Here is a 70,677-nt window from a genome sequence, read left to right on the forward strand (position 1 = left end):
GATGTTACTAGGATGTTATCAAAAGCCTGAGGTGAATGGGCCCTTTGTGACCAGCTCCGGGAAGAACCACAGCATCTTCTCCACATGTTTTCTTCTCACGTCTTGAGGGAGCAGTTCATCATCAGCTGAGTATATGCTTTTTCCTCATTCTGTTCAATCTTTTGAGAGGAGTAGCTGTATTTCTGCTCCGCAACAGACTTTTGCCGAGCAGAAATGTTTGACCTTCACAGTGTATGAGATCACAGAAAACACGTGCTTAAGACCTGTCTCTAGTTTGCTCTGCAAGGGCTTGTATTCACCAGTGCCCTTTGTGTGCACCACTTAGTTCAATCCTGACAGCAGTGGATTGTCCGGGATTCTCAGAGGTTGTCAAAACCTGGGACTGGCTCTCTGCTGTGTTTTCCTGGCTCTCTGAGCAATATCGTGTTAGTTTTTCTTCTTTCTTTATGTTTGGAATTCGTCCTTAGAGCGTCCAGGAGGGAGGTGTAAGATTCTTCCTTTGCCTGTTGTTTGCAGCTTATATTTGGACAGGTCGGTGTTGCTATTAGAAATCTCTGTTATATGAGAATCTTGCGACTCATCCACTGTTGTAAGATGTTGGCCATGAGCACCTGGATGCCACGTCAGTAAGCAAGGTGGAGCTTCTCAGAAAGCAGGGCATGATGAGGGCTGCAGCTTGAGAACAGGCTCACCTTTCACCATAGCCCTACGGTATACGGTGGGGGGCTCAGCCACCCCAATCACGGATCAGTCTTTCCAGACTAGGACATGCTGCTGGCTTCTAAGATAGTGTCTCCCCCGCTGAATAACAAAGTCAGAAGACACGATGTCAGTTATCCCCTGGCAAATTCTCCTCCATCTCTACACTACAGGAGAGATGAGGAGCCATTTGCCTCTGAACCTTTATAGTAGTGGTGAAAAAAGAAATATCATGGTAGATGCTTGCTCAGCCCAGAGATGAGGCAAACGACCGTGTCTGTCCTATCATCATCAGAGTAAAAATTAAGAGTGTGTATTTGGGAACTAAGCCCACCTCAACCCCCAAGAAATGGGAAACTTCATAAAAAGATCCTGGGGGAAGCCACATGCCACAGCGTAAACATGGGTTTTCCTAAAAATATTTAGTGACGTTTCTAAAGGTCTTTTCTTAATATTTTAGCTGATACAGGGCTGTTTTTTTGGAGGGTGTTTTGTATTCCAGTTACTCCTGTCAGGGCTGAGAATATATGGACTGAAAACATGACTGGCTGGGGAAAGAGCTTTTTTATCCTGATCCGTTTGGGCTATGATTTTGACTCATTCTACAGACTGTTGAATAAGACAGTTGTTACTCATAGACCCATTTGACCTCTCTTTGCCAAGAGGATGTGCTGCCATTTTGATAAGGAAAAATAATACCAAGTTATTTCTCCATTCACAGAACACAATTCCAGTTTTGCAAGCAGTTTGCCAGATTGGGATATAAATCATTACTGCCTCTTTACTAATCCCTAGTTGAAGGCCTTTTCATTTGCACTCGGTATCTGTGCAGCCTGGTCTGAGGTGAGTGGAGGGTTTCTTTGCTCTGCTGAAGATTTGCCACGAGGCATCATAAGCGATGGCTGTTTCACTGCTGGATAAAAATATCCTGAATATATGCAGTATGGTCTGTAGAGAATTAAAGGCATCCTTTGACTGAAAAGTAATGAGAAATGGGCTATTAACTGTTATTCGTTATTACGTATGCAAAGCTTGTGAGCCAAATTTAATTAAATTCAATAAAGACATATGTAATAAAAATGAACAATTAGCAGCAGTGAAGGATTCTGATCTGAGTCTGTGAAGACTTTCTACATCCCTGTAGCACAGTGAGAAATAGAGAGTGTAATCTCAATTCCGACATATATAGAATGCTGTACATTGTGTAAGGGGGTAAATTCAGTTTACCCGTGGTTGTCCTTGATTATACGCTGCTTTCTCCTTTGCCCATAGACCACAGCATGAATGTTTAACTTACGGAGTCACCTCCAGACAGTGACAAAATGCTTTGTGTCACACAGAGAGCACATCTACTAAAAGTAAAAGGTTGCAACGCGAGTCTAATGAACAGCTACAGAAGGTTTGCTAATCTGTACAAAGAATCGTTCACAGTTAGCGGTGTTCACCCTGCAGGTCACAGGGTGAGGCATAAATTATGGAGGGACGGAGAGCTGAGCTGAGGATAAAGGTGCTCATTCAGTGCTGCAGATTCTCTGTGCTGTATCCTCAGTGCTGGTGATGGTAGGAAGAGAGGAGAGGTGTAGATCCGTTGTGAAAAGGCTCTATATTTTCTTGCACAACTGGATAAAAAAATCTCAGTGATTCAGAATCTGCATTTGGCTGATCAGAATCACGTTGCAGCCCTTTATAGTGAAACCTCGAGAAATTAGATTTTCCAAACCTTTCTAGATTTTACTGAATCAGAAACATCGCCTGAAAATGTATTTTGTGATGATTGAATGAAAAACAAACAAAGAAACAAATCCCATATTTAAAAAAAATATAAAAAAAGAAATAAATTATTCCCATCATTTTGCAAGAAGTTTGCAGTCCTTTCCTGCAGGAAAGCTGCGGAGGGACTGTTTAAAAAGGCTTTTAGCGATAGGACGAGGGGCAATGGGTGTAAACTGGAGTGGGGCAGGCTCAGACTAAGAAGGAAGTTCTTCACGATGCGGGTGGTGAGGCCCTGGCCCAGGCTGCCCAGGGAAGCTGTGGCTGCCCCATCCCTGGAGGGGTTCCAGGCCAGGTTGGATGGGCCTTGGGCAGCCTGAGCCAGTGGGAGGTGTCCCTGCCCATGGCACGGGGTGGAACTGGATGGGCTTTAAGGTCCCTTCCAACCCAAACCATTCTATGATCATTACAGAAAGTTAAATTAAACTCTGCACATCCCTCAACTCTTCATGGCCCTAAACTAAGATGCAAATTTGGATACTGGGCTTCTCCCACATCTTAGATTATGATGCAGTGCCAGATTCAAAAAGGAAAATAGAGAAGATTATCTGTGCTGCTTAGTCTGGTCTTGGACAAAGATTTTTGTGAGAGTGGTGTTTCTTGCAAAGGGACGAGTGCAGCTTTTTCCTTGAAAAAATATTTGCTTTGTTTTTAGTGTTTGTACTTACGCAGTATGTATGTGTATGTGTGGTGCACAACGTAGAAGAGTAGTCCCATTTCAGTGGCAGACATTTTTCTTGATCAAAAAGCAATGTTTCAGTTGTCTGAAAAGAAATCTCAATTGTTTTAAATTGCGTCAAATATATTTCTTTAAAAAACCTAGAGCAGAAGATGAAATAGAAGCAACTACCTGTAAAACAAAATCTGATTTCAGTTCAGAAAGCATTGTCTGTGTATCTGTAGCTTCAGAAGATATCTTCATAGGAAGAACACTCATGCAGAACTGTTGGGTTTGCATTCCTGTCTCTAAAGATCTGTGTCTCTGGATATAGCTACATCGCCTACTTTGATTTTTAGACCTAAAGGATGAAGGGGCAATAAGGGTTTTCCTGGAAGTCCTTGGAAATTTCAGTTTGTTGGGGCATTCTCTTGTTCCTCATGTTGACCTCCCTGTCTTTGACCGTGTCGAGGCTTTTTAGTGAAGCAGAGCTACCTTTTAATGATGCCATTGAAAATCAGGGAGGGGATAAAAATCTTCAGGGTCTAATTGTGGGCATGTGGAGCGAGGAGGGATTTTTAACGGGATTTAATGGAGCTGAGAGCTGAGTTATTTAAGACTGGTGCAAAGATCCTTTATATTGACAATTCACTGTGTGAGCCATAAACTCTTCACTTTGTGCGTATAAAAGATGAAAGGACCAATTACTTATTGAGGCACTAAACACCCAGGGGACAGAAATGCCTGTCTGGCAATAGTAAACATATTGACAGAAACCTATTTGAATTTCAAATGGCCAAATGTCCCAATTTTTGAAAATCTTCCTATGATAACCAAGGTCTGGAAAGTCAATTGAAACTTAATTCGCCTGGATATCTCATGGGGGGAAAGTACATGAATCCGGACAGGTTCAATTATTTAATTTTAATGAAAAAACAGATAGCTGCTTTATAATTTCCTTATTGAACAGTAGATGGGAATTCAGCTCCTTTTTCTAAGATGTTATCCGAGGATAAACGACAATAGAGGTCTGCCAAACACAGGTTTTCAAGAGGTTTATGTCCAAGGATTTTCTGCTTCCTCTTGTTCCTAGATCTTGTTTTCTCCTCCATCTGGGACCAGGTCTTTCTGACACTCCAGCCAAGTCTGGACGAGCGTTTCCTCTGTGTCCACAGATGGCGCAGATGGTATTTATAAAGCTTTACACAGGGATCTGTTACAGGGTGCTGTACATCCACCCGCTGCAGAAGGGCGTTTACCCCACCTCATCAATTACAAAGCCTCTTGCAGATCACCAGCCGCAGGTCAGTGCTGCTGCTGTCAGCCTTGTGCTGGTAGGGTATCTTGTGACTGCTGTGAGAGCAATGTGAGTCGTGAGAGCAGAGGAGGAAATAAACCTCTCCCTTCTGACCAGTATTCTCACTTGGATCATCTTCTTGGGGTGTTTGAAATCCCACACCAGCCCAGCCCCCAATTAGGTGCTCCAGTCTCCTTGGGGCAAGCCAGGATCTTGCCATGATCTCAAGACCCATCAGCTGTTTGCCACGAGGTGGCTGGGCAGAGCTCCAGTTGAATGAAAAGTTACAACTAACTCTCCTTGACTTCCACTACTCTCAGCACATTCATCAGTAAAAGAGTTCATCATGATTAATGCCATTACTCTGAATACTAATGGAGTTAATTATTTCCTCTGTATTGGACAGCACTGCCCTAAACGTTGACTCCACAGGAAACCATGAAAACAATTAATGCAGTATAATCGTGTATTTACTGTTGAACTCATTGTCCTTTCGCTTTTACTGTAATGTCATATACAGAGTAAAGGTACACAGCGGCAGTAGGGCTTTTATCAAAACCTCAGAGGAGTTTATCCTCCCTTTTATATACCCTTCACAAATAGAGTCAGCATCCATAATCATAGGAGTTGGCAGCGTGCGCACTACTGGGCCACAGAGACACCTACTACTGTACAGCTGTCCTTGACCTTGGCATAATAAGGCTTCTATCAGATAGAACACCAAGAACACTACTCAGTGTTTCTGTCGGAGTAGAACCGGTATTTGTTGTTGGTTTTGTTCTAATAGCTCCTTTTTAAATAATAGAGGACAAGTTGCGGCTACATTCAGCTGATTGTGAAAGAGATTTCATATCTCTGCCTTTGTCTTCAGCGGTTTCTGTTGGGATTCCCATCATGCAGTCCTTTTCTGTATTCCATCTTGGTGTACAGTCACAAATGAAGGCAAGCATTTATCATTACAGCAGCTTTAAATATCAAATGCTTGATGAATTTACTCTCAGCTGGCCGGAAGCAATAGTGTGATTGCAGCATTTTATAATCATCAAGATTTGTTTCTCTCAGCTGAATTAATTTGCATGAGCAATGCGTTCCTGGCAGCGTTGCTGGTAACTACTGTGTAGAAGCAAAATGTGGGAGAAGACTCTTGCAGTCTGTGCTTTCCTTGGGGAGACTTGACTTAGTGAGATGGTTTAAATGGGGGGTGAAGATTTGTCTCTGAGGGAAAAGGTTTGAAATGAGTGTGAGGAATCCAACTTTATGCCAGATAAAGACTGCAGAGCCAGGCTCTGCCTCTGGCCATACAGGGCATTCCCCTGTTTCAATTAACATTCAACTCCAGCCATGGTAAACCCAGTAAACAGTAAACCCAGCACTAGGGTCTGTCAAATCAAAAATACAAAGAGAAACATTTTTCTTGTAGATCTCAGTCCTTCATTCAAGGGTGCTCAAGAATTCTCGAGGAGTTAATTGTGTACCAGCAGATCAGGTATCTCCTGTCCTCCTTTGCAGGCAGCATAAAGCTGATCAACCCTCTATATCATGCATGCTGCAGCAGGAGTAAACGCCAGCTTACCCTTCTACAAACACAGTATTTACATCTTGGTTGGTGGCTTATGGATCTGGAAGGATGACTGGGTTAGCGTTTGTTCTGACTCCCTGGTGGCTTTTTAATCTGATGGAAGGTTTCTTTACCATGGCTGGGGATGCGCTTTTGCGTCTGCAGCAGGAGCTTCAGCTATTCCTTCCTGTGAAGGTTCTTAAATGCTTCTGACAATTATTTTAAGTGGAAGGCAGTGTTTACACTTCCCAGCCTCAATGAGATTTCTCCAGCTCATTGTGGTATTTATTGTTGTATTAATTGCTTATATACAAAAGCTTGTGGTGGTGTGCAAAATGCTAATAACAGATCCTAATGACTGTGCACCTCCCCCTCCTTCTCCGGTCTGTGCCTTATTGATGATTTCATTAAACTGTCCAAACAATGAGACTGGATGCACATACCAAAATGTTTCATCTGAGGAAAAGACAGAGCGTAAAAAAAAAATGGTGTTGCAGACTGCCAGACAAGGAGCTCTGAAGGATGAACAAAAGCACTCTGAATAATCATGTAAGAACTGCGAGCTGGGAGGGATGGAGGAGGGAGAGGCTGTGCCTCCAAGGAGCTCACAGGCAGGTGACTATAGAATGTTAAAAGGCAATTTTAGGATTTTGGAGAAACTTATCTGAAAACAGGTCCTGATCTCAGTGGGGCGTTAGGATACATTCATGTGGCAACGGAGTGGGACGTGGCCCTGTCCGTGGCAGGGGTTGGAACTGGATGATCTTTAATGTCCCTTCCAATCCAAACTATTCTATGATTGTATGTCTGGTGACAAATGCAAATGGAAAAATCTAGGGATTTTAGATGCTCGTGTGTAGTTGTAAAGGACTGTAACACACACGGAAGCTAATTTACCAAGACTGAAGTACTGCCCTTAGGAGAGTCTTCTTGGGACTTGGGAGGGAGCCTCTGGACAAGAAGAGCCACTACTAGAATTTCCATGAAGTTCTTCCTTAAGTACACTGCGAGGTACTGAGTTCTGAGTGCATCCTTGAAAGGTAATGGGACATGTTAGCTTGAAGGCTCTTGTAAGTCCCACATTGCCACATCCTCTCCTTTGGGGATCTTAAATAATTCGTAAGAGGGGAAAAAGCGCTGAGAGAGGGAGAGTGATCATAAGCTTTTGTGGCCAGAGTCATACGGAAAGACATTTAGAATGTGCATCCAACACAATTGAGACTTCTCACAGCCCAGACCAGCAACACCTTAGTGCCTTTTGCTCCAAGAACTGACACGTGGATCCGAGTAAGAACTGAATAGCACTGAGAACAAAGCCAGGCCTTTCAGGGAGATGTAGGCAACTGGCTAAAATGCATTAATTATATTTTTTCTTTTTCTGTGTCTGTGCATTTTGACTTGTCTTGCCAAGGGGACTTGATTGCATCAAGGGATTAATATGAAATATAGTGCCATTGAACTCCGATTTACTTCTAAAGTAGTCAGAATAGAGGGACAATGTTGTAGGCATGCAAGTTTTTGTTGGAATTCTCTTGGTACAACCTGCATAACTTGCAGTGCCTCCATCCAAAACTTGTGGTTTTCTCATAGTTTTATCGCATAACTATCTTCTCTTTCTCCTATATTTCTCTATTTGTATATATATGAATTTATCAGTGGTTAGTATTGCCTTTTAGAAAACAACATAATTCCTTCGTCTCCCAAACTGAGGACTCCACCAACTCAGTTTTTATTCCTACTTGAAGCTTTGTGGTTGTTATACGTAATAGCGCAACAACACTTTGTTCTTCATGATTCTCTCCTTACTTCATGAATTTTGTTAGATATTAGCTCAGATATGTCTCCTTTACTGAATTAATTGGTTACACTCAATCTTTATTTGTCTGTTCATCACATCACCGTTTATTTTGTTACTTCTTCAAGAAGAATCCAGCATGAATTTGAATTTACATACGATCGGCATCTCCTATGTCAACTGAATGTTCTAGGTGTTAATGCATGTAATTATTTTCTGCGGTTTGATTGTGATCTAGTGGTCAGAACTTGCTTCTTTTTCTTAGACAGAATACTCATAAACGGGTTTTTTTTCAGCTCATCTGAGATCCATGTTACAAAGCACCTCACTGGCTGCATTGGGCTCTACCGAACATGATGGATGAGCATGGGTAGTCACTTGTCATTTTATACAGCTTTTCATCAGTGACATTTCAAAGCCCCTCAGGATGGGGGTATCTTTATCTCCATGTACCAAATGAGAAATCAAGGCACAGTGCTGTTCAGGAGTGCAGAAAAAGTATTTATGTCTCCCAGGACTTCCATTTCTTCATCAACTTTCTTCACTGCTGACCTTAGCCTGTATCTTGCTGACATCCCACCCTTCTCTCTTCAGTCTAGGGAGATACAGGGGTGAGGACAGTGACGGCTTATCTTCTTCATAAGCGTCTTAAAACACATAGCAGACCTAAAGTTACAAAACAGCAGTTTGTTTGTTTTTTTTTTAATTCCCAGTATGAGTTTATGTTAGAATTTTGTAGAAATGATTAAGTTTCAATTTATACTCCGAATAATAACTGACATGGTAGCAAATGTGTTCATTGATATCTAATTTGGTGTGGCTAATTTCCTCAATGCCAGCTAAATGCCTGGGTATTTCTTATCGCCTTAACGTATTATCTGAATCTTGTTGCACATTTGTTCAGTGCTTGTGTAACTACGACTTAATTACATCGCAACAGAGTTTATACGCTGGTATGGAATATTGCTCTGCAGGCAGTTTCGTTAGATAAACAATAGATAATTGCTGTGTTCCTGCTTTAATTAATGTAAATTATAAGATTATTTGAATTATCTTGGGTCCAGCCTTGGTGAGACATAGATCACTTCTCAAGTCCTGCTGAGCTCCCACTGTGCCCGCTAAGGCGGTGGTGTCCATCAGTACAGGCTTTCATCCAGCTGTACCAAAACTAGGGCTTTTGCATAGGAAAACACACTCCCTTGTTAGGAAGGAATAATACGTATATAACAATTTTTTAAATTTTACTCATGGTGGTAAGAACTGCCTATCCCCAAACCTCAGCGAAGGATCTACATCTTGTACGGTGTGACCTACTTAAAGCAGGTGGGAGTCAATATCTATTAACTTCTCTCTGTTATATCAGTCAATACTTTGTCCGTAAAGCAGTTGTTTTCCTCTCCTTGCTGCACAGTTCGTGATCGCAGGGAAAAAGGAACTTTTCTCACCTTCATCCCCCAATGTTTTTTCCCATTAATACAGCCAAGTGAGTGCTGATTTCCATACTGCACCTGAGCCAAGACGGGCAAGGGCTTTCTCCACGCTTCTGCCTGCTAGACAAACAACTCTGACTTTGACACATTTGTTAACCCCTCCTCTCTCAGAGTGGTGGGCAGGGGGTGCAGACAGCTTCTGTCGGGATTCAGCCTATGAGCACCAAGACGGATGGAAAGTGCCGCTGGGCAGCAGGGTTCCTGAAACCATGGAGGGGATGTGCATAGGATCAGAAATGCTGGAAAAAAAATATGAGTGATCCTTCAAGATACTTCAATAATGTTTCATGACTCAAGTGAAATGCTCTCGTTAGGCCCTCTGGAGGAGAATTCGACATTTTCTGTGCCACCTGCAAGATTACAAGAAAATGCGGTTGGCTTCTGCATTGTTTCCTAAAAAGTACAGGGGCTGACAGAAATGTAATTAAATTACCTGCAGCATTCATCTGTTGTCATAGCAGCCCTTACAATGAATATAACAATAATTTCATCTACAACTTACTTTAATGTAGCTTTTCTTAGGTTAACCAGAAGAAAATTTTCTATCCTGTATCCGGCAGAGAGAGTCTTCGAGAGTTCCCATTTCACTTTCACCATCAGTGCTGTACAACAGGGTCAAATCACCCATTCCCTGGGAGTGTTCTCATGTAATTCAGGAGGTCAGCTGAGATGATTCTATTTACTTCTAGCCTTAAAAATTCCAGAATCACTGCATCGACTTATACACAAATAATAAATGCACAGTGCAATGTTTTTCCCATCTTGATGAAGTCCGCAAGAACATCTGTCTGTGCTGTAAGCATATGCCCTTCACTTTGATGGAGCTGTGTTTGAGCTTGGATGAGTGGAGCCCAGTAAGGACACAGCAGTTCTGGCACTGATGGAGGGCACAGCGGAGTGGGTAGAGCTTGTCTATTTCTGGGGGTTTTAACTTGCCAAGAAGTATGATTCAAACTGAGCTGTTATTGATGGATCCAGGAGGCTCCAGGAATCTCATGGCTGTCCTTTGGTAAATATGGAATGAGCTCCCCAGCTCAGTACAATGTCCAGTAGGTAAGCGGTACCTATCGCTGTGCTTGGCAAATAAGGGCCAGCAGACTGCCTCTGTGGAAAGGCTAAAGGGTTGAATGATTCTGAACACCTGGATAATGTCAGATACCTAAAGGTGGAGCATCCATTAAGTCCAAGAAAGGTTAATATGTTACTACTAATTTTTGTGACTTACTCCTGATAGGGAGGAGTTTGTCATTGATTTATCACTGTAAAAAATTCAAGAAAACTCACTTCGCTTGCTGACATTCAATTTTATTTTATTTCTTTTGCTGCTACTCATTTACTATTTTCTTCTGGAAATGACTGTCATTAAGCATCTTTCTTATTAAACAGCCACACGATGCAGGTATGCAGGAGTAATATTTCAAGAAAACAATTAAAAGCAAGAAAAAAATGGAAGAATACGGTGAACGAGACATATAGCATCTTCAAGGAATCTGTGACTCCACCAGATACATCTGGGAAATATCCCCTCCTTTCTGCTTCTACTCATTCCATTCCTGTTCTGCAGCTTTAGGGAGCTGAGGTTCATCCTACAATGACTTGTTTTTATCTCGCATATTCAGGAATTCACAAGTTGAAGAGTGTTTAAATACCACAAGAGAAAAAAAAAAGGCTAACTTGTGCATGGCCAAGATAAGCTGATTTGTAGCTGAGGTTTCCCTGAGCCTGATATATGAAGCACTTTTCCTTCGGGCATGCTCTGCTCAGAGCATTGAAGCTTCCTCTCTCTGGAGCAACTGTGCATAAGGACCTGCCCAGCTTAAACCATGCTAAAATGAGTTGTTGCAAATTGCTTACGTGCTGTCTTTTTACTTTCCTTTGTATGAATAGACTTAGTAATATGTCCATATGCACAATACCTTTCCTATGATGCTTTGCACAGGTGCATAAATAGTATTTACTTCTCTTTTATAGGTGTGGTCAGGGGGACGGCAGTAACAGAAGAGCACAGCTGAGTCACTAGCAGGGCTGCAAAAAGTGCCTTTGCCACGCTGGATTGTGCCAAGCGGTACATTTTGGAGTTTAGTAAGTCTCAAATCAATATCAAAGGCAGTTCTTGCATCAGATTGTATGTCTGGGTGTGTCTGTCGCTTTGGACTGACCCAGAGGCAGGCAGAGAACAGCTCTATTCATAGCACCGGAGAGCAATGGAGAAACGTTCCCTACCTCCACTGCTCCCTCACTTCCCACTATAAAAAGGCTACAGTAACTTTCAGAAAGGCAAATGCAAAGGTGATGAATATATAATTTTCCTTGATGTGATGTCCCCGTTTTTTCCCTCATTTTTTCCTGGCTTGAAATGCTTGGAGAACACAGTCGCCCATCAGAGGAACTCATGCTCCTTCCTGCCAAGGGATTTGCTTAGAGAGCAAGCAGGAGGGGTAAAGGTGAGCTTTTGTCTGTTCCTCGAACCAAGAATGAATCCCTGTTTACATAAAAAATTTGTGGTTTGGGGGTTCAGAGATTAGCTGGTCGTTGGTCAGCTCCAGTTCCCATTTGGGCCAAATATGGTAAATTCAGAGCTGTAAATGATTGTGAGTTACAGCCAAATGAGGTTGGACCTGTGAGGTTTACAAGGGTTAGCTCACCGTGAAACCCTGCTGGTACTCTCTGCCAGTACCTGCAGTACAGGGCTGCGGAACTCAGTCTCTTTTACAACACAACAAAACTTCTGAATCAAAAAAAGATTTGTTCCAAGTTTCATTGCAGAGACTGCAGGATCGGAAATAACAGAAAAGCATCAAGTGGCTTGGCCATCGTAATAGGTAACCTATAAGTAACTGATTTCCCTGTGATTCTCATGTTGCATTGAGAAAGCTCCAATTTCTGTTTGAATGGGTATTACCGCTTTAAATCAATTACGTTTCAATTAAGTAACCTACCCCTGAGAGACACCAGCAATTAGGGTTGTTCCACACCTTGCAGAAGCTGTTCTTGGTGGCTTTGGTCCCCTTTGCTGCTGGGTTTTTATCCCATGGGGCCACAACCTATGGTGCCTTTGAACATCATTTTCTGCTCCATCGGGGATTGTAGGGGGAAGGAAATAGCCAGCCTCCCACACCTCCTTCCCAGTCCCAGGACTGCTTGGCTCCTTGGTTTATAATCTGTTAGGGAGCATTGGAAATGGAGAGCATGTTTCAAGATTTAACGAGAGGAGCTGCTGATGAAAATTGAGACCTGAAAAGAATTGAATGCCACTGGTATTTCTGGGCTGATGCGAAATTGGAGTCAGTTATGGAGGAGTAAATTAAAGAAAGACAGAAGTTTAAAGAGCCCATAGTAAATATGCTGAAGGTCATGGGACATAACAAGTTAATGAACTCAACTGGATAATTTAATTCAACACCAAGAATGCATCTGTGTGCCCTGAATAGTAGGTAAGAATTTGACATGAAAAGATGGGAAGGCTTTGTTATCCTCTTGTCTTGCCGGGATTTGCTTCAATTATGCCAAAGAATGTTACTTCATTCTTGCCCTAATAACACTGTAGAGGAAATTAAATTACTCATATATAACAAAAGTGAACTGATTTTGACATCTCTTCTAGGCAACCCTCGCGCCGTATTAGCTCCTGAGTGCATTCTCCCTCACTTAAGGTCTCATGCATATGTATGATTAGCACTCATAGTAAATATAAGCACTTTGCGAGAACACAAATTAACTGCAAGATGTAATGGAGGTTGCCAAGGGTATTTTTTATTGTTGACTGTAACAGAAAATCTACAGTATGGGTACAATAATTAATGGATCGTGAGACACAGAGAAATGATCCCATTGAAAGATGCTCTGACATCAGAAACCACAACAGCAAAACTGCTGTCACTAGAATCTTGAGATGCTTTTATTGTGCTTCTGCTTAACTACATTTTTAAAGGAGCTTTAGTTTAGCTTGAAAATTTTCTTTATATTTTTATAACTCATCAGTTGGTGAAAGGAGCAATTAAAGGCTGTAGAGCTAAAAAGAAAATTAATTTTATTTTCTAAGTCTGACAGACCTTAGTCTTTAGCTTCAGCTAGATTAATAATAGTGGGGTGTCTCCAATGTGATGGCTCTGTCTTAACATTTGATTGCTTTTCCATTACATTAGCTAGGTGTTTGAGAGGTTTTTTTGTAGTAAATTTCACCTCCAGAAATAAACCTTACAACCTTGAAACAAAGGTTGAACCCTGTAAGGCTCAGACTATCGCATCAATGATCTGCTCTCGCAGGTTCTCACTGGGAGGAAGGTAACACATTCCGGACAACACAGCACTTAAAACAATGGAGCTTGATTTTTAAAACACATTGCGTTTCCCCTCTATTCAAAACGCAGCTCTCAACCTTTGTTCTTGCACAAAAACAGCCTCTAATTTGACCTTTTATTAGGCTCGATGCCCCAGCCCGGCCATACCTCCACGGTCAAGCCTGCCCATGCCAAGAACTGTGCTGGGAAGGGTATCTGCTGCAGCCGAGTTTGGGGGGTGGAAGCACATGGTTTTCATCACACATAAACCTATGTCCTGGACAGCAAGAACTGGTTTTGACATGGACATTACTGCAACATATCCTGTAATTTGTATCTTGAGCCTCAGATTCTTCCTGTGAGTGGGGATGGAGTTTTGGGGGCATTACTGGGCTTTTTGTAGCTGACTTAAAAGAACTATGAAAGGGAGAGTGGGGCAGGAAGGAAAGAGGCCAGCAATTGTCCAGGTGTAGTACAGAAGAAGGGGAACAGCTCTGCCTGCCTTTGCCAAGGATCACAGCACTGTGTCCTCAGGAGGAAGTCCTCTTTAGGCTGTGATGGATCTCCCCATGCACGGGGACATACTGCCGTTGTCAGGCGTGTCACCATTATAAAGGAACAGATCAAAGAAAAGAAGGCAGTGTATATATATTGCAGGCATGGGAGGAGAAAGGGAGCTGAACTTTCATTGAAAATGGCAACGTTCTCTTCATCCATGATTGAGTAGATGAGAAAAATGGAGACAGATGTCCCTGGGTTAAGTGTAAGCGTCCTTTGCTGCAGTTGGGCATCACAGGCTGCTCTGCAAAGAATGTCGCACGGGTCAGCTCTCTCGGCATGCGGAGCGAGGCGCTGAGACAGCAGAGTGTGATCATCAAGGCACAGCAGAGCCTGCAAGCAGGTCAGACTGCTGCACCTAGAGCATCACACATCCAAGGGCTAAATCACTCTGATGCAAGCCTCAATGAATAATTCCAAATGCCAAGCATTATATGAAGACATTTACAAAATAAATGAAATAGAGAAACTATTAGAGAATGAAATTTCTGCTTATTTTACGCATCATCATTTTTGTTTCTAAAGCAAAATGAGTCTGGCATGCAGATGATGGGAAACACTGTGTTTTAATGACACTTACAGCATCCCAGAGGACCATTCAAAGCAACAAAAAATGTGGTGATGTCCTTAAAGACAGCAGATGGTTTCTTCAAGGTGAATAATTTTACTGTTTATTGCCTGCTTTGTATACTGGCAGGAATGACATTTAAGAAACTGCTCAAAGATGTTTTTTCAAAGCACAAAGAAAACATTTAGGAGCCAAATTATCTATATCAGTGACTGTGTCATCACCAGAGCTCGGAGTCTGGCTCAGAGGCACAGAACCCACTTGGGACAGTGATCTTTCACAAAATGTGGAATAGGGGTCAGGTTTGTGTTTCTGCCACTGTCTCTATTTTTGCAATGACCTCCTGGCTGGGCTCAAGATTTGGAGGGGGGTGGGAGGGGAAAGAAACCCACCACCCCAACCTGAAATGCAGAGTTATGCAGCTCACTTTGGTTCCCATGCAGAAGCCACAGTGCTGATTTAAACTCAACAGCACATGGCTTAGCTGAAGAAGCGTGTTAAAAAGCTAAAAGCACGTTAAATCCCAAACATAAGGTCTCCTGCAAGGAAGTGGTGGTTTCACTGTGTTTCGTGGCTCAGTGCACATTGTGACATTGTCTTTTTTAATGGAGGGGTTGGTGACCACTGTGGGTTGGTGACCGCTGCCGGGGCCCCTCCTGGGATGCGTTAATGGGCTGGTTCAGGTGGGATGCTCCCTTCCAGATGCTGGAACATGCCAGGGGCCTCTAAAATGCAGCCAGGTAAGTCCTTCATCTGAATTTAGATGGAAGTGGGCAGTGAGGTTCAGGCAGTGATAAAGAAAGAGCCAGGGGTTCAGAGAAACCTCAGAACTGCAATGCTTTTGTGTGGCATATGAATACAGCCCTTGAGAAAAAAAAGTGTTGTTATAAAAGCAGGTGATCTTATGAAGCTTTTATTATATAGCTTTTTCATTTTTTTCAGGAGAATGAAATACTGTTCAAAAGCTTTCCTTTTCCAAGATATTTCAAGGTTTACAGATCTGACCAAAAAATAGTTTGTAGTGCAATAACACCCGAAATTTATCCTTAAATCTCTTGTAAGCCTGCCTTCAAAATTTCATCAGTACTGAAAGTTTTAATGCATTTATATTTGGCCAAACCTTCCATTTCATTTTCACGGCTGAGGGTTGTTGGTTTGGGGTTTTTTCACTTTTCCTCTTCGTATTCATATTCTTCCTCCAATTCCTGTCCCAACAGATATCGTTCACTTCTCCAGGGAAGCACTAACTTTGAGTAGAAATTCAAGCGTGACCTTTCCCACAGGTAAAATCTTATTGCTCACTACTGTTTTGAGCCTTCCCCTCCTTGATGCTCTCTCCAAAGCCGTTTGTTCCCAATGGCTTTGACCATTTTATTCTCGTTCTGTGGTCGGATTTGGAGCCTGTAGCAGGCATGTGCTTTTGTGGAGAAAAATAAAAACACTTTCTGAAGGTAGAAGAAAGAAAATATCTGTTTAGAACTTTTTTTCCTTTGGCTTTGAGTGTTTTTTTTTCCTTTTTTTTATTTTTTCTCTTTGAGTTACTTCTGGAAGGAAGGCAAAAAGGGCACAGCAGAATTACAGGAGAAAGGTGTCCATAGATCAGCCATACAAGCTGCTTTCAAAGAAACTTTTCAGGACAAAAAGATAAAACATAATCAAAGACAACATTTTTTTTTTCCTTTTACCTGAAAGGCCATGTAAAATTTCAGCCTTGAGACGGGTGTAGGGACACACAGCCATTTAGACCCAGCACAGCATCGCCCATCAGCTATTTGTGACAGCTTGGGTGCCGAAGCAGCTGGAGCCAATCCACCTTGGGAGAGGGACTGTATTATTTTTTACGTTCGGAGATTGTTTTTTTTTAAATTAAATCTCTCAGGGAACCCATCCAGCATGGGTGTCAGGGGCCACCGCAAACATTTAAACCTGTCTTTTTGTTTTTCTGATACAAAGATGGAGCTTCTCTTGGAACAGAAAGACGGGGGCAAATGAATGGGCATGTGCTGAGAGAAACCTGTGAGTTGTTAAATGAAAAATAAGCAGCAGGAAGGCAGCAAAAATGTGGGCACTGGGATTATTGCTTTCATTTTTACTGCTGAACACAGGAGGCCTGGAGTGGGGGGTTAGCAGCTGGAAATGAGTAAAGCAGAAGCCAGCCCTGCACAGGCTGCTAGTGAAAATTAGTTGTTGAAACACTCTGTTAAATCCAATAAACATACACATGAAATCTAAAGTAGGAATATCTCACCATGAGAGTGATGTGCAAATTAAATGATGGTGAAGAGAACTTCATTGTCAAAGTCAAGAGGCATCATTGGGTATGGTTGCTGTCCCTCAGCACAGGGATCTGCAAGGGTAGCCTCGGCTCTCAGTTCAGGTGAATATTACCATAGAATCATAGAAAGGTTTGGGTTGGAAGGCACCTTGAAGCCCATCCAGTTCCACCCCCTGCCACGGGCAGGGACACCTCCCACTGGCTCAGGCTGCCCAAGGCCCATCCAACCTGGCCTGGAACCCCTCCAGGGATGGGGCAGCCACAGCTTCCCTGGGCAGCCTGGGCCAGGGCCTCACCACCCTCATGGGGAAGAAATTCTTCCTTATATCAAGCCTAAATCTGCCCCTCTCCAGTTTATACCCCTTGTCTCACGTCCTATCCTCACAAGCTTTTATGAACAGCCCCTCTCCAGCTTTCTTGTAGCCCCTCCAGGTACTGGAAGGTCACTCTAAGGTGTGTCTGAGCCTTCTCTTCTCCAGGCTGAACAAACCCAACTCTGTCAGTTGCCCTCGCATGGGAGGTGCTTCCGTCTGCTGATCATCCTCGTATAGACTCCTCTGGACCCATTCCAACAGCTTCATCTCCTTCTTAAGTTGAGGATTCCAGAACTGGACACAATCCTCCAGATCTCCCAAGAGAGGAATAGAGGGACAGAATCATCTCCCTAATATTGTCCTGCCTTTACACCTCAGAGCAGAGTATGACCAAACCTCCAAGACGTGTTTGATTATGTGGTTGGCTCTTTTTTCAAAATCATACATTTCATGGCTTTCGCAGTGAGGAATAAAGTATCAGGAAACACTGTTTAGAAATATTAAAATAACAGAGAAAGAAAACTCCTTTTGCATAGTAAGAAGCTGTTATAACTAAGGCTTCTGAGATAATTAAGGATGAGAAGATTTTGGGCTGATTGTGTGACTGGTGTGATTTAACAGGCTCCTGAAGAGGTAGCCATGAAAGACAGTGGCATCTCATCGGATTATAGTGGAATAGCAGTGATGATGCTCTTATCTCCCATCAGTCTCCCAGATTTGGGGTCATGTATCACAGAGGAGAGAAGAGAGATGCTTTCTTTGAGGGTCATCTTTGAATTTAGATATTGGTCCTTAGCAGTTGCTAAGCCAGAGCTCTCTTTGCCTGAGCATGTACAGTCTGGAAAAAAAACACATTGCTTTTACCTTTTTTAAACTATTAAAACCATTTTCCTAATTGACTTACAACTGTTGTAATGTGAGAGTTTTAACATTGTGAATAAAGATTACGTATTATTAGATAAGCAGTTTAAAAGCTCAGAGGTCTGAATCTTTGCATTTATTAGCTGTGCTCACTCATTTATCTTTGTGATTTGTTTATTATGATACAGTCCCTGAAACTTTAATAAAATTGATTCACAAAGCATGAGGGAGGGGATTGTGCCCTCTGTTCCTCTCTTGTGATGAATTCTCATCTGGAATATTGTGTCCAGTCCTGGAATCCTCAACATAAGAAGGAGATGGAGCTGTTGGAATGGGTCCAGAGGAGGCTACAAAGATGATCAGAGTGCTGAAGCACCTTCCACATGAGGACAGGCTGAGAGAGTTGGATTTGTTCAGCCTGGAGAAAAGAAGGCTCCGAGGAGACCTTATAACGACCTTCCAGTACCTGAAGGGGCTACAAGAAAGCTGGAGAGGGGCTGTTCATAAAGGCTTGTGGGGATAGGATGAGGGGCAATGGGTATAAACTGGAGAGGAGTGGATTTAGGCTTGATATAAGGAAGAATTTCTTCACCGTGATGAGGGTGGTGAGGCCCTGGCCCAGGCTGCCCAGGGAAGCTGTGGCTGCCCCATCCCTGGAGGGGTTCCAGGCCAGGTTGGATGGGCCTTGGGCAGCCTGATCCAGTGGGAGGTGTCCCTGCCCATGGCTGGGGGTTAGAACTGGATGATTTTTAAGGTGCCTTCCAACCCAAACTATTCCATGATTCTATGAAATCCTTAATTTAATTTTTTTCAGACCAGTTTCTTGTCTAGAAACATTTGTTTTGCAGGAGCATGTCAGTTTGCCTTTAAACAGAAGGCTAAATCATAACGTCCTTCCTCTGTTTGAAGGGAAGGTTTACACTGTTTTGTTCCCCTGGCTGAGAAGAGATCATGCTGCACTGTAAAGTAAGGCTCGGGTGGTAGCCTTGTGTATACATTTTTTAAAAGAAGAGGCAAATTAAAAGTAATGACTTGGACATAGCATGTTTGCTCCTTCGGCTGGCCATAATAAATCTTTGCACTGAACTGTCGAAAGTCTTAAATCACTACAGAGAAACTCGTCCTTGTTCCTCACTGCAGAAACAATAGGATTTTAATAAACAATATATTTGATTAGGTTCAGCAGAAAAGCCAAGGATAACTAAGTATTTGTATCTGTCAGGGATTCAGCAAGAACCCTTGCACTTCACCTTGACTGCAAATACTCTTGCAAACACACGAGACTTGATAATAGGCTTTGGGTGTTGGTGAGAGAGGGCTTCTCCGAGTCTCCACATTTCTACTTACCAGCATGGTGACAAAGCCCATTTTGATTTTCCCCAAATACACTGTAGAAAGTACAGAAATATTAACATCCCACACCAAGTCTGTGATCTGTAAAATGAAGGTCTTCCTAAAAATAATGGTAGCTCAATATCAGTGCATTAAAGCAAAAGAGGTGTAAGTGATGCCTATAATTCACAGGGTCACCTAGAGAGTTGTTACCTACCAGGGAAAGGCTCATGGAGGGCTGTGATGCTCTCCTGGCCACACAGTGGCACAGCTGACTGCTGAGCTCAGGCATTCGCTGTTTGTTCCCACAATACGAAGCCAGCAGACCACCTGATGGTAATGGCAAGTGATGACCAACAAATAAAAAACCAGCTGGCTGGTAGACGGCAGATGGAACAGAAGACCATGTCCTACTTTAAAATGCAGTAATACTGGACATAAGGAGGAATTTCTTCCCCATGAGAGTGGTGAGGCCCTGGCCCAGGTTGCCCAGGGAAGCTGTGGCTGCCCCATCCCTGGAGGGGTTCCAGGCCAGGTTGGATGGGCTTTGGGCAGCCTGAGCCAGTGGGAGGTGTCCCTGCCCATGGCAGGGGGTGGAACTGGATGGGCTTTGAGGTCCCTTCCAACTCAAACCATTATTCTATGATTCTGTGATTCTAATACTGTCCTGGCCAGGGATAGAGAATTGCGGTAATTTTGGTGCCCAGGAGCTGCTGCTGCAGAAGCAGAAATGCCTCTTGACTTGGCCAAGCAAGTACCAACATGACACTGCAGCTTTTCAACACCGTTAAACACTGGGACCATTTAGGGCAGTTGCCATGGAGTTTGCTCGCTTTGAGGCTGGCTTCCCGCTGGCTACTGAGATAGCAAAAGCCTGAAGCAGTTCCCGCGAGTCAGCCTGCATCCTGCAGGACATTGGGCTTGTAGGAGCGCAGGCTGGATGCAAGGCTCTGAAGCCACAGCCCAGTCGTGCAGGAGACCACTGTCTACAGCGTACGGCACTCACACTATTTTTCCTTCTAGGAAAACCAGCCCTGCGATTTCACCAATTGTTCCTCTCTGTCTTCACACAGCTCAAGGAGTTCGACGGGGATCTAAGCCATAGATGTTGTGCATTGTTTTGTTCAAAGCCTCTTGCTATCCACTCCAGAGTCTGACTTCCAAGGCTTCCGTGCAAGATATTAGATACTGGAATACAGCAGTGCCATCCCCTTCTGAAGAAAGAAATCTCATCTTAAATAAAATGGCTCGAGCCTGGGTAGAGACTATGATGATAGCCCAGGTAATAAATGCTTATTAAGATAAACGGAGTCATGTTCCTCAAAGAAGCAGCAGCTCACGAAAAAATAGCCAAGGCAAATGAGAGCTGACGCGCAGAACTCGCTTAATGAACAGTAATGATATATAGCCACCAAAACAGATTTGCCAAATGCACTTTGACTTAACTTTAAAATTGCTTAATGCTCTCTGGATATCTGCAAGAAGTTCAAAGACAGACTTTACATTGCTTTAAATATATTGTTATTTATGTTCCTGCCACAGAGAAAAGGGCTGGAATATGCGGACACTACTCAAAATGAAAGAAATGCTCAAAACGAAAGGGGGCAAAGAAAACTGAGAGCTTTTATTTCAGAATAATGACTGCCCCAAGGGGATAATTAATTTCCCTTAGAGCAGCTTATCATTTTTCAAAGATATTATACTTATGCCGATTTAACTGTAGAAATAGTATATTGTTGTAATTTCTCCAGTGAGATGCAGCTCTAATTACTCACTGCTCAAAGCATGGAAAGGAAATAAAAGATGAACAGTAAGCTAATTTTTATTTTAAAAAGGAAGAAGAAAGGTAAGTTTTAAGAGACGAAAACCAGACCATTATATCAGACTGGGAGCATGGATACATTTCGTGGAAAGAGGAGATGCAGGCATTCCGGTGTTCCCAGCAGGATGTTGCCAAAGGTGAGTTACAGCCTGGAAAGATGCTGGAGGTTATTTACACCAGCTACAGAGGGATGGAAGAGGCACACCCTGAAATACATGCCAGCGAGCGCAAGAGCTAATGCGCTGTGCTTCTGTCATCTGCTTCTTTGGAGTCACCGTTCATCTGGGTATATGCATTAGTTCTGACAAATCTTCTCCCAAACGAAGGATGTCAGGATGCCTGTGGGGCTGTTTGGGTTAAGGCTGCTGGATCAAAAGTGTTCCCAGGACAGCATCTCTCAGTCACTTCAGACAACAAACTCACATTCACGGGCTGCTGCTTCCGTGTCTCTTGCACTCTGTTAAGTGTCTGGGGCTTATGCTGTACCCTCTAATTAATCCAGTCATTTTTCCCAGGCTATGAAAACCATTTTCTGCCTCAGTTTCCCTTGCCTTTCCAAGGCCTTAGGCGATGAAGTGCTGAGAGTCAGTAGACACACAAAGCTCCTGAGCCCTCTGCAGGCTGGAGCAATAGTGCTCAGCCCAAACACATCCCTCAGCGCTTCAATACAGCCGATGAACAGCTCAGACACTGCCTCCTGCCAAAAGCATAAGCCATAACACATCAGTGTGTGAGCACAGAGCAGTGCAGAGAGCTCCATATCTTCCACGTCGTGCCGGAGCCAATCTCCCCCGTGGTTTGCCCCGCTGGGATTGCAGGCGCATTGGTTGCCTACAGCAAACTCTTGAAGTGGAAGGAGCAAATCCAGCAGGTCTCACCGTCCAAAGCACCCATGCGCCTCGCTGGAGAAGGCTTGTGATGATTGCATCCCCTCTGAAGCACCCATCCCATGAGCCAGAGCTGGCTGCTGCCGAGGCAGCAATTAAGGAGGTTATTAGAGCGCTGGCTGTCAAGGTGCCATGGGACACCAACAGTGTTTGGATGGGACATCACTGTGCCTGACTGTCAGGATCTTGGAAATTATTTGCTCTTGGTGCCAGGCTTTCCAGACCTGTCACACTGCCATCCCATAATGATCATCAAATGACTGTTTGTTGAAATACTTCTTTTCTCTCTCACCCATGCAGCTCTTACAAATACTCCTGCTGCCAGTGGAGCTTTGCAGTGGAATGTGTAGACTTTTTCCCTCCCTGTTTTCCTCCCACACTTAGACCTTGGGTGCAGGTATTGAGGCTGTTGGATCAAACGGTAACAGACCAGGAAGCTCTTCCAGCTGCTAACCTCATTTCTGACCACTCCACCACCAGAAAGGAAGAGAAATTGCTGCATAGTTCCTTTGCTGCGTGTCTTACAGCACCCGCCCCGCACCGTCACCAGCCCATGTCATTTCCATCATCTGTCTGACCTTTAAATTCAAACTTCTCCAGCTCCAGGGAGCAGAAAAGGCTGCTTTGTCATGAACAAGCATTGCCCTTATCTGCAGGGAGCTGAAAGCGCTTTCATTAGACTTGTTACACACGATTTCAAGATTTAAGAGTTTGATTCAAAACTTTATTGTTTTTCATAAATAAGCCTTAGCTGCCACAGGACAGTAAAAAGCCTTTATCAGAAACCCAAACGCTGGTACCACACAAGCCTCTCTTCCCTCCTCCTCCTCCTTCCTCTAGCAGACAGCTCATCTTTAGGAAAAAATAATTCATTTTAATTAAGTAGAAGAATACCTTTAAACTGGGCATGAGAACTGAAACTTATTATTCCTGATGTACAGGACATCGACGTTTGGCACACACTGGAATGTAACTCATTGTTCATCCACAAAACACAGCACAAAGAAGGAGAAGAGCCTATAAGAATATACACATTTGACATTTAAAGCCACCAATGAGACCAGGTGGAAGTTCATCACAACGTAGAGTATCCCAGCTGTGTCTGATAGGTGCCACAAACCGCAGGGGACACTGCAGCCCTCTCCAGCGGTCCCCAAATGACGCACCATGCTACCCAGCAGTGCCCAGTGGCCACCCCAGTGTCACCGGTCATACCATCCCACTGGCCCACCATGCCGATGATCAGAACAGCCTGCCTGGCTCAGGATTATGGGGCTCCTCCAGTTCTGCTCAAGCAGCTCATGAGTTCGGAGATCTCAGCAGCGTGCCGGCAGGAGGAGGTAAGCGTTTTGTGTGCCAGCTCTTCCGAATTAGCTGCTGCCTCTTAGACTCCAAGCGCAGAGTCTGCGCTTGCTCCACAGCTCGTGTTCCGCTGGGTGCTCCCACCAGCTGGCAGACAACGGAGTTATTGCCCAGAAATCTTTCTTAGCTCAAAACAGCCCTGCCACGGTGAAGCTGCCAACACTGCATGCCTGCAAAAGGCAGGTTCCCTGGGGAACGGCTGCACGGAGCTTGTTTATTGAGGTGCTGCAAACAGGTCAAGGATGTGGCCCCCATACAAGGGCAGCTAATTAAATGTACAAATCCAATAAAAATAAATATGCCGCTTTAATATGCAGGTCCTGCTGTTACCAAAGATAATAGGATGTGAGTCAGTTGCTGCAGCTACCCTGACGATGGCAAAGAAACCCAAGGTAGCCTGAGGAAGAAATAACATTGACACCCAGTCCCGCTCCGCCCTGTGCTGCACTCGGCTTCCCCAGGCTCCTGGGCTCTGCCTGTATGGGCTGAGTGAAGACAGGCGGTGCTTCCCTGGCCATTAACTCTCTTTTCCCTTATTTCCTTCTTGTTTTTCCTTCCGTGCTATTTATTCACAGTGACTGATGGCTTTGTTTTGGAGCTGCCAAGGGGTTCACTGCGTGGTAGGATTGATGCTCCCACCGCTGTATCATGTTGGCCTTCACTGCTGTTACTCGCATTTAGAAATGAGAAGCGAATGGGGCGTTGGACACCAAGACAAGACTCTGCAGAGCACCCGGCTGCCTCCTGCTTCACACCAGCCCTGCCAGCCCCCAGCCAGCCTTCGCCTGCCCCAGCCACGGGCACCTGCAGAAGGAAGACAGCAGCCACGGATTTTATCTGCTACATTAAAAGTCAATACAGAGGAAAAAGATCTCATCAGCTGGGATTTTGCCAGTTGATGGGGTCATTGTACACAGCAAGCAAAGGTAAATTAGAGTTGCAGTTGCACTCAAAATGAAGGTATTCAAACCAAAGGGATAAAAATTCCACTGCGTGATCACCTTTTGGTTTTCTAACCAACACCGTAGCCCACGCTACACTGAGCAGAGGTGCTTAAGGAAATGAACAAAAGCCTCATCCCGACGGCAAAGCCGGGGATGGAGCAGAGTTCTAACGCAGCATCTCCAGAACTACTGAGGAAAAATGAGCTGCAAATGCATGTCCTACTCTTGGTTTCTGAATTCCAGGTTTGGGTGGATTGACACAAACTACTGCTCCCTCCCCCCTTTTTTCCCCCCAAACAAACATAATTTCTGTAAACGATCCTTTGTTATTCTATAGCAGAGGCCAGGCAGCAGCCTAAGTGTCCTGCAGAGCTGGTAGTGCCACTGGTTCTCCAGATGCTCTGGCATTTGCCATGGTCACTTGGATGCCTGTGAGCCAAGAATAGCCCCAGCACTTGTCAGCAACCTCACCGGGAAGCAAAAGCCGCTGCCTCTGTGTCAGCTATTCAGAATGAAGCCTCAGACACGATTTAAATAAATAAATCAGCAAACACTTTTATAAAGGAGACAAGTACAGAGGCTGCCTGTGGGCAAGGATGCTGCTACAGAGCATTAGTGCTGACTCACAGGCGAACTGGCACAAAGCGAAGGTTTTGGCTTGTTCCTTCCCACCTTCCGTGTCAGCTTGGACATTGTGCTTTTCAGCAATGGGATTAGTCAGCCTGGTTACAGTACCACGACCTATGAGTGAAGCACCACCCGAGAGCACCAGGAGGTCTGCTTGGCTTTGGGCTGTAGCCACGCTCCCACCCCAGCAACGCCTGCACATTTTACCCAGGCTAAGCGGGCTCACGGGGGGATTCGGGGTTACCTTGCTGGCACCCTTTTACCCTTCTTAAACAGCAGGCATGGTCTGTGATGATTCCTGGCTCCCGGACAGACATCAACACGTGTGGCTGCACCAGCGGACTGGGACCAAAGTGATGCTGAAGTTATGCACCTTCCTGGGTCTGCAACCTTGCGTGGCGTGACCTTCTCCCGCAGCACCCATGTTGCTGCCCGCATACACTTTTGTCACAGCCTACATTCCACACTTTGACCAAGAGCTATGCCGAGATGGGTCCCCCGGCTCGGCGAATGCTAGAGGTGATAACTCACCTGTTTGCCCTTCCGTAGCTAAAAAAAATCTGTGGGTGTCATGATGTGGGAGGGGGTGGGACGGTGCTGAACTGACACATCAGCCGGGAACATTGTGGGGCTACCGATGCTACAGAAATGACCTCATCTCTCAAACATTCTCTCTGCCACTTACATATAATAAACATAAAAATAAAGCATGCTGGAGTTGTTGAGCCTAATTAATACAAGCTCCCAATACGTAAGTCAATGCCTGAGCAGTTTGTAAAGACCCTTCACTGGGTTTCAGCTCCACCTGCAAGTGGACAAACCATAAGTCAGCGGCGTGCTGAGGCTGCGGGCAGCTGTACGGCACGCAGACAGACTGTCGGGGTAAGTCTCTCAGAGCATGCTGTACCCTGACCCTTCCCAGTGCTCCCAGTCTCCAGCTGTACCCTCAGCCTGGGATAGACAGACAGACAGAGTTGGCTCAAGTTGCCGTGCGAAGCCCCACATGACTCAGGCACAGTGCGGAAAGGTAGGGTATTAAAAGCTCTTTCACAGTTCTCAAAATAAAGTACTCGAATTATCCAGTAGTTCACCAGAGTAACGCCACTAAATCCAGTGAGAAAGTAAAAATAAAATAAAAAAGAAAACCAACCAAAAAAAGAAAAGGCAAAACAAAACGGGCTTCCTTCAAGTTTTTTGGAAAAAAAAAATGAAAGATACAATAAGATGCCAAGAATTCACGTTTCCAGCAATTGTATCACGTGTAGGGCATGAAATGGAGCACATCCACAGCACGGTCAAAAATTAAACAGCAAATTGAATGCCATGATTCAATTCTCACCTAACAACAAGTGTAACAAGGGCAGGAAATGGAATTCCTTGACTCAGTTGTCATGACAATACTCTCGAAAAAGATCTGTGGTGGGATAAAGCCTCAGTGCCTCGGTGTGACTGGGGAGCGCACATTCCTGCTCGTCCTTTCCCCCATCGATGCAGCGCTTCCTTTCAAATCAATGCCAGGACTGAACAATTACCCTCAGCTTCTGGGTGTGAAGGCAGCAGATACTGATGGTGCAGTTACTATAATTAGTTTTTGAAACCAGCACTGGTTTGGGAACTCCTCAAGCTATATCATTATACATATAATGGGCTAATTGCAACATGGTCACATTGTGTTTCCTTTTTACTCACATTTTTCATTGCTAATATGCTTGTTAAACAATGACAAGTACAAATGAAAGCAGAAAAATTAAATGCAAATGCTATTGCCATGCTGGGGAAAAAAAAGCACAACAAAAAAAAACCCCTTACTGTATCACTTTTTTTCTGTTACCACCACTTCTGTACTGATCTACACTTCTAGGATGAAAATACAGCATATTTCTTGGGATATAAACTGTGATTAGAGTAAGGCAATAGCTTCAGCTCATTCTTAAACCTGATATTTTATATATATTTATGTAAAATAATAAATATGCATTTTATATTTTTATTTATAATATATTATATAACATTATGTGCATTTTTTAATATATAATAAAGACAAGGAGGGAGAAGAAACAAACTGGATGTCACTGATATTCGGTGTCAGCTTTAGTTTAAAGAAATTCAAGAGCTAATTGGGCAGCAAGGGGGAAAAAAATACTTTCATCCACAAGACGTCCTGCTAATTTACTTTCCCTCATTGACTTTGTAGCAAATATCTCCTCCAAAATACCCATAAACCTTACTGCTGTGTGATTTAGCTCTTAGTGGTATATTCATTTGTGAAAACAAATAAAGGCAGGGAAAGAGAGGGAAAAAATGTAAAGCAGGAATACGAGAACAGACCCTGCTGGGCAATGGACAGAGTTTGCCCCAAAAGAATCATAGAATCATCAGGTTGGAAAAGACCTCTTGGATCAAGTCCAACCATACTTGTCTGCCACTAAATCACCTCGCTGAGCACCTCATCTACCCATCTTTTAAATACCTCCAGGGATGATGACTCAACCACCTCCCCGGGCAGCCTGTTCCACCCTTTCCGTGAAAAACAATTTTCTGATATCCACTCTGAACCTCCCTGGTGCACCTTGAGGCCATGAAGAAGAGGAAAGAGGAGTTGCTGAGTGCAGAGTTTGGCCCAAAGCCTGCAACAGGCACACATTATCTCCTTCAACCAGTGTTTCAAGGACAAAATGAGGCAGAAAGCCCTGTTCTTCAAGCACAATTCAAGTTAATCTGAGACAAAGCAGCAGCTCTAACATATAGATCCCCAAACCATGTTCAAACCGCTCTACAATCCTTCGCAGGAGATGCTTCCTCCCCTTTCATGCGCTGCTTTGCATCTTAGCTCAGAGGTCCTCTGTCCTGCCATAACCTGACCTACCAAAAAACCACATAGTTTTGGAAAAGAGTAGGGTTCTGGAATTCCCAGTTTCCCTCCAGTGCCCCGTGGATCCCGGAGCCGCCCCAACACGCTCACCCCCACCGGCCTCCCCGCTCTGCAAACATCAGGGCTCTCTGCTCCGCAGGAGGGTTTTGCTCTATCTCACACAAAGCTTCAGCAGAGACATTGTACAACGGGACTGGAATAAAGCACAGGCTTTTGATGTGGTCAAGCGGGAAGCCTGACGGATAAGAGGGGGTCTCTGCCGCACAACCACTGGTTTATTACTTATTATTACTTAAGATGTGTGGCCGTGTGCCTGACAGAGAGTTTCAGGCTGACCTCAGGGCAGCAGATGTATGACCCTGTCAACACCCAGCACCGCCCCACTGGACAAAGCCCTGCATGCCCCTCGCCAGGGTTTACAGCTGCTCAACCCACAAAACGAAGAGCAGAGGGCACACACCACACGCTAGAGGAAAGGTCTAGCTCCTCCTTGCCCCTGGAGGGATTTAAAAGATGGGTAGATGAGGTGCTCAGGGACGTGGTTTAGTAGCAGACAGGAATGGTTGGACTCGATGAGCCAAGAGTTCTGTTCCAACCTGGTGATTCTATGATTCGATGATTCTAAGGCTCAGTTCGGTCCGCTTTAGCTTCCCAGCAGCTCTCTGGAAACATCGTGCCCAGTGATTTTGCACTTTCTTATGCATGGAGATGGGAATCCTGTTGGATTGGCCATGCAATGGGGAAGGGGCCGCGGGGAGGCAGAAGTGTGTGTTCAAACAGCCCAGCAAAGCCCACACGCCGGATCACAGTGCAGTCACAGCCATCTGCTGGTCTGGTTACAAAGGCTTCTGCTGAATCACCCTGGAGAAGAACGAGTTACCATTTGATTTTCACCGTATTAAGTCACCTAGAAGAAAAAAGATCTTCCTTTTGACATTGCTCTTGATACTCTGGCAATCAGATTATTACCACTGAAGTAGGCCCTCACCAATTATCACTTAATGAGGCCAAATGGGGCACAGAGATGGCTCACCCGAGCCCTGGCAGTAAGGTAGTAGCTGCTGAGCTATTTAGGGAAAGGAACGAGCAGGCCCTTATTAACCTGTCTCAGGTACTTACACACAAGTATCTTTTCTTCTAAGGCTAATGCCAAATTATTTCTTCTTCTAATAGTTTTAATTATGTTTAACACTAAATTTGTTTGTGCTCCCTTCTCCCCATCAAATCTCATTCCCATCCTCTTTTGTCATTTCACAGCCATCGTTCCTCATTCCTCCCCCACCTGCCTTTCCAAAGGCCAAGGGCTGCTCTGTGGTTGTCTGAGTTCTCTACCTCTGCACCAGCAGCATTAGCATCGTTCCAGGGAAGTGGGATCCTCATTAATTAACTCGTCACCCTCTGCTTGCTCGGCAGAGAGCAGCCCATCAGCAGCCCTGCATGCACAGCTGATAGGATATTTTCTAAACCAGTTTACCCACACCTTTTTCTATAAAGGTTGGCAAAACCATAATTATTAATTGCTGGAAAAGGCATTCACTCTCTGTGGATCCATGTCTTCATAGAATCACCAGATTGGAAAAGACCTCTGAGATCATCGAGTTCAACCACACCTATCTGCCACTAAACCATATTCTTAAGTACCTCATCTACCCATCTTTTGAACCCCTCCAGGGATGGTGACTCCACCCCTCCCTGCGCAGCCTCTGCCAGTGCCTGATGACCATTTCTGTGAAAAATGTCCAACCTGATGTCCAACCCGATCCTTCCCTGGGGCAGCTTGAGGCCATTCCCCCTTGTCGCGTCCCCTGTCACTTGGGAGAAGAGACCAACACTAACCTCTCTACAACCTCCTTTCAGGTAGTTAGGCAGCGATAAGGTCTCCCCTCAGCCTCCTCTTCTCCAGGCTTTCAGCAAGGTGGTGTTGCCCCCAGGTGAACGTGCCGGTTACAGATGCAGATACCAGCAAAGCTTCTGAACCCCTCCCAGCAGACAAATTGCTGTTTGCCTCGGACTGGACTTAGGAAACTTTGAGACAAAATAAATACTAAATGTGAGCGACAGGATGTCAGGCTTTTTCTACCTTGAAACCCAGTGAGCCATTTAATTCCTTCTTAAGCCAGATCCACTCCCCGATGGCCCTTCAGCAGTGTACTATAAAGATAGGAGCAGATAGTATCTCAGACGATCCAAAAATCTTCCATAAAGTAAGATGAAAGTTCAAAATAAAAATTAAACTGAGATTAAAAAAACCCCACCACCCTAAAATAATAACCTTGCCCTTTTCTTGCATGATCTGAGACAACCTAGAAGAAAAATAATATCGTAGAGAAGCAGACTGTCAGGCACTGAAAGGATGTGCTCATGGTTTGGCAATGCCCCAAATTTTTCTTTCCTTGCTATAAATGAGTTAGCACGGACTATAACCTGAGAGCAAAGCCTCTGTCTCAAACCTAACCAGGATGGGGTTAATATGGGAATGCTTTCCAGTGGTAAAGGAAGAAAAGCCCCCCCAGGTTACAACAGATGATAAATATTTCTCCAAGAAGCCTCTGGTTTGGTTCAGCACAAATTACAAGACGTGTGAGGAGACTGAGGGGAGATGCTGGAGCAGAGAGGGAGGACTGTAACCAGAAATTAAACTGTCAGCTCAACAAAACACAGCAGCTGGTAAAGGTAGCACCTCCGCGGCTGTGACTGGCACTGCACACGGGGTACCATCCTCTTCCTCTGGAGGCCATCCTCTCGCCTGCCTGGGATGGGGAGTAGCTGCTCCTCAGAGAAAGCCTAAGCAGCCAGAGGTTCGGGGGCACTCGTCTGGAGCCTGAGCAGAGGGTGATGGCTCCTGGAAAAGCACTGCCACGTTAACGGGTGTATTTCTGTTTCAGTAGGAAAGGCAGTCCCAGCTGCGATGCTCTCCGTCCAAATCTCTGCCTGCACATTAACACAGCAGCATCTGGGAGAGGGAGCAAGGAGAGGACCAGCCTGGTTGGACAAAACCTGCTGCTGCAGTTCCGGCATGCTACAGCTCACAAAAAAGCTGCAAAAAGCACAGCAAGGGACAGACGGGATCAGATGGGACAGCCAGCACGTGTACGAACACATTGCCTTTAGCGAGCCCACGTTCAAGGTCACCACCATCACGGTCAGACACAGCAGGAGCTGGCCCGGGACAGCACCCTTGATATTAAAAGGAAACAATCCATTAAATGTGCCTCTTAATGTCCTCTCTGGTGAGCCGAGCCCACCTCTGCCAGCGCAGGGAATTAGTCATCAAAGCAGCATAATGTGACCTACCAGTCCTCGGCGGGGAGAGCAGGTACCTGCAAGCCTGCAATTTGCCAGCCATCAAATAGATGTGGATGGCTTGGCAGATCCCAAATTACAGTGCAAGTAGGAACTGAAGGTTTTACAGGAGAAATTATTGTTGTCAGGGGTTTATGGAGAAAATAACCCTGTAGAACGTATTTTAAGGTAGTAGTTTAGACAGGAGCATGATAACATCATAAACCATAAGAGGAAAACTTGAAGCATTTAAAAACATCAGAGGAAAAGCAAGTGAATTACTACTGTCCCATCTTTCCTAGTTATTTGTTGTCTTAAATGATATGTGTCTGCCTGTGGGTGCATTTGTAAATGTATTTCTTTAATTCTTTTTTCTTTTTAGATAGATTTTACAAATGGAAGAGCTCACAGTGTTGCTGTATTAGAGTAAAAATAAAAAAATCTGAGTGTTTACAAGCAGCAGCCGGAGAGCACAGGTAAGTAACCACATCGCTACAGAAGATGAAGGGTGCTATCATACAGCAGCCCATCCATCAGACTGCAGCCACCAGAACCAGCAAAACTCCCTTTGAAAACCTCCCACCATGCCTCCCTCGCATTTCAGAAGCCACCAGAGTCCTGTCAGAGCAGGCACATACCCCCATAAGTAGGTTTGATTTGTTTTAGAACCTTCTCAGTGGTCCTTTATGCATCAAAACATACAAAGTCTGCATCAGTGCTGCCTGAAGAGGGAGGTGCAGGTGCCTGGTTATGACTGGGGGCATGCAGGGAGGTCAGGGGGTGCACCAGTGTGGTGGCCTTCTGCTGCCTCTGCGGAACAACCAGAGTCCTTAGGGGTGTATGCAGGGGACCGCCTGAATATCGCCTTAAATAGCACTGCCCCATGTCATTCCACATGGGAATGAGTCTTCTCTCTAACACAGCACCATCATAGCTCCTTCTTGGGTCAGGTTTCCCACAAAGTGGAAGAGGCAGACAGCACTAACCAGGGTTGTAAAACGTTCACGCACATGCATTTCAGCATGAAGGCACACGTGCTCCACAGAGCTGAAGTGGATTAAACTCCGTATGTCTTCCATTTATCATAATTGAATATCATAAGCAAGTGTCCTCCAGCCAGCCTGGGAAAGGAACTAAAATGTCAGCATTTCCTAAGCCTCGTTAACTGGATGCTCACACTGTGTCAAGGACTTCTGAAGGAAAGCAGAAGGTCTAACTGCACAGAGAAAGGCAGTGGGAGCCACCCCATTTTTCTGAAGTGGGAGGCTGGAAGGTGGCAGAATGGTTGGTTTTGGGAACCACACACACGCACGAGTGGGTTTGAGGGCCTGGATGGAGCTGTTTCTTACTCATCTGTAGGGGGCTGAAACGTTTCTGTTAAAGAACATGCTAAGACCCGTGCATGGAGATGCCCGTCCTCCACGCATATTGATTTCAGGCAAGCAGAGCTGCTCTTTTGGCATCACCTAATATGGGTAGAAAAAAGTCATCGTGGGACTGTCGGCATCCCGTGATGCTCGGTCCCAGCAGCATCATCACAATGCACATTTTTCACAGAACTTGGCACTCCTGAGGAGCCATCAATGAGCCCTCACTCAAGAACGTCCAGGACAGCTTTTTCCCCACTGCTTTCCAGGTACAGTTCAAAGCTCATTTGAAGTTAAAGGAAAAGCTCTCACAGGCTCTCACAGATTTGGGAATAAGGACCCCAAAACTCATGACAGCTTTACCTGAAACACTGACCTGAGGATTTCCCATCTTCTCCTCCATTTTCTAAACAGGTCTAACAACTGCAACAGCTTTTGTCACTGCTACAGCTCTGCAGCGAAACCAGACTTCCCCGCACACACACGTAACTCTGGGATCAAGTGGCCCCAGGCTGCTCCGTTCTGTCTCCCACACGGCCAGCACGTGTGACCCCTCACTGCTCTGGGTCCCAACACGAGAAGAATGCGCTCTCCCGCTCACAGAGACAGCTCTGTGCTCTGACACATCTTCCTGTAGATTTAAACCTCCAGAACTTACTTGGCGCAGATTAGAATAAATTGGAGTCCAGACCCAATTTAAGCTAAGTGGCAAAAGATAAATACCTGTGAGAAGTTACCTTCCAGTGAGCAAGCGGAGTGAGGTGCCCACGCGGCGATTTATCACCAGCGTAACACAAAGCAGTTTGCACTTCGCCAAAAAGTCAAACTATATGGCAACCACCAGTTTCAATACAGGATGGGGGATGATGTGATTGAGAGCAGCCCTGTGGAGAAGGACTTGGAGTGCTGGGGATGAGAAGCTCGACGTGAGCTGGCAATGCATGCTCACAGCCCAGAAACCAATCGTGTTGTGGGCTGCATCCAAAGCAGCGTGGCCAGCAGGGCGAGGGAGGGGATTCTGCCCCTCTATTCCTCTCTTGGGAGACCTCATCTGGAGTGTTGTGTCCAGTTCTGGAATCCTCAACATAAGAATCATAGAATCACCAGGTCGGAAAGGACACACTGGATCACTGAGTTTAACCATTCCTATCACTCCCTTAAACCATGTCCCTCAGCACTTCATCCACCCGTTCCTTGAACACCTCCAGGGAAGGCGACTCGACCCCCTCCCTGGGCAGCTGTTCCAGTGCCCCATGACTCTTTCTGTGAAAAATTTTTTTCTGATATCCAACCTGAACCTCTCCTGGCGGAGCTCCAGGCCATTCCCCTTTGCCCTGTCCTCAGTCACTTGGGAGAAGAGCCCAGCATCCACCTTTCAGTTAGTTGTAGAGAGCAATAAGGTCTCCCCTCTTCTCCAGGCTAAACAACCCCAGCTCTCTCAGCTGCTCCTCATAAGACTTGTTCTCCAGCCCCCTCAGCAGCTTCATTGCTCTTCTCTGGACAAGGAGAAGAATAAGAAGGAGATGGAGCTGTTGGAACGGGTCCAGAGGAGGCTGCAAAGATGATGAGAGGACTGGAGCACCTTCTGCATGAGGACAGGCTGAGAGAGTTGGGGTTGTTCAGCCTGGAGAAGAGAAGGCTCCCAGGAGACATTACAGTGGCCTTCCAGTACCTGAAGGGGCTACAAGAAAGCTGGAGAGGGGCTGTGTACAAAGGTTTGTAGTGATAGGACGAGGGGCAATGGGTATAAACTGGAGAGGGGCAGATTTACATTAGACATAAGGAGGAATTTCTTCCCCATGAGGGTGGTGAGGCCCTGGCCCAGGTTGCCCAGGGAAGCTGTGGCTGCCCCATCCCTGGAGGGGTTCCAGGCCAGGTTGGATGGGCCTTGGGCAGCCTGAGCCAGCGGGAGGTGTCCCTGCCCATGGCAGGGGGTGTGGAACTGCATGGGCCTTGAGATCCCTTCTGATCCAAACTATTCAACGATTTGATGATACTATGATTCTATGGTATGTATTACAGAAAGAGTTTAGTCTTCTAGCTTTACACTCAAATCTTTTCTTTTTTCCGTTTGAGGTGCTCTAGCTGTGCCTCCATAGGAATGAGATGAAGGAGATTCTCAGTGGGGGCAAAATCACCAGTGCCCCCACTGACATCCCTCAACAGCAGACGTGCCCTCTGGGGGATGTACCCTCTGCATGGGAAACTCAGCCCTGCCAGGTACAGTCCCCAAGGCCCCAAATCCCCAGCAGAGCTAAGAATGCAGCTTCCCTCAGCCCCACTCACAGCCCATCTCCTCTGCTTTCTGCAAAGACAGATGAGGTCACACTCCTCCTCCTCCAGCAGTCTCAACCCAGCAGGCAGCACTTTGCCCAGCGCTCACAGGACACACTTTGCTTTCCTAATAATAAAGCTAAACTACAGGAAACGATGCATGTGAACTACAAAGGGTTTCACTACAATTATTTTCCTATCTTCACTATATTATTTTTCTATCAAAAGCATCACAGAGCTGTCCAGGCTCTCTTGTAGAACTACGGAAATTAGAAAGGGGAAAGGTCTGCGTGATGACAGGTCCAAGAAAAGAGACTTATTAGCTCAGCTCCCTGCTCTGCATAGTGGCACATCACCAAAAGCTTGTGTCTGATAAAAGAAGACCCGAAAAAAATTCTAAAACATATTTAAGCAACTTTCTAGGAAGGGTTTTCTTTCTTTTTTCAAAACCACAATTAGGATCCACTGCTGTTTTGAGACTCTGGCCCAACATTTTCTCTGCAAATCACTAACCAAGTGGGAAGCTGATAAATAGAACTGTCTGGTTGACACAGAGAGAGGCAAAGTGATTTCACCCTTCATTGAACTCTTACAACTTTCCAAGGTTTGTCTTTCAAAGTCCAGCTTGTAACTTCTGCTGGAAACTTCAAATTAGAAAATCCTGCTGCTCAGTGCGGGATACGAGGACAAAGCAGAGCCAGGCACCTCCCAAGGATGTGAAGAGCTGTCACCTATGAGCAGGCTGGCCGTGTGGGATGTTCTGCCCGCATCCTGTCCCTCAGCAGGCTGTGGCAGACCCAACAGCTCTATCGGCGTGTGGGCAGCCAAATCTGCACGGCTCGAGGTGCCAGCACAGGACGGGGAGGCTGGGAAGGCTGCAGCTGAAGGGCCTTAGATCCAGCTCACTCCCTTTTCCTCCTTCTCCTTGTAAAACCACAGCTCACGGGCTCTGTAAATCGCTGAGCAGCTTTCATAGTCCACTCGTTTTCAAACTCACGAGCCAAGAGACCCAGTTAGCATGTTGTGGGTGGGCTGCGTGGCGTGTGTTATATGCAGATAAACACAACACAGCCGACTGCAAACACAGTGTGAGAGCAGGCATTTCTATGTGTAAGGACAAAGCAATTGCTCCCCAGAGAAAAGCTTTTGAGGTGGTGTAAACCAGCATGGATTGAGATTTCAGTGGGGTGACGCTGATTTCCATCATTTAAAGATCTGCCCCAGATGATTTAAACAGTGAGTCTCTGTTAGAGCAACTCCCAGGGCATCTTCATGGCACAGCTCACTCTCTCCTAGAGAACTGTCAGGCAGTAGCATGAGTTATTTCAATGGCTACATCACTTCAGACAAAGCCTCACCATCTGCTCTACCCTCTAATTACAAATGCAGAAAACATAATTCACAATCAAATCACATAAAACAGCAAAGAAAATGAGCAATTAAAATGCACATTCTGCCAGGCAAATCAACCTTCCCTTCCCAGCCCTGCTGCATCCACTACTGCTCTTGCCTGTTTCGGGCAGGGTCAGAATTAGTCCCAGACCGCTGGAGACTTCACTCCTGCTGGTTTCACTGACAGCAGCCTTCTTGTCTACTGGGGACCTCTTCAGCCCCAGTTTGCTGCTGTGTTTACTGGTGACTCGCCTCTAGGATCACTTTTTCTGAGGGAGCAATTCACCTTTCTGATGTACAGACATATCTTTGTTATTTCCGACTCCCTTCCTCTCTTCTGGGGACCTCCTAGCTCACAAATCAACAAAAACTTGAGTGTTTCAGGGGAATAAATAGGAATTGATGGTGCTGTGTTTGCCAGCAAACACTCCAGGCTGAATTCATCTTTGGTGCAACATCGCTGCACTTAGTGAAGTTATCATCCACTCTGTAATGTTCATACCGAAACATTCATTAGCATTCAGGCATCATTTATACTCTATAAGTAATTCAAGCCTACAGAGGCAAGTTCCTGCATGTTCAAAATTCAAAGTCTCCTTCTCTACCACCAGCTGGTTCAGAAGGGCTGAAATCCAGCTCTGAGGCCAGAGTGAAGGGGGAGTCCTTGGAGAGGGATGCTCTGCTGGGAAGAGTCATTTGACTGCACTGCCTTACTCCGATGTACCTGACCCATGAGATGGAGGACAGACAGCTGTCAGTCAGTCTGTCCATCACTGATGCAAGGGCTTTGAGGAGCAGCCTGAACGCCCATCAGGTCCATCCCAGAGGATGAGGGTCAGTGCTCTGCAGTGGTCCAGAGCACGGGGGGAAAAGCTCCACTCTGTTAATTGAAAGGAAAATGTCCCTCAAAGAATTCAAAGCTCTGCAACTGATTTGTCTACAGAGCCCTTTCTCCTGGTATATACTCCTGTGTAGGTGGAGAAAACCCCTTTCTGAGCCAGTGCTGCAGTCTGATCTGCTTTCCCTCCCATCCCCACTTAAAGCCCACAAAAGCCTCCCTCTTTTTGCTCTCAAGTTTCCTCGCCAGGGTCAAGGAACGCACAGTGCTGTCTCCCCACCGTAGAGCTGCTATACAGCACAGCCACAGGCTCAACACGATGGACCCACCGCCAGCCCCGCTCTCAGATGAGAGAGCCCCACAGCGCACTGCGGCACTCGGCCACCATAGGGCCTTCATCTGGACTCATCTCTCAGAGAAAACTGCAGTATATCCCAGCTTAGGGATATCATTTAATAGTAGACAGGTACAGTTGGACTCGATGATCTCAAAGGTCTTTTCCAACCTAGGGATTCTATGACTCTATAACAAGTCAGCAGCCACGGACCCAGACCGAGGGGGGGTCCCGGGCCAGATCACAATGCTAAGTAATTTCTAATTATCCTATTAAAAGTCTGCTCCTTTAATCTTCCTCCCGTGTCTGCTTTCAAAGCTGCTCCACAAGATACTCGTTGGCAAGGAGAGCACAAGGCTCTGCTACCCTTTCGGAAATGTTTCAGTGCTTCACAATAGTTTTACAATATCTTGCAGCGAAGTGGCAGATGGGATTCTGGACTAATCAATACACTAAGCAGGGCCAAGTAGCAGATCACTGATCTGAACTGAAAGCATAAGTAGCAAATCAAAAGAATACAAAAGTACCATCAGCTCTGTAAAGCAAGAAGATCTGTAACTTCTGCAAGCAATTCAGTTCCCCGATTTGCAAGTCCATACCATGAGCCCAGCATGATGAAAGGAGGAGGCACTTCTCTTCCAGCTGCCCTGCCCAAGGAGAAACCACAGCCCCAATTCCTGCTGTGGGTTATCCCAACTGCAGCTCCTTGTACCCTGCTCGGCGTGAGGCGAGCACAGGCAGCCTGAGCTGAGCACGGGGCTTGGGCAGCTCACCCCAGCCCAGCGCTGCATTCACCCTCCCTGGCATGACGCTGCTCTTCTTCTCTAACCAAAACTGTCCGATGTTACATGAAAAGTGCTGGATGCAGCACCCCAGGCCCCTGCTGATGACCAGTGCACCACTTTGACCTCTCCTGGTCAAAGGAAGCACAATTTGTCACCAGACCCGCAGCCAACTTCTCCAGCAATTAGCAAACGGGGCTGAGACGATTCACAGCTTCCAAGCGCTGTCAAAGCTATGACAAGTCCTGAACCGAAAGCCAACGGTTATAGAATCACTGCTGGCAGAAAGGAACCGGTGGCGAGGCAGTGGATCAGGCCATTAGGCAGGTGGCCTCTAAGGGACAAGTGACCAGTTGCCTGGCTGTAAAACCTGTGACAGGCGGCTCTGTGGGTGGGAGATGGGGCAAAGGGGAGGCCAGCAGCCTCGGTGCTCAGCACCGGAATCATAGAATCACAGGACCACCAGGTTGGAAAAGACCTCTGAGATTATCGAGTCCAACCATTCCTGTATGCCACTAAACCATATCCTTAAGTACCTCATCTACTCGTCTTTTAAATACCTCCAGGGATGCTGCCTTAACCTCCTCTGCCAGGGCCTGATGACCCTTTCTGTGAAAATTTTTTTCCTAATGTCCAATCTGACCCTCCCCTGGCACAGTTTGAGGCCATTCCCCCTTTTCCCATCACCTGTCACTTGGGAGAAGAGACCAACATCCACCTCTCCACGCCCTCCTTTTGGGTAATTGCAGAGAGCGATGAGGTCTCCCCTCAGCCTCCTCTTCTCCAGCCTGAACAACCCCAGTTCCCTCAGCTGCTCTTCGTAAGACTTGTTTACTGTCTAGAGATTATAAGAACCAAACAAAAGACATGCAATAAGTTATAAATTCAAAGGAGATCTTTTTAAGTGCCAAATTGCAGCTGAACTGTAGTTACGGTTATTATACAGAAACAGACATAAAGCTATAATGTGGATCAACACATTTTATCTCAATTCTTCAACAAAACACCGAGTCCGTGCAACTCAGCTATTACCTTTCTACAGCTCTGAAAGATTTACCATAGTTTCAGCTTAATCTGGAATTTTATTATGTAGTTATTTTAATCTCACTTTATTTTATCACTGCTTGGAGTCCTATTATCAAAGTAGGATCGTGTTTAGACATGGCAGTGATGAATAGTGTTAGAAATAGCTAAAACAGGAACGGAATGCAGTTCTGTTTTGCTATACGCAGCAGAAAACCGTCAAGAGAGCCTTTACGAAGCATCATAAAGTAATAAAGGGGTAGTTCCGACTGGGTGGCCGGGATGAGTATTTAATTGCATGCTCCCCTCTCCTCATTATTTATCTGCGTGAGCCTCTCTCACCCATCACCAGACTGAAAGCCAGAAGAGACCATGAGACCACCTTCTCTGAGCCCACGGCTGAATATTGGGCTTTAGCCTTATTTTTATGTATCCTACGCATGTTTTGCTGAGGTAAAGTACTTGTTCAGCAGAAGGACAAACCAGAAACAGAAACCCCCTCTCCCCTCATGTTCTCCGTGACACTGAGGTAGGGCTGGGGCTCTCGGGTTGCAGGCAGTGACTCCAGCGATTGTCACGAGAATGTGATTTTCACCAAAGAGATGAGATTGACAGTGGACTAACCGTACTCCAGGCTCCGAGCTGACCCCGTGGGCAGGGTCTCAGCAAACCCAAACCAGCCCTGTCCCCAGGGGCAGCTCTGAGGACACACGAGGTAGTCAGCACGCCTTTCCTGCCAACGAGCTGAGCCTCTCCCGCATGTTTCCTGTGTGATTGCACCCAGGGCTTGGTCTGGCCATGAGGCTGGAGGTGCTGCTTAGGCTGAAGGACCTCCAAGAGCACTCGGGGCCGCAGTCTTTGCCCTGTTGGTATTTTGCTCAGATGTCCTCTGACGGGTGCTTTGCCACCCCAGGTCTTCAGTAAGGAATTCAGGAGAGCATTAAAGACGGTCAAGTGCTCTAAAGCACAAATTTACCTCTCACTTGCCAAGACATTTAAAGCACATTTTTAAGAGCTATCCCAAATCACAATCTTTTCCTAAATTTGGACTAAAATTTTTTAGGACATGCTTTAAAAACATTATGACAGAATGCCATGTGTGGCTACTTTGGGAAAGGCCAGGAGAAGCCTGTTCAAGCAGCAGAGCAGTGCAGCATCAGCAAGCAAAGTGTTCACTGGGCTCAGTCACTGCAGCCGGTGACACCCAAGACAACCAGACCAAAGGAGGTTGGAGTTTACCTTACCACAGCCTCTAAGCGTGACTTTGAAAGCAGCCCTGAGGAGAAGGACTTGGGGTGCTGATTGATGAGAAGCTCGACCTGAGGCAGCAACGTGCGCTCACAGCCCAGAAACCAACTGTGTCCTGGGCTGCATCCAAAGCATCGTGGCCAGCAGGGCGAGGGAGGGGATTCTGCCCCGCTGTTCCTCTCTTGTGATAAATTCTCATCTGAAGGATTGTATCCAGTTCTGGAATCCTCAACATAGGAAGGAGATGGAGCTGTTGGAACAGGTCCAGAGGAGGCTGCAAAGATGATGAGAGGACTGGAGCACCTTCTGCATGAGGACAGGCTGAGAGAGTTGGGATTGTTCAGCCTGGAGAAGAGAAGGCTCCAAGGAGACCTTACAGTGACCTTCCAGTACCTGAAGGGGCTACAAGAAAGCTGGAAAGGGGCTGTTTGCAAAGGCTTGTGGGGATAGGATGAGGGGCAATGGGTATAAACTGGAGAGGGGCAGATTTAGGCTTGATATAAGGAAGAATTTCTTCACCGTGATGAGGGTGGTGAGGCCCTGGCCCAGGCTGCCCAGGGAAGCTGTGGCTGCCCCATCCCTGGAGGGGTTCCAGGCCAGGTTGGATGGGCTTTGGGCAGCCTGAGCCAGTGGGAGGTGTCCCTGCCCATGGCAGGAGCATTGGAATTCGATGATCTTTAAGGTCCCTTCCAATCCAAACTATTCTATGATTCTATGAGAGAAAAACTTGGCACTGTTCTTTCAAAGCGTGACTGCCTCCTTCCCCTACATCGCAACACCCACCCAACACCTCTGAGTCCACCCTTGCCAGAGGAAGGCAGCACCTGGCCACGCTACAAGCACCTTGCACCAAAACACAGCCTGGCACTTTGTGATTTTTATGTCTCCCTCCTTCCCTTTCAGCATCCTCAGCCCTGCAAAACGGGGTCACAGTTTGATAGGCAGGCCCACCAGTGGCCCCATTTACCCCCATATCTCTTTGGTTTGCCAGCGATCTACCCTACCACGTAGCTACGCATCGTCCACGCCGGCGCTGATGCTCCAGGAGGGGTGGGCACATGTATTTAGTCCCAGGGGAGCTGCAGCAATCAAAGGGCTCAGTTTAATCTCTCAGCAAAAAGGATGCTGTTACCTTGCCTGCACAGACACAAGAGCAAAGCTGCTGGCCCGGTCTGCACCGTCCTCTAGTGGCCACCAGACCCTATTCACTGGCCCCTCAGGGCAGGGGGGAGAGGCAAAATCACCCCAGGCAGCCCTGGGTCAGAGCTGCCTGCAGTGCCCTGACCACAGCCCAGTCCACGCAACCCTCGTGTTTTTCCTCGCCCCATGCCGGCACAACACCGGGGTCCCCTCCATCCCTCACTCTGTTGAGCATCTTTGTGATAATGACTCCTGAAATCTCTGCCACCAGCTACAAAACAAACAGGAAGTCTGAAGTAAATTAGGCCATAAATCTCTCTATAAGATGAAGGAGAAAGAAAGTTCCCACTCATCTGATCAAGGAGAGCCAACCGATGAAGCCCTCTTCCTCCAGCTACAGGAGGCATCGCGCTCGCAAGCTCTCATCCTACTGGGACTTCAACCACCCTGACACGTGCTGGAAAAGTAGCACAGCAAGCTGTAGGCAATCCAGGAGACACCTGGAGGGACTCCAGGAGACTCCTTGAGGGTCTCCAGGAGAGTCCTTGAGAGTCCTAGAATGCATTGAAGATAACTTCTTAACTCAGCTAATAGAGACCCTCACCCGAGGGAGTGCAGTACTGGACCTGATGGTCACTAACACATTTTGAAGGATATGGAGCTGTTGGAACAGGTCCAGAGGAGGCTACAAAGATGATGAGAGGGCTGGAGCACCTCCCACATGAGGACAGGCTGAGAGAGTTGGGGTTGTTCAGCCTGGAGAAGAGAAGGCTCTAAGGAGACCTTATAACGACCTTCCAGCACCTGAAGGGGCTACAAGAAAGCTGGAGAGGGGCTGTGTACAAAGGCTTGTGGGGATAGGATGAGGGGGAATGGGTGTAAACTGGAGAGGGGCAGATTTAGACTGGACATAAGGAGAAATTTCTTCACTGTGAGGGTGATGAGGCCCTGGCCCAGGTTGCCCAGGGAAGCTGTGGCTGCCCCATCCTTGGAGGGGTTCCAGGCCAGGTTGGATGGCCCTTGGGCAGCCTGAGCCAGTGGGAGGTGTCCCTGCCCATGGGACACCACCAGGGGGTTAGAACTGGATGGTCTTCAAGGTCCCTTCCAACCCAAACTATTCTATGATCACTATTTACACTCCACTCCTCAAAGAGAACAGGAGTTCATTCACTAAATACCTTTGAGGAACTGAGCCTTCAGGCAGACATGGTCCAGAGGGAACGTTTCAGTCAGGATACTTCAGGAGTCATCTTAACAAGGAAAAGCTTTACAGGAGAGGACTGTAGCTCTGGTAGAAGTCACACACTATAGATTTAGACATGACTTGCTGAGCACAGGGAGCCAAGCCCTGGGACAAGGCATGCAAGTGGATCTGTTCCAGACTCCTTTGGCTTCTCTGAGGCTTGGAGTCATCCCAGGAATCCCATTAGGCTGTTGAGCAGTCAAGACACCCTTCAGGCACGTACCAAACAAGATGACTGCATGCTGGCCCACAGAACCAGCCAAGCACACACCTAATTGGAGCCGCTCTGCCGGGCTCACAGCAGAGACCCAGAGCATGAGGTGGGCAACCAGCAGCAGCAATGATCTCTGCAGACATCCCTGCTGCCTGCCCGCAGCCCCAGGGCTGGCACAGTCGTGGGATTTCCCTTGCTGCCTGCACCTTGTAAGCCTGCCTGCGTGACACGGCAGCAAATTTCACCAACACCTTCTCTCAAGGCCCATTGCACTCCAGGAGCCATTGACCTGGTTGGAAGAGGACCTTACCAAGGCAGGATAGCACACTCTGCAGAGAGACGTCCCTTCACCAGCAGATGAGACTGAAGGCCTTCCCCTGGGGAACTGCAGTTTTTGGTTTTCAAGCCTCTCTTTCCAACACCACTGCACGTGGCAAAATCCCATCTCCAGCAAAGATAAATCCTCATTCTTCCAATCTGCAGGAAACGAATGCTGGGGAAAAGGGATGAGATGATTCATTCACTTTATCTCTGAGCCCAACACTCTTTTCCCAAGAGCAGCAGAAGAATGCACCTTGCCACCCACCTAAATATTTGATAAAAGTTAAATACCTGTGATTGATGCTTCTGCTCACATAAGCACTCCAGACGCGATCTGGATAATGTGTAGCGTTACTAAAGCATCAATTATCTTTAGCGCAAGCGGAGCTACATTAGCAGGACTGCAGTCTGCTCATTTTGATAAGGTTCACTCTGTTCGTTTATCAACAAAATGGGGACGCCAGCAGGCCACAGAGACCGCAGGTTTTAACTCTGTTAGGATGGGGCTGACATTCCCATCCTCTGTGCGTGCACCGTCAACCAGAACATCCTGGGTGCCCGCGCCGGGGGGGTTATTTCTCAGGAGGAGGAAGGTTGGCACTACATCCCACGGGGAGCCAGTGGGCATCGCTGGCAGGTATCCTCCAGCCAGAAGACACAGGGCGAGTTCCCTGGGTGCCAGTGCTGTTCTCGTGCCTGACAGTGCTCAGGCTTGCTGCAGAGCAGGCACTGCTCCCAAACAGTTCAAGTTTTGCTCCTCTATGTGCACGCAGGATGGAGGCTTACAAAATTACAGAAGACTATGACAATTCTCTCCAAAGATGGCCAGACACCACCAAAGCTGTACGTGCCTTCCTACCAGCTCTGAAGAGATGCTTCCCCCTGTTTCCATCGTTTTTGGCTCAACCCACATGCTCCAGTTCTCTCTGTTCAGAGGTGCAAGCAGACAGGGCTAAGAAACTGCAGAAAAGCAAGGCTTTTTATTTACATACCTAAAATTTCTTTCATAAACTAAACTACAACAAGATGGACTCTTGGCTTACTAATAGCAGTAAATCTCCAAGTCCAATAGACTTCAGTTAATGAATATTGATTGTGATCGAGCTGGAGAAAAGGCTGGTGTCAGTCGAACTGACATCCTGTAGCCCCTCTTTGTCAAAGCAGGGCTGTAAATTACCCGAGAGCTCATTTGCTTTTCAGAACTGGAAAACACAGTGGTTATGGCTGCGCTGCAGCTTTCACTATCTCGGGGCTGGGAAACCACCTTCATGCTAACGGCAACTGGTCAGCAGGCCTAAGCATTTCTTTCTGGGTTTTTTTAAGCACTTGGCAGCCTGTGGATTTGGCCGTTTTGGAGCCAAGATGGGATTTACCAGCTCTCTCAGTGTTCAGCTCCCATAGGCAGTGAGGACCCTCCATGCCATCCAGAGGACCAGAGGAGGGCTCCCAGGTGAGTACAACAGGCAGGGGATGCTCATCAAGTAGTTCCCAACAACCTGAAATACCTGACTGTACAGTATGAGAAGTAAGTTATTTTACACACACAAGCCAATTTTTTCAGAAGAGCAGTGCCAGCCCGCTGTCAGGCATAGTTACACCCCACTGCACTGGCAGAGGACAGGCACCGATGTTGCCCCAGAGCAGAGATGTCTCCACTCGGGGCCAGCCAGCCTCCAGCTGGCACTTACACTTTTCAATCTGCCTGCAGATGGAAATGCACACTTCCCTCTATTTCCCAATGAATATCTCAAAAGTAAAAACCTAATTTGATTAACAAAACCACCAGGGTCACCCGAACTTTTGACTCACAAGATAAAGCTCACCATGCTCCCGATGAGTGGCTCTTGTACCTTCAGGGTGGGATGACTCTGAATGGCCTTTAAGTGAAAGAGAGCTCAGGAAAATAATTGAAGGGCAGTCTGCAGCACAGAGACCTTATCATCATCCTCTGGTGGGGAATGAGGTGGTGACGGGTGGGAAGGCTGGGGGACTGTGTCAATGTTTTCACAAAACTATCTTTTATGCTCACTGAAATAACCCAACAACAACAACAATCCCCAGAACAGCCCTCTCCCTGCTCCCCACGCCTGATAAAAATCAAATAATAACAGGAGTGACTTATGTGCTCTCTGCCCAGTCCTTCAATCTGGCCTTCCAGTTAATACACACTATGATTAAAGCATCTATAATCTGCCGTCTGTGGAGACCTGTAGAGCAGCAGCAGCAGCGGGTGTGCAGCCTGATAAGGGTTGTTCACTTCTAGTGCCGATGAAACTTTTAATATTTATAACTGATTTTTTTTCCTGATGACTCCTGTTGAGGGGAGGGGGGTGTGTGTGAAAGTTTAAAGATAAAAGCTTGATGAAAGACCCAGTGAAATGTTTTTCCAAGGACAGGCTTAAAGCTATCTCCACATAAGAGCTAGTTTGAGACCGCTGCTTAGGCAAGTGCGGCATCAGAGCTAGGGGATGAATCTTCTGGAAGATCTTCAAGGCTCCTCTAAAGAGCATCCAGACTTTAAGGTGTAAGCTCCTCTGAGCTGCCTGCGGTTTGTCTGTCTGCACCCAAGCACGGTGGGGCTCTGCATCACCACAAAATAATGAAGTCACACCAGGTCAGCTGCACATATTTGAAGTACAGGGCTAACAGCATTTCCATAACACTAAAATGTGCTGAGAGATCTGAAAATGCATCACGTCAGCTTCACCCTCCACCTCAACATCAGCAGGAGCTGCACTAGTCAGCAGCCAGGGCATCAACCGCGTCTTGCTCTAATCGAGTCCCCATTAACTGCACTACTTAGGATCCATGGCTGGGGAAACACTGAAGGTGCCAGCATCTTCCCAGTCCTCCTCCAGGGAAAAAGCAAATTCTTCCATTTGCAGCAGCATCCATCTTCCCAGTGTATTGATAATACTTCAGTTTGCGGTCAATTGATCTTGGAGGTACAAGGCTCTGCCCACGGGGCACCAGCAGGTCATGGTACAGGGCAGAAGCTGCTCTTTTTACTACTCCTCACGAACTCCACCTGCCCCACACACAGGCTCTACTTGTCTGGTGCAGGAGAGCTGAGAACAGACAGATGCAGACAGCTAACACAGCCCTTCGGATGCCGTGTTGACAGAGATTCTGTTTACTTTCCTTCCAGATACACGAACCCAACCGAAATCCCTCATTCTGAACATCATGATCTGTCCCATGTCCAAATGATTTAATATTTGTCCATTACCAAAAGAAAACTAACACCCCTGAGTGTCAATATTATGAAAGATCGGAATTACATTGCCCATCAATAAAATATTGGATAGATGTAACTGGGCTACCCCAAGTCAAACAAAAAGATGCAAAAGCATCCAATATATCTATTCATTCATTTCATCTGGAAGATGATAAACCTGCATAGTTCTTCCAAAGACAGCTACGTGTTCCACATTAGCATCAGAGCACTTCAAAAGGTTTAATAAACACATATATACAATGCACAGATGACATAGGGCGATACATTTTAGAGCTGAAATACAAGGCCTGGGTGAACCTGAACTGAGGTCTGTCAAATTTTAAGTTATCTCAGCCATTCCACCTCCCTACCACAGACACCAGGAGTTAAAGAAAAAAAAGCAGGCTGGCCAGGGAGGAGTCAGGATTGCTTTTTCACAGGAGAACAACAGAGAGTAAGACTTCTTTAAAAAAACAAACCCCGAAAGCACCGCAAAAAATAAATGCTGAATACCAGCCCACCTGAATTCAGAACTATCAGGAGAAAGAGGTAGAGCTCTGCACTCTGAGGACATGTCTGTTTGGAAAGCATGGAGACAACTGGAAGAAGAAAACAACAGTGTCTCCAAGACAGCTGCGATTTTCCTTGACTTAAAAAGACTTGTCTGCCAGATATTATTTTTTGGCCTCCACTTTCTTGACCATATTCTTCCCCTCCACAAAACACGATTTCCAACTGTGCAGTTAAGTCTAATGAGATAACATTATGTTGCTGAAAATTACTAGGCAAAAGAAGTCTTTCCTGAGTTAATTTATCAGCATTCTTAATAAGACGTTTACATCCAACTTAAAACCTTGAGTGGGAGGAATCCTATCAGAAGGAATTCCTGAGTAACTTCTGCAACTATATGAAAAATCCAAATTAAAAAAAACACCCAGTACCAGCGGAATAGTTAAAGCTTGATCAGCACATGGATACACTCTGGCCAGAGCTTCTATAATGCTCGCAGGTTGCAAGCAAAACTGCATTAAGCCGCTTATCATTCTGAAGCAAAAATCAGGAATTAGACATACCTCCCGCGGCACCCCAGCTGGCCTCCCTCGCCACAGCAGCACCAGGATTATGCTCATTTCCAAAGCTCAGGAGCATTTTGAATTAAGCAATCCTACAGCATGAGATGGATGTACACGAAGGAACATCAGCAATACCTCATAGATGGAATAACCGAGCATCATCTAGGAGTTGTTTTTGACAACACTGAGCTTGCAATGATCCGAATGGGAAAGTATTAAGAACATAGAAGCTAAACAACCCTCTGAAGACTCGAGGTTAAAAGCGTATATGAAAATATAAACAGAACATCACCAGTTGTTTACAGCTATGTATTGAAGTCATTTATTACAAACAGGTTGTCAGCTCTGGGATAGAAATAAAACACCTGAAAAATAAGCCCAGGAGTCAGGGACTGCACCTCCCCTCAGTCCCATCAAATGGCAGCTAGACGATTTGTTGATGCTGGTGCTGGCTGCGGCCAGTGACTGCAGCTTTGGAGGAAAGGGCTGCAATCCCAGCAAGGAGCAAGTCCAGAAAGAATTGCTCTGATGGAAAATCCTTCCCAAATATCAGGTGGCAACATGCAAGTGTGAGAAACAAGGAGTGACAAAGGGAAGTCCATCCACGAGTAGTGGCAAAGCTCACTGAAGAAGGCTGCACCTTTCTCAAGGCATCCAGCTCTGCGAACACTGCAAAGGCAGAACTGCCAAGCACAGCACAGGAGCTTTGTGCATATCCCTAAGACAGTCAGTTGTGCAGATGTGTTTGTAAGAAACTGTGTCAATCTAAAGTGAAGTGTTCTGCAAAAATGTCATTTTTCTTCCCAAACAAACCTCGTACTTGCTCAAACTCCAGGGGAACATCAACAGCCTTTTTCTTTACTTCTTTATCAAAAAGCTACAAAGAAAAAAATAGAAGATATTGGCAAAATTCAGTACAAGCTCTTCACCCTGGCTGATACCACTGCTCACTCTAACCTCTTAAACGATCCAGCAATAAACCTTTTATATAAAAGCCATCTCTGTCACCACTGTGGTCTCATGCTCCATTATTTAACAAACATCTTCCCATTTTCCCTGGCTCTGGGTAACCAAAAGTCAGTCCAGCTCCCTCCCCAGCAGCATGGCTGATGAACAGGACAAGGCTAGTGTCCAGGAACAAAGCTCCTTCCCTCTGGCTCAAATCATTCCCAAAGACACAGCAACACTACCTCATAAGCAGAGAGCTCCAGGAGCCCTGATATGTCATCCTCTGTTTCAGACAGTGACTGGTTCAGGATAGCAGCTGCCTTGGCCACATCTGGGTGATAGTGGTTTTGTAGAGACTGCAAAAGCAAGACAAACAGGACACATTCTAGTGAGTACAGGGTAACACGCTCATCTGGCTTCCCACACAGGTCTTCCTTGGTCAGATCTTCAGTGAAGATCAAATTCTGGCAGAGGGAAGTCTGCTGTACTGTGCTTCAAGAAATCCTGGGGTCAGCCATCCTTCAGACAGACAAGGGCCCCTCTCGCCTGGTTCACATCCAGCTGAAGACAGACAGATTCCTCCACAGACCATGCCTACACTGCACAACCCAACCAGAGCCTGATGTCATATCTGAGCTGCACAACCCAACTCTGCTGCCCTCCAGAGCCTGATGTCACACCTGAGCTCCTGCACAACTTTCTTGTTGCTGCTTCAGCAATAAGGACACAAAACCTTTGCAGCATTTATATGGAAAGCGATGACCTCGCCGTTAGGGTTTTAAAACCATCTGGATTTGTTTAACCCACCTCAGGCTTCTACACCATCCTACAAAAGATCCAGGTGAAAGGTGAACATTACAATCTTCTGTAATGTTCTTAACACCATTTCTACAGGACAACCTAGCTGTACCAAACCCACTTCCATCAGTGCCCAGCAGGTTCCTCTCTCCCCTCCAAAACCTCACACATCTGCAGCTATTTAGTCTGTCTCAGCCATTAACTGCACACTTTTCAGCTATGTGTTCACATGTGTGCTCACAAGTCACCTACTAATTAGCATGTATGATTTCTCCAGTGGGTGGAATATTTCCCTCTTAAGCTAAGATAAAAAAGGATACACAAAAGATCATCCAGAAACTCATCTCATTTGCAAAAAGTAAGGCAGCTGGTACTGCCCACTGCCCACATGTCTCAAGGAAGTGGCAAGGGTGGAAAAAGCCCACACCAGATGTAGATGTTCCTTTTTAGCTGGCATACCTGGATCTCCCAGAGAGAGCTCTCTAAAGCCCTGCTTTCAGATGGCTCCTCCTCCTCCATAATATATGGATCTTCTGACATATCTAAGGAAATAGAGATGCAGAGCTAACACCTTCTGCATGACACACGTTAACTCCAAAGGGAACACAGAGACCTAGATCAGGGCTCCAGCTATAGTTGCTCCTTCCCAAGACGTTTAGGGTCCAGGAACAAGCTGCCACATCTCAGCATAACCCAAGAGCCACTGTTTGCAGCACTACAGAATCATACTACTTTTCTAGAGCACAGGAAGTAGGGTGCAAAGAAATGGACTAGTCTGATGCAGAAGGTGTCTCCTGCAACTTTGAACAGTCAGTTAAATCACAGAAAAGTAAAAACCCAGGAGGCTTCTGAGGCCCTGGTGGGACCGCCTACACAAAACCACTACAGACAGAAACTGAGGAGGTCTCTGGTTTCTTCATTTCGTTTCCTTGCTCATTTCTTTATATTCTTGAGGTGAACAAGCTCAGTGTCTGATACAGCTCCCACAGTTCCTTAGCACTTGGAATTAGCCTGGGTCAGCTGCCAGGCTCAAAGCAACCCTCACTCGGGAAATCACAGAGGCAAGGGAGCCAATCGTGAGGCCCAAGGTTGGAGAGGAACAATGCAGGCAGGTCTTCAAGCTGGAGAACTTCCAGGAGCAACCTGTTGGCTTTCTACAAACTCAAGGGCAGAGAGATCCTTCTAAATCTCAGAACTGGGGCTGGGTTCTCCCCTCCTCCTCCACACGAATCCTGCTTTTCATGACGTCTAAAGGCATAACACAAAACTCCCCTGGCCACCTTCCCTCTTACCTTCTGGCCCATTAGGTCTGTGTACTAGCACTTTGCATGCTGGGTGCCTCCGAAAGAGATTACAGATGAAGGGAATAACCATGAGTAACGACTCAGGAGGAGCTGTCAGGGCCAGCCGGGAGAGGCGCTTTATAAATGCTGCCACCAGGTACGCTGGCAAGTGACTGTTGGAAAGGAGACAAAAGAAACCAGCATGTAGAGGTCCTAGAGAGTGAGCGAGCAGCCTCACCAATCCAAACAGTATGGCAGGTTAAGGATCAGTGGGGCTCTTCAGAGTTCTTGGGCTCTGCAGTAAAGGGAGAAGCTGTAAGAATCCAAGTTTCAAGCAGTACTACAGGGTCTTGTGCACTCTCTGGAGCACATCTGGAAGCATTTCCAGCAAAGCATGAATAATCTCAGATCACTCTGTGAATCAATCCAGATGCAAGACACCACTCCAGGCACCCAAGAGCAAAGCACAGCTTGTGTACGTGGTCACTCACGTGGCAGCCTTTGCTCAGTCCTTTTACAAACTTCTGAGTGGTTGGCCAGGCAGCCTCAATTATATCCTTCTAATGTCATTTTGTGGGTTTAATTAATACACAGGCCATACTGTTAAATTTACGTAATACTTCCAGGACTAAAGCAAGTAGTGCAGCTGTTAATGGGAAAATAAAGCTGCTGTAATGTAAATGTGCAAGACAGTTCTTTATTTTTATGGCAGAAATGCAAATTTCTAAACAGCTCATTTAGGCAGTTTCTTGAGGTCAGAAGAGCTGGGGTGAAAGATGACAGTTGCAGCTACTCAGGGCTCCCTACGCCTGCCAGGCTCACATTAAAAACCCCACAGGACACCATCTGCCGCATCTTGCTACACTCTCCAAAGTACAATATGAATACAAGGCGTTCAACATTATGTGTCTAGTGCTGAAATGTAAAGAGTTATTCTTGGTTTATTTTATAACATATGATAGCAACTACATGAGCAACTGTTTATCTAGTTTCTTCCCTGTGTACAAGGAATTGACGGCATCAAGACAGAATGTCCAACACTTTATATTTCAAAATTATATGTCTGCAAAAGGTCATCAATTTATCAACAGCTTTATGATCTATAAAAGGCCTGCAAATGTTACTTTTCATTCATAGACAGAAAAATCATTGCTTTAGCCAAAGTGGAATACAGATCAAAATACATCCATAATCATTTGCAGATCAAACTCGAGATAACTAACAGCATTTTCGCTTTCTGAAACTGGATGGCTGTGTGGAAAATCTTCAAAAATAGTACATGAAAAATTGTAAAACGCTACAGTAATGCTCTTGGATTCAGTTTCCTCGGTAAAAATGAATCTAATACAGTAGGCACACTGAATATATTGCATCCAGACATGTGGGGGACTGTGCAGGAGCAGTTGCTGGCAAACAGAAAAGCATGGAGGGAAATATGTGAAGATACATAACAAAGATACTACTTACGACGAAGACAAAAACAGATCGGCCAAATGGAAAAAGCGGGCTCGGTACTTCACGTGATATATAGAAGGGTCTAAAAGACTGTAGAGTTTTTTGTAAAAGTCAGGATATTCCCTGGTGAAAAAGACAACACCCATCAGCAATGTACAATGGGACTACACAACAGTTTCGTGCTTTCATTATAAACTACCCCAGACCACTGCTGTGCTCTGTTTAGGCACCTGAAAACAAGCTGGAGGGTGAATGTATGGCTCTTGCAGTGCCCTGCCATTTTCAGGGTGTGAAGCTATGACTGACTGCAAATGGTTCAGGATCCAGTGAAAGGCACAAAAAGACTACAGCTTCACTATGTAATCAGATCAATGGAAATCGATTTTCAAGGGCTGAGCAATCACAGTCTGGAGAAGAAGATATTTAGGCTCAGCTGAAAAAAAGGTCAAACTATCAAAAGAGCTCAGCATCCAAGCAGCTGAGCCTCTTGTGCAGTGTTTTGTCTTCTCACAGGGAAATTTTAAAGCCTGAAGATGTGTAGAATCCATTTCAGTTCCTTTCTATAAAGATATAAATGCAAAAACCCATGTTCCTTTAAACAAGATTCTCTTTTTACTTACAGATTATGCTGATGAATCAGAATAAATAATCCATTCAAAGCTAGAAGACTGATTGCTCCACCTGTAGGAAAGCAGGCATGTATGAATACAATAAAAAATTCAGGTCAGCTTCAATTTATTTCAGTTATAAAGTTATAAAACCTCCCCAGAAGAAACACAAAATTAAGAGTACCTGAAATTAGAGCCAGTATGACGGCATGGTGGCACAATTTAATCCAAAATCATCCAGAGGCTCACAAGTTACTTACGAAGACTAAACTGTAGTTTAGAACAACAAACTATGAAGGACTGAGAAACACAAACATGCTGCTCTAATCCTGCAGAAAAGCCATACTATAGAGGCAAAAATCTCCTCAGAAAGGACATTTCTGTAGGAATCTGTATAACCTGTGTCCAGGTGCAGCCCAGGTATCAGCAGCGCTGGCTGAACTCAATGTTTAAAAGAAATTATTCCAGTATTCTATTCTTTCCAAAGCCTTAAATATGATTTTTGACTTACATACAAGGAGCGTGAATGCTGGTAAAACACTCTCAGGGACAACAGAGTTCACTCCAGTTCTTTACCTTCATCTCAAACAAAAGTACATCTGTTTCACCACCCACTCAGCCCTTCCAAGTTCATATGTACCACGCGTATCACGAAGGACATAAAAGCCATTTTTTCACTCACCTATGCCATAGGCCACTGTCAAGAAGTCCATCATGAGAGTGGGTTCGTTCATATAAGGCAGGATGGAGTCATGCAGAATGACGAGAACTTTTTTGTAAAGGCCAGTGGGTAGCTGTGAAGGACAAAACAACAGAGTGGAAGTCAATGCAGGGAGAACTCGGAAAGCAACAGCGACCCAGGGCTCAAAAAGGCAACATGCAAGCAAAAGGGAACGCGTCAGGACAATGCAGGAACAGTTCTCAAATGGGAGTTTACAAGTGATACCTGACAATCAAGTTCGTTCTAAGAAGCAGGGTCTCGCAACTGAAAGTGTCACCACAGCAAAGTCATGAGAAAAAAGGCTTGTGAGCCTTCACCTCGTGAATGGAGGTTGCTGAGCTGCAGATCACTCCTTACAGGCAGGCTTGTTTAAGGTGGGAAAAAAGGGCCGAGAGTAAGAAGCAGCAGCAGATTGTATAGGATGTCACGTTTCTTGGCAGAAGAATGACCCAGCAGAAATGGTGACTTGGCTGTTCTCATCCAACACTGAGAGCACAGTGGAGTCCCACCAGGACCTCCATCCAAAGACAGCGATCGCAGAAGGAACACTCACCTTGTGCTTCAAAAAACTGAGCCACATTTTTTCAAACGCCTGCTTGTGTGCCTTAAAAGAGAATCGCAAACAGTGAATTATGCACGAGTGTGAATAAAGCTCTACTTTAAGCAGATAAAATTTCAAATCTGAAGCACCAAATGAATTGTTACCTGCAGCTTTGACACTTTCAATTCCTCCCAGTTATCTAAGAAGAAAGGGAAAAGAAATGCTGAATGTGAAATGGATGCTTAAAAAATAAGATAACCCTTTTTCACTTAGTCCTTACATACTCTAAAACTTTGGGCTGAAGTCTTTGTCATGATACAAGGCCATATCAGACCTCACTGTAGATTAAGGAACTTGGGTTTTATAAGACTGTTTAGAATCACTGGGATCACAGGAGCACACATTTTTCATCAGCAAACAGTAATGAAGTCCTTACACAATGGAAATCTTAAACCAAATTTTCCTTTTCATACACAGGTCATCACATGGAGCTTACTAACCTTGCTTTGCCATAAATTTGACCATGTCACTCTCTTTGTTCGGCATGTTAATGGGCGAAATGAGGGAAAATACGTTCTGCTGGTAAAACGGCAGTGGCCTCTGACAAAAAAAGCATATAATCAAACATGGATCAAGTTCCACAACAAATGGTAAGATGCTGGACTTCGATACTGACTTATTTCCCAAGCACTGAATATATTTAGGAAAGAAAAAGGAAACTACATACTGGCATGTTCTCTATTGGTGCCTCATCCTGAAGTATTACTCATTTGTCTAACACAAAACTATGTCTGAACTAATTCTAGTTTAACAAAACAGGTGGATCCAATCAAAGAAAACAGACCCTTCTCCTATATCAGAGAGAAAAAGGAATTAAAAGTTCTGTGTGGGCCACCCAGTCTGCAGAGATTTGGGTAAAACAGAAGCTAGAGCCCAGCCCAGGTTTTCCAAAAGCAACAATATGCATGTTTTGAACTATCTCCAACTTCAGACTGAAGACATAACTTAGCAGAACTGCCACGCATTGTGAGCAAGGGAAAAAAACAATGCCTTCAAACGGGCACAGTCATTTCTCTTGCTTCCAAAGGCTTTCCACGTACCACTTGTTCCCCCCTGCTTCAGAGCAGTGTATCCAGACCCACTCCAACAATAACCACGTGTTACCTCCTTTGTCTTTTGCATGACTTGTCCAATACTCTCAGTGACTGCCTTTATGACAAAGTACCGAACGTCATCATACTCCATGTATTCTTGAAAGCGAGAGATCAGGAGCGAAGCGTCCTCATGTAAAGGAAGTAAGCCATCAACAACTACCTAACAAAAGGTTTATAAAGGAAAGCAACATGTCAGTCTTGAAGTTTTGGAGCAGATAGCGAACTGTGATGGCTGAGGGCACCCCCTCATCTTTATGAAAGGTAACCAGCGTGGCTGTGAGCTGCTTGCCCCAGAGCAACACTCAGAAGCTATTTTGCTAGGCCCTCCTGACCTCAAAGAAAGACAATGTCACTTAGAAACGACACAGTAGCTGAGCCAGGGGCAGTACTTCTCTCTCATTTCCCAATCCTTGCAATTGAGGCCAGAGACTCCAAAAAAACTCATAAACACTCCAGAATACAGCTCAACCCTGTACAAGGCAGCTGCTCCCACACCTGCAGGTGCCACCTCACCAGCGACAGAAGCTCCAGGTCTCTATGCTCTTTCTGAAATGCCACCCTCCCTCTGCACTGAAAACCTCCTAGACTGAAATTTTAGTCCTGGAGAAGGCAAGCATGCGAGGCTGTGTGTGCCATCAGGTAATGACAGGAGGAACTTTTCAGTTCTGCAGCTTACCTTAAGAAGTTCACGAGGAAATGTTACAGTCCCTTTCCATTCTACTTCGACCAAAGGGTATTGTGCCTCCAACTCAACAAAGTTCATCAGGGTGCAGAGTGACATTTCCTTTTAAAAAACACAACAGAAAAATCCCACCTTACCAAGGACACCGGGGATCAGACCTAAAGTACGTGATTTTTAACGGCAGAAGAACAAATTAACGTGTCCTTCACTGAGAAAGCTGTGCGCCTGGTGTGTACAGGTGAACCAGGACACCAGCAAAGCTTTACAACACCACCCACCCTCCAACATTGCAGTATGAGAGCGATCATGAGATTGGGGAGACCTTAGCGCAGCCTTCCAGTACGTAAAGGGGGCTACAGGAAAGCTGGAGAGGGGCTGTTTACCAGGGAGTGCAGGGATAGGACGAGGGGGAACAGTTTCAAGCTGAAAGAGGGGAGATTGAGATGAGATCTTATGAAGAAATGTTTTCCTGTGTGGGTGGGGACCCACCGGCGCAGGCTGCCCACACAGGTGATGGCTGCCCCATCCCTGGAGGTGTTCAAGACCAGGTTGGATGGGGCTCAGAGCCTCTGATCCAGCGGGAGGTGCCCCTGCCCATGGCACGGGGTGGAACTCTCTCTGCATGGCTTTGAATGTTTCTGTCAATCATCGCACAGTGTGAACATCTCTCACGTTAAGCAAAGTTTACCCGTAAATGTAAGGAAACATACTTCTTGAAACAAGTTGTGAACTGGCAAGGAAGCTAAGTTCATATTTCAACCTCAGTAATAAGCCACCAATGTTCAGTTAATTCTTTAATAAGGAAAGTGGAAAATACGTAGCTTTATGCACTCAGCATCTTGATGTGCAAACACCTGCTAGGTGAATTATTCCAGAAAACGCATTTTCCCAATGCAAATGGATCAAAAGATGAAGTTTGAAACTGTTACCAATCATTCAACTACTCCAGGCAGCGCCTACTGTAACATAAGATCTACCACAACAGGACTTTCTGCTCTCCCATCTCCATGAGCAGCCTTAAGAGCAACCAGAATCACCAGGAAATCCACATCGCACTTTCCCAGCGAGCTTTCCATTGCCTATTGTGCTGGTTGCTACCAGCTTGATGGTACTTTGAGATAGACCTGGTGAGGTTACAGTTGTGTAACCGAGGTTACAGTTGTGCCCAGCCAAGCTCTCAGCGAATCACAGAATAAACAGGCACTCTCTGAGCTCGTTTCTAACAGCCGCATCGCTCCCTCAGGGGCTTTGAGGTTCCCCCCAACCCAACCCGTCCCACCACTCTGTGACCAAGCGCTCGGTGCTGGCTCAGAACCCACCTTGACCTGGAAGGCATCGTGGTGCATCAGCTCCGCCAGGTACCCCACGCAGTCCTGGTACCGGTACCTCATCCATAGCTTATACTTCTGCTCGGCGCTGAGGGCATCTGTGGGGACAGAGGGACACAAACCGGGGGGAAGAATGCAGGGGACACACATGGAAGCCAGGGGGAAGGATTGGGGTGGGCGGAGGGGGAAGGAAGGGAGGGAGGGGGAAAAGAAAGGGGGGAAAAGAAAGGGGGGAAAAGAAAGGGGGGAAAAGAAAGGGGGGAAAAGAAAGGGGGGAAAAGAAAGGGGGGAAAAGAAAGGGGGGAAAAGAAAGGGGGGAAAAGAAAGGGGGGAAGGGAATGGGAAGGAAGGGACAGGAAGGAAAGGGGGGGAAGGAAGGGGATGGGAAGGAAGGGGATGGGAAGGAAGGGGATGGGAAGGAAGGGGATGGGAAGGAAGGGGGGGAAGGAAGGGGGGGGAAGGAAGGGGGGGATGGAGGGGGGGGAAGGAAGGGGGGAAGGAAGAGGGGGAAGGAAGGGGAGGAAAGAAGGGGGGAAGGAAGAGGGGGAAGGAAGGGGAGGAAAGAAGGGGGGAAGGAAGGGGGGAAGGAAGGGGGGGAAGGGGGGGGGGGGGGGGAGGGGGGGAGGGGGGGCAGGAGGGAGGCAGGAAGGAAGGAAGGAAGGAAGGAAGGAAAGCAGGAAGGGAGGAAGGAAGGAAGGAAGGAAGGAAGGAAGGAAGGAAGGGAAGGGGGAAGGAAGGGAAGGGGGAAGGAAGGGAAGGGGAAGTGGGGGGGAAGGAAGGAGGGAAGAAGGGGGAAGGAAAGGGAAGTAGGGAGGAGAAAAGAAGGGGGAAGGAAGGGGAGAAAGGGAGGGAAGGGGGAGGGAAGGGGGAGGGAAGGGGGAGGGAAGGGGAGGGAAGGGGAGGGAAGGGGAGGGAAGGGGGAGGGAAGGGGGAGGGAAGGGGGAGGGAAGGGGAGGGAAGGGGAGGGAAGGGGGAGGGAAGGGGGAGGGAAGGGGGGAGGAAAGGGGGGAAGAGGTGGGGAAGAAGGGGAGAGACAGGGGAGGGCCGGCGCGGCGGAAGGGGCCCCGCTCACCGTGCTCGGCGCTGCCCTCTGCCGGCAGGCGGCCCCCCCGCAGCTCGCGCCGCCGCAGCAGCGCCCCGAAGAGCCGCCCGCAGGCCCCGCCCGCGCCCAGCGCCGCGTCCCGCTGCCCGCCCTGCGAGAGACACCGCAGCCGTCAGGGCCGAGAGGGGCCCGAGAGACCCCCCGAGCCCCCCCGAGCCCCGCACCGCCCCGCACCGCCAGCGGCTCCAGCAGCTCCCACACGCGGTTGGCCTGGGCGCGGCTCTGCAGCAGCGCCTCCACGCAGGAGCCCAGCGAGGCGGCCAGCGCCATGCGGCGGGAAGGGGAGGGGAGAGGAGAGGAGGGGGAGGAGAAGGGGGAGAGGAAGGGGGAGGGGAGAGGGAGGCTCCGCCCGCACCCTCACGGTGAGTGGCCCCGGCCCGCGCGGCTGATGGGAAGTGGTCCTGACCCGCACCCGTGAGAACCCGCTTTTCCACCCCTCCCTTCTTCTCCCATCTTTTTCTTACCCCCCTTTTCTTCTCCCCCCTTTCTTCTCCCCCCTTTCTTCTCCCTCCCCTTTTCTTCTCCCCCCCTTTTCTTCTGCCCCTTCTTTTCTCCCCCCCCCCGCTCTTCTCTTCTCCTCCCCTCTCCCCCCGGCCCCGTCCCGCACGTGCGAAGGGAAGCGTTCCCCATCCCGCAGGGCCCCGTGAGAACCGGTCCCCATCCCGCCCGTGCGAAGGGAAGCGGTGCCCATCCCACAGGTGAAGGGAGGCGGCCCGGCCTGGCCCCGATGCGTGAGAGAGGCCAGGGCACGGCGGGGTTATAAAAATGTTCACTTTATTACACCCTCGGGTAGGATACATCGCTACTCCTTACAGTCCTACGGGATCGAGTACAAACGCTGCGGTCAGTAGGTATTTACAGGCTGGCTTCCTAACACGCTCCTGGGAGAAAGACGCATCGAAAGGAAAGAAAGAAAGAAAAAGGAAAAAAAAGGTGACTTTTATCTTCATTAACTGACCTAAACAAGAAACAACTGCCTCTTTAAACACCAAATCAGACCAGTGACACGATGCAGGCGACAGCTTTCCTGCTGTTCCAGGTGTTCCCCCCAGGAACTTCCACGCATATAGTAAGAGCTAAACATTAAAAGTAAAACTGGGCCGAACCAAGCAATATTTTTGGATGAACGATGCTCTACTGTACACAGGGTTGGTTATCCTGCATCTGCTTTTCATTTTGAACCATTATGCTGCCAACACCTGGTAACAAAGCTCAGGCAACAGCACACAGAAGTTCATCAGGGTCAGGGAACCCTAACGGACACACACAGAGCTTAAAAAACCCTACGCCCCTATATTTGCAGATATCAGGGTCCAAGAGAAAGCAGGTGCAGGACGAGAGAGGCATAAAATTAAAAAGAATAATAATCAGGATCACTGCCTGACCCGGTGTTCGCAGTGGTGATCTGAACAGAGCAAGCAGTGCCTATCCTCCTCACAGCAGAGGAGCCGACTGGGCAATCTTTCTTGTTTAAGCCGTTTGGATCGCTAGGTATTGCACCGATAGGTGTGTACGTACAGAGACAAGAACAAAAGATATGCTTCTCCTTGCCTTTAAACAGGCTCCCTTCCTAAAAAAGATCACAGAATGGAAAAACAATTTTAAAACCATCTCAGAAAAGGAATGTTATAATTTTGTCTGAATTTTACACGTTGAGCACTTCTATGGCCAAGGTAAAATAAATCTATTCAAGCCACCAAGAGTTTCTGATTCCTCACTCAGTGCTGTTTGCAAACAGAGTCTGTTTGTCATTTTATGCAAGAAAAGTAAAGAAACCCCCACAGTTCAATGCAGCTTTTTGCTTGGGTTTTTTTTTTTTTTGTAACAATAAGGCAAACTGATTTGGAGGAAGAGGCCACGCTCTATTCACATCCAAAATACCCTCCTGAAGATACATTCATCATCAGCTTTAGTAAAAGAATAGTACAAAAGTTAGATCTTATTCTTTACACAGTTGAGGAATTAAGTCTTAGATTTAATATCATTGTTCTCCCCTTCCCCCAGCCCCCCACCCCCCGAGCTGAAAGCTGAGTAGAAAGTACTGAACATTTAAACATGTTGCAAGAGCAGAATGAAACCGAGAGATTCAATTTTATCAGCTGGAGAGTTTCCTTGATGGAAGTCCCATGAGAAACAGCTACAGATCATTTGTTGCTGTATCCACCGAACAATTCTTTTACAAAAAAATGGGCTACACTTTAATACACATCTACTATCAACACAGTATTTACTCAGTTCATGCCTAAAATATCCATTATCTTAAGGTGACATATGAGAATGAGCGCACAGGGTGGGTGATTCAGTAAACTGTACACAAAACTGCTAACAAACATTTTAAAAGACTTACAAAAATGGAGAATGAAACTTTTTTTTCCTTTTTAGTTACATATACTTACAGGTTTTCACATTTATTGGCTAAAGTTTGCAGGGAGTAGTTCGAATATAAGTTAGATCTTCCAGAGGTATTTACCTCAAGCGAGAACAACACGCAGCTTTTCTACAAGTGGAAAATACTTTGCTATATGAGCCACAGGTGGTTCAGTGAACGGCTTCACCAGATATTGAGCACACATCCAAACTATAGCAAAGCACTGCCTCTTCCCACAGGCAGTTTATGGTACACTAACATAGATGAATTTCACTGACATTTATGGCCTATTACGATTTTGCTTTTGTGAAGCTGGGCAGAACTTAAACTTAAGTAATGCTTGCATTATCTGGTTTGAATGAAGACAGAGAACGCTGGCAGAATGCATCTTGTATGGATTTTCAGTGCTAAACAGTTGCTAATATGCTGAAGTTACGCGAGAGCTTCCACGTTTAAATGTTCACCAGCAAAAAAAACCTGCTAAAAACAAAAAAAAAGAGGTGGTTTGTCGCCATTTGGATGTTTGGAGTAGCTTCTCACTTGGCTTAGCAGAAAAGAAATGCTGTGTTTCCCGGTTATTGCGTTTTAATTATCAGTTCAACTTGGTTTAGTAGGTGCCTTTAATCTGACAGTAGGTGTCCTCATTTGCACTTTTGCTTGCTGATTCTGGGCTTCAGATGTTGCTGGTGTCTGGGCTGGATTCTGTACACCTGGAGCCTGAATCTGGGGAGATGCTGTTGTCACGACTTGCTGTTGTATCAGTTTCTGCTGGACGACCTGAGCAGTAGCTGTTGTTGCAGGAATCACCTGAACCTGCTGTTGACCTGCTGTCGTCTGAGACAGCGTCACGGTTTGGGGCTGAGCTTGTACCTAGACATCAGGGTGACAAGGCAGGGATAAAATAAGAATTTGGCGTTAAACTGAGCATTCGTCACACTTCCACACTAGAGAAGGCATCTTGCTTCTACAGGCATTTGCGCTCTTGGCTGACAAACATCTTGGACAAAGAAGGAAAGCTAGGAGGGATTCTAGTGATATAGGCTTTGTGGTTTCACTGAGAAACACCATTTTTTCATATCCTCTCGAGCCTTATAAATCAGAACTGAGAGTCAAGATGCCTGTAACTTGGATCTCTGAAGTGCATATCACAGGACATTCCCCCAGCTCTCTTACAGAAGGCAAATGGAAGGTATAGAAACCCCACTGGATAAACAGGAAAAAAACTGTACTGTGGAAGCAGAAGTGAATGAACAGGGAAAACACCAGAGGGGTAAATGGAGGATTGAAGAGGTTAAAACGTCAACTCTGCACCCATATTGTGACAATAACTACAACCATGGAGGCTTCCTACCAGTCTGATATTACCCTATCAGGCTACAGCTGCCAGTCTATTCCCAACTGAGGGTTTGAACTCCATCCAGAAATCTAATTTTCATGGCTCTACCCTGAGCAAGGGAGAAAAAAATTCAATGTCTCCTTGTTCAGAGGACAGCTTCAGCTGCCTTTGTCAGATGCAGAAGCTCAATGAAGCTGCAAGGCTTCTCCAAGGGAAAGTTAGCTCTTGACTGATCGAAGAAAAATCCATCAGGAAGCATTAAAAATGCAGGCAAAACGAATGCCACGTACACATTAAGATTGCAGTTTCAAAAATACTCTCCATGGCCTTAATCCTACTGCCACAGATGTCACTAGGGGAGGGGAGCTGTTTGTCTTTTTACCATGGACCTCAGCGGTGCTAAAGTTACGCCAACATCAATGACTTCCAAAAAGCTAGCTTTAAATGTCCCTGGAAAAATTATCCAGCAGCTCTTACTGACTACAGAGGGCAACTCAATTCGTGTTGACTGATGAGGTTTCTACTCCCTGCTGTCTCCCTTGTCCTTGAAGCATTCACATTTGAGGTGGTTATCAGTCAGCTCACACCACTTTATCACCAATTTAAAATAAGCAGCCACAGATTTTATTCTGCACTAAAACACTGCACTAAACTGTGACAGATTTTTGTGCACCAAAGGCAGTAACTTCATCCACCGCCCAAAGTTCAATCATACCTGCCAATCAACTGCTGCTAACACTATAAACAAAGATGTTTCTAAACAGTGTTAAATAAACTGAAACCGCAGAGTAGTTAGGGGAGGGGAAACCAAACCGGCTGTCCTCTTGCCCTAGTCCCGTGTCTTATTGTACCACATCCAGAACAGATACACGCCGTTCTGACTTCTACAAAGCACTTGGTGTAGCTTTATGAACTGGAATAAAAGCATTTGTAACCCTCAATTTGCCACAGTTTTTGTAAAACAAACTCGGATGGCGCTCATCAGTTCAATGATTTGCTATCTGGACAGTACATCAGAAGAAATAAGTTTTTTATAATTCCTTCAGCTCTACGAAATATTTTTAAAATCTGTTTTTCAGCTTATCTACAGCGATGAACAAACACTGCTCTGTCTACCGAAGTTTTAGCCTGGAGAATACAGAGCAGCTGACTCAGTGCTCACATGATTCATTTGTATAGAAGGGCACTTGCTATATCCTTCAAACATACTGTCTATGCCACATGATATATGTAGGCTTATATCATAAGGTGACAGATACACGTATTCCAAATAAAAGAGCTTTCACTAGGATCATGTTTCTAGTGCTATATTTGACAAGCAAAACCTACCTGTTGCGAAACTGAAACCATCTGTTGAATGTTGGCAACAGCAGCCTGTTGCTGGACCACTTGTGGAAGTTTTGCAACCTGGAGCAATGTGAAATAAAGCTCTGGTCAAAATATAAAATTGCTAATAGCAGCAAACCACCACACCTATCAAAAGTGCTACGAAGAGAAAACCTTTCCAAAGCCTTGCTCACAGTGAGCTGCAGCTCGGCATTCTCACTAAACTTTTGTAAACCTTGTTACATCAGTGTACTGAAGAACTGAGCCAGCAGAGAGAAGTCTGTTTTCAATTTTAACTGCAACATACTCATTTCCTTCTACCTATATATAAAATTGAAGGAAGCACAGAAGTTCTAAAGGGCTACACGATCTCAGACACACTTTTGAAAGAGTAAGGCTTCCAATTCCTAACCCAGTTCTTTTTCCATGGGTGGACTGATCCAGTTATGCTGAAATGTCACCGTCTCTTGGGTGCCAGAGATCAGGCTGGGATGCAGCACCAGAAAACAGGAAGAACTCCGGCTGAATTTTCCTTAGTAAACACGGTATGGAATCCCTTCCTTAATAAAAAGGAGTGACTCAATTTATTTATTTCAAAGAGGAAAGGTGAACTTATAGGATGCTCCTCTGACTTGGTATAAGGCCACACATTCAGCACCAATGAATGTTATTATAAAGTCAATTTAAACAAAGGTATGATTAGAATTGACATGAATGGTTGCTACATCACCTGTCACCTTTTCAATTCTCCAGTCACAGTGGAGTTTAAAGGTGTAAACCTGTGTTACCTGTACCTGAATCTGGGCCTGCACTTGCTGGGTTCCACCTGGTTTCTGGGTTTGGGAAATTGGAGTTGTTAAAAACTGTGTTTTAATGGCAGGCTGTGTAGTATAAGTTACTTTTTGTTGCTGTGAAGTCTGTTGTTGGGTTTGGACCGTAACCTGCTGAGCATTTATCTGCGAGAGGAAAAAAAAAAGCATCAATGACTACAAAATATATGTGTATTTTAAAGAACACATATGTAGGTATCAGGATTAATTAATTATTGAAACAAAATCAAAAAAAAACCATGCTGGTGCCTGATTAACAGCAAATCCCATGAGAATACGACATTTTAGGGAAAAGTTGATGTTGCAAAAACTATACTATAAACAGTGAAAATTTTGGGGAATTTTCTAAATTTGGCTACATTAGAAATGACTACAAAGAATCTTAATCTTTGTTACTGTACCTAAAAAAGAAAACCCCGTTTGGGCCATGGGAAATCACATCGAACATCAGGCCTATTGAAAAAATTATTAAGCACCTGACACGGCACATGAGGAACTGTTCTCTCTAGATGTAATTAAGATTCACTCCTATAAATACTGACTGACTCTCCAGAAGTGTCCTCGTAATTCAGAGCCAAAGCTTTACAACCACAAAAGTACTACATAATTCAGAGCCAAAGCTTTACAACCAAAAAATTACTACATAATTCAGAGCCAAAGCTTTACAACCACAAAAGTACTACATAACTCAACGAGAGAGCAAACAGTAAGTACCTTTTGCTGCACCGTGGCTTGACCCTGTCCAACCTGAGGCTGGATTGCTTTCTGTTGCTGTGCTGCTTGATGATGCTTGAGTTTTAGAAGCTGCTGGACATGCAGTGGCTGGGCAACTACCGTCTGGCCTCCTGAAAATTACAAAAATAATTAGAACTAGAAGAGTCTTCATTTTATTGCTTTGTCCCAGTATTCACAGCTTGCAAACACAGATTGTACCTTTTATAGACTTAGACATCTGCGTGGCTTTGAGCACTAATAACCCACCGATTTTAATGGGAATAAGACATATGATTTTGACAATGGAGGAAAAAAACATTCTGTTACTTAAAGGCACGAGTAAGCTAATTCTGTGTTCTAACAATAATCTTCCTACGGGAATAATTGTATCTGCAGTACAGGAGATGGTTGTGAAACACAAGTTTTCCTATTTCCATTTTGCACTTTTTAAACAAATGATGAAATTACTATGTCTTTATTTTTAAAACTACATCTGCTCACCTGCTCTCACGCACAGTTAAAAAATTCCAAAACCAACCACATCTCGCTAAAGACTCGTGCTAGATTAAATGGAATAAGCTCAATTCTCTTACCTCATTTTAGAAACAAACTAGAAACCTCTATCACTTCAGTGTCCCACAGAAGACATTATTTGAAACATCCTACCTTTAAAAAAGCGGGATTTAATATCTCATTATGTTTTAGGAAGTCTGTCGACATACCTGCTGCTTTCTGTGGCTGCCCAATGGCAACACTAATGCCTGCAACAGTAACGGGGAGTGTAGTGACTCCTGCAGATGACACAACAGCAGCTGGAACAGACACTACCGGGGGCTTTGCCAAAGCAACCTGTGCTGCTTGTGGAGTTTGGGCCTGGATCTGTCCTTGTGCTTGAAGCTGGGAAGCAGGAACACGAGTCTAAGCAGTAAGGAATGAAGATTATTGTACTGGCACAAAAAACATCTGGTGCATGTAACAGGTCATTATAAAGCAATAGATTTAAATACTTTTAAGTGTAAATGCTCCTTTGCAGTAACACAACCCAGAGATGGTATCACTGGGTAAGTGCAATTTAAAGCTATTTATATTACAGCTCTATCTTTTGTAATGCAAAGGGCATGACTGACCATTATCCAGTTCATTTAAGCCAGCATAAGAGAATAAGGTGTTTAAGACTGTTTTTGCAAAGTCAAAGACAACTTACAAGACGAGCAACTTGAAGGTTTGTCACAGTAGTGCCTGTAAGAACTGCGCCAGGACGAGGTGCTGTCACCGCAGTGAGTTGTTGGGTTTGCTGCTGCTGTTGCACTTGCACTTGTGCTGTTTGCTGTTGTGCCCCTTGCTGTGTCTGCTGCGCCGCCTGCTGCTGGGGAAGCTGCAGTTTCTGCTTCTGCAACTTGATCAGCTGCTCCTGCAAAAATCAAACACCTCCAAAATTTCCAGTCTTTTACATGACTACAGGAAAAAAATGGAGATGAATCTGGAGCTTTAAAGGAGAAACATTCTACAGCAGACTTTAGTTAAGATCAAAGCGCTAAGAATGCAACTCCTTTACTCAGTGGGTTGCCAGTGAATGAGTACCAGTAAGTGCTTTACATCCCGACCTACTGCAAAAGGCACTGTTTGAAATGGCTGCCAGACCCACTGCCTTCATGACATTTCAGGAGGATCAAATTTAAGGAAGAGCCACATTTCACTCTAGCTGAAGAAAACAGGATACGACACACACTGCTAATGATGTTTACAATAACAATGAGTAACATATCACCTTACTTTGGAAGTGTTTCCTCACCTGTGACAACTTGCCTACAGTTTTTATTTGAGCTGGAGACTGGGCTTGTGCCTGAGCCTGAATCTGTGGGACCTGCACCTGAGCAGCCTGCTGCTGCTGTTGCCTCAGAAGCTGGAAGTGAGCAGGGGTGATTGTTTTGCCAGAAAGCTGGACTGTTGGTGTAGCTGTGAATAAAGAAAAAACAAAATCCTCTGAAGAAAGATTTTCAACATTCAATTTAATTAACTGATTTCATCTGAAAAGCCAAGCAGTAAAATGCATGTTGTAGTTCTCCAGCACAGTTTGTGGACCAATGACAAGTAACAACACATTAGCACAAACACGATGCAAAAGCAGAGTAAATAATTAAATACATGCCCCTTTCTTCACAATGGTTTTTAGTCAAGACAGTAAATTCTATAATTTAGTGGTAATTATTAATAATCTTTTTAACTGTAATGCCTAGGTGCAAAGCCGCTCTCTCCTGCAACGCTTCATCTAGAAATACTGGAGAAAAAGGTAACCTGAGCACCACCGATAAAGCAAGGTATAGATCACAGCACTGTTTAATTACGCTGCCAACAAACCCTGACCTTCAATATTGTGAGGATACAGTGGTGAAGCCACCTACAAATTCTGGGGCTCTCTACATACCCTCAGAAAAAATCCCTAAACACACTATTATTACCTGGTGTAACTTGAGTCACCAAAGATCTTGTCTGGGTCTGCACAGGTGTTAAGTTTGTGGTCACTACTGCTGATGCCGTGACTGATGTTACTGCACGAACTCCCTGGGTAGATGCTATGGTCACCAGTTCCGTGGAAGCAGCAGGTGCTGCCGCGGTTCGCTGCTGAGTATGCACCACTTGTGCAGTTGCAGTGCCTCCTGAAGTCTGGAAAGGAACACAATCATCATTTCTCAGTTTCCACACCTTACATAAAGCTACACAACCTTATGGAAATGGACTACAGAGTTTTAGAAACAAACATCACAAATGCAAAAGCAAAAACAAACATCAAAAATACAAAAGCAAAGAAGGTCCAAATCTTTCCAAGACATCAATCTGTTCAGCTGTGTCTCACAACCAGCATCTGGTTAAATCTTTTTCAGACAGGCTGATCACCAAGCTCTTAACTACATTACAGAAATTTGATTTTACTACCTTTCCGTTTTTCTGCTTTATCTTTCATAGTCTTAAACCGTTAAAATAATAATAAAGATCATAACTAAAAAAGCACAGAACTGTTACAGGCTGGAAATGGCAATAATATAATGCCATAGCAATATACTGGCAATAGCATAATACCTGCATTCGACAGCATTCATCTACCAACCATTTTTAACAGTTAGGCACTTTTTTCTGATAAACTGTTCCAGTCTGTTCCAGTATCTTGGTGGGAGAGAGGGATTTGATACAGAATCACGATATACATGAAATTTTGAAATAAATTCTGATAACATGGAATGCTAAAGAAGAAAACAGATGCACTGATAAACATGCAACCAAGATCAGTCCAGGTACACAACTAGTGATGCCATCTACTCACCGTCAATGCTCCAGGTATAACAGGTGAGGCTAGACGCTTATTGATGGGCTGAAAGGTAGCAGCAGGGACTCCAGCAACAGTATTCACTATGACATTTCCGCTCACTGTAGCTGAAAGCAAACCAAGATTAAATGTTACATGCTAAAAATGAAAATCTAAATGTCCTATCATCTCCAATATCTAATTATAAAGTGTTCTTACCAGTCTGAATACTTGTCCCCGTAACCGCTGTTTTGATTGTGCCCGCCTATTTAGAAGACAATTGAGGTAACAGTTCAGAAAAACAATAAAAGGAAACTGGATACAGCTCTTACGCTACTATGCTGTTTAACACCATGTTGTATTCCAGAAGTGGCAAAATAACAAAAATGCAATAAAGTGCAGATACTTCTGCAGTTGTTCACTCATCTTACCTATCAGCAACAACTGCTGTATTTTTTGATTCTAAGGAGCAACTGGAGACCAGTCACCTGTTTGGTAAATACTGGTATCTTGACATCCTTGTTAGCAGAAGGGAGCGATACACTACTCCGGTACGCCACAGACAACCACACGCACATGAACATCACTGTGCGGTAGACACAGCAATACTCAGGAGACAGAACCCAGTCACTACCTCTTTCTGTAAAACCTGGAGGATCCTTGCCCTTCAACAAGCAAAATAAAATCACCACTACCTGCACACATTAATATGCAAACTGGACTGGCTCTGAAAAACCAAAGCCTCAGACCTGTCATCAGGCTCTAGAGTTAAAGAAACTACAATAACTCTGCACAGATTTGCAGTAAAACAAGCATGGTAGGTCCTACAGGATGCAAAGTTCCACTTGCCTTGCAAAGGTTAATAAAGCTTTGGGTTTTAAGCTACTTTAACAGAATAGCTCCTACAGCTATTCTGTTTGTTGTCCCAGTTTTCTGTATAAACAGTGTTCACCGACCGTATAAACGTTTTGTTCAGACTCTGATTAAATTAAAGGCACAACAGATATGGTGTTTTTCCGCCTCAGAACACCAAGAGATACTGCTATAATGGTACCAACACAGACTTAACAAATGAGCAAAACAGAAGATACCCAGCATACTCAGGAAAAAAAAATAACAACAACAAGGAAACAAACAGCTTTTATCTCACTAGACTGATCTAAAATTCTCACTTTCCAGAGCAAATGAAACACGCAAATATGGTACACACAGAAGACCTGACGTTACTACATCAGAGGCACCAAGCCCTCCCTTTCTTACCAATACTGCTGTGTTGGCCACAGTAGTTACTGCAGTCTGCACTACTGCCTGCGGCTGCTGAACTACCTGTGCCTGAGCCTGCGGCTGAGGTTGGGCTTGTGCTTGCTGTACAGCCGGTTGCTGAGCTTGCTGCTGGCCAGCTTGCTGCTGCTGAGGCTGTGGACCTGTCTGTTGCTGTGCCCTCTGCTGTTCAGCCAAAGCCTAGGAAATCAAAGTGTGAGCTTCATGGTCTTCAAAAAACAGTGCAGGTAACAATCAGCATGTGTTTTTTTTTAAAAACAAAACAACAAACAAAACCTCTTTAATTCTAACCATGTATCATACATGCCTGTGCAAAGACAGCGGACAAATCTGTCCTCACTGTAACTCTCTAACTCCAAGTTACACGACCTAACTAGTTTCAAACTATAAGCTATACTCACAGTTATACGGCTTAGAGCATAGCACAAGCAGCAATTTAGCATCAACAAGCAAGGACAAGTATCTCTCTGTGAATAATATGAGAAAAAAGGCTACAGAACGGTTGAGAATAAAACAAGATCTGTGCATGCTTTTAATGCATTTTCCAGAAAGATGTTTCTAAACAACGAGCATGAGTGTGACATCATACAGGCCCAAGGAAAGGTCCTTGGACATCTAAACCCTAGTACCTGAACAATTTGCAGCTGCTCAAAACATCTACTGTACCACCAAAACTCCCCCAGGAGGCAGCTTTTCTTGCACGTCCTCTGTTGTCTAATTTTTTAATTACTGTGGATAAGCTGAGATGGATAAGCTGAGATGGAGACCGTACCTTTTTCTCTTTTGCAATACGTTCTGCTCGGAGGGATGCAACTTGAATTGGAGGAAGTGGCTTATCATAGTTGATTCCACTAGAAACAACGATAAGGCACACCATGCAATCATTAAAAATAAAGAACTGAAAGTTAAAAAAGAAAGAAAAAAAGCACTTTTATGCAATTCATAACTCCTTTAAGACAGAGAGCCCTCACCTTTCTGCAAGTACTGATGCATGCTTTGGATTCTTCTGGAAAGGATTCATGCCAAGTCTGAAATTGAGCAAAACTGTATTACTGGAGACAGAAAAAACTTAAAAACAGTATTTAATTTCACATGTGTTTGCAGATGACATTGCAGTTCCGATGAAGCTTTCAGGATATTCCCACTGGTATTGGAGCCTGCATACAGACAGACGCTTTAACAAA

The 70,677-nt window shown here is 45.5% G+C and overlaps 3 protein-coding genes across 19 annotated transcripts in view; 1 reads left to right on the forward strand and 2 right to left on the reverse strand.

The window, feature by feature from the left end:
• Window positions 1-22,647: 22,647 nt before the first annotated feature.
• On the forward strand, window positions 22,648-25,651 carry LOC128853914 (uncharacterized). Its single transcript, XM_054082608.1, has 2 exons — window positions 22,648-23,504; window positions 24,102-25,651. The coding sequence occupies exons 1-2, from the start codon at window positions 23,219-23,221 to the stop codon at window positions 24,482-24,484; spliced, it is 669 nt and encodes a 222-aa protein (XP_053938583.1). The 5' UTR covers window positions 22,648-23,218; the 3' UTR covers window positions 24,485-25,651.
• A 22,374-nt stretch (window positions 25,652-48,025) lies between these two features.
• On the reverse strand, window positions 48,026-58,630 carry NOC4L (nucleolar complex associated 4 homolog). Of its 3 annotated transcripts, XM_054082663.1 has the most exons (15): window positions 58,512-58,630; window positions 58,308-58,428; window positions 57,227-57,333; window positions 55,902-56,009; window positions 55,236-55,385; window positions 54,572-54,671; window positions 54,236-54,270; window positions 54,084-54,134; window positions 53,492-53,603; window positions 52,822-52,882; window positions 52,214-52,324; window positions 50,756-50,919; window positions 49,923-50,005; window positions 48,908-49,021; window positions 48,026-48,594 (listed from the first exon to the last, which is right to left on the reverse strand). In XM_054082663.1, exons 1-15 carry the CDS (start codon window positions 58,605-58,607, stop codon window positions 48,478-48,480), a joined length of 1,530 nt encoding a protein of 509 aa, XP_053938638.1. In that variant the 5' UTR covers window positions 58,608-58,630; the 3' UTR covers window positions 48,026-48,477. The 3 variants fall into 3 exon arrangements, with proteins under 3 accessions (XP_053938638.1, XP_053938639.1, XP_053938640.1); XM_054082664.1 differs by lacking the exon at window positions 49,923-50,005; XM_054082665.1 differs by lacking the exon at window positions 58,308-58,428 and having other exon boundaries at window positions 58,512-58,548.
• A 963-nt stretch (window positions 58,631-59,593) lies between these two features.
• Window positions 59,594-70,677, reverse strand: part of EP400 (E1A binding protein p400) — a 49,908-nt gene continuing 38,824 nt past the window's right edge. For 6 of the 15 annotated variants that reach the window (XM_054082249.1, XM_054082248.1, XM_054082251.1 and 3 more), the window contains 13 exons: window positions 70,465-70,521; window positions 70,266-70,344; window positions 69,473-69,673; window positions 68,432-68,477; window positions 68,231-68,340; window positions 67,371-67,575; window positions 66,704-66,867; window positions 66,116-66,322; window positions 65,634-65,829; window positions 64,912-65,042; window positions 64,156-64,323; window positions 63,371-63,448; window positions 59,594-61,575 (listed from right to left, as the gene is read on the reverse strand). In XM_054082249.1, the coding sequence (XP_053938224.1) occupies window positions 61,303-61,575; window positions 63,371-63,448; window positions 64,156-64,323; window positions 64,912-65,042; window positions 65,634-65,829; window positions 66,116-66,322; window positions 66,704-66,867; window positions 67,371-67,575; window positions 68,231-68,340; window positions 68,432-68,477; window positions 69,473-69,673; window positions 70,266-70,344; window positions 70,465-70,521 (1,915 nt within the window). In that variant the 3' untranslated portion in view covers window positions 59,594-61,302. The remainder of the gene's footprint in view (window positions 61,576-63,370; window positions 63,449-64,155; window positions 64,324-64,911; window positions 65,043-65,633; window positions 65,830-66,115; window positions 66,323-66,703; window positions 66,868-67,370; window positions 67,576-68,230; window positions 68,341-68,431; window positions 68,478-69,472; window positions 69,674-70,265; window positions 70,345-70,464; window positions 70,522-70,677) is intronic. The other 9 variants (XM_054082258.1, XM_054082257.1, XM_054082256.1 and 6 more) reach the window with 6 other exon arrangements.

Source organism: Cuculus canorus, chromosome 17 (assembly GCF_017976375.1).
Source record: "Cuculus canorus isolate bCucCan1 chromosome 17, bCucCan1.pri, whole genome shotgun sequence".
Taxonomy (NCBI): Eukaryota; Metazoa; Chordata; class Aves; order Cuculiformes; family Cuculidae; genus Cuculus; species Cuculus canorus.

Bases quoted from the DNA above. Each gene is read 5' to 3' on its own strand.
- LOC128853914 (XM_054082608.1), top strand. From the start codon at position 23,219: ATGAGACCAGGTGGAAGTTCATCACAACGTAGAGTATCCCAGCTGTGT. The intron at 23,505-24,101 runs GTAAGCGTTTTG...ATTTATTCACAG, and splicing joins CAGCGTGCCGGCAGGAGGAG to TGACTGATGGCTTTGTTTTG.
- NOC4L (XM_054082663.1), bottom strand. From the start codon at position 58,607: ATGGCGCTGGCCGCCTCGCTGGGCTCCTGCGTGGAGGCGCTGCTGCAG. The intron at 56,010-57,226 runs GTGGGTTCTGAG...GTTTTTTAAAAG, and splicing joins ACGATGCCTTCCAGGTCAAG to GAAATGTCACTCTGCACCCT. The intron at 50,920-52,213 runs GTAAGTAGTATC...CCTTTCCAACAG, and splicing joins GATCTGTTTTTGTCTTCGTC to TCACTTGCCAGCGTACCTGG.